The following is a 60,948-nucleotide window of genomic DNA, read 5'->3' as shown; positions in this document are numbered from 1 at the left end:
ATAATATTTTTTTAATGTATAATTACTTTGTTATGAGATGAGATTTGCGAAAGAGAAAAATATTGGGGGAAAGGAGGGGAGATTTTAGGAACTTGTAATTCAAAATTTTAGGTGATTTATTATTATTTTTTAATCTATAATTACTTGATTAGTCAATATAATTATTTTTAAATATTTCTAAAATCACAAAAATTAGCAATTATAGAATGAGACTTTGGAGCTCTCACAAGCCTTCCATTAGAAATGTCATTTTCCTTATATAACAGATTAATTTATATTGTTGAAAAGATATAACTCAATGTAGAACTATCTTCAAACTGTTTTTTACAAAGCCAAATTGTTTCTTGCTTTGAACATGAATGACCCTTAGAATTCTAACGAATCAGCACATATTTAATCTTTAAAAATGTTGTGAACCATTTTCTAGTCGATTTTCAAGCTCGAAAAGTCTAAATCTTGACCTGTAAATGGCACGAAACTGACTTGAGTTAACCCAATAGCCCAGCCCTGTAGGACTAGCTGATTGTTCTATGCACTCCCAATATGGTATGAGTTGGCTAGTCATACTGTAGACACCTCATTTTGTTTAGTTATAATACCTAAGCCCATTGTCGAATTGTAGCCAACGACGATAATTCAAACAACACTGAAATAGTAGATGATCTCTTCGAAGAAGCTTGATGTGAAACCGTCGCTATTCTAGTCATTGTCACTTTCCCCAAAACTGGAAAACTTTGGGCACATTTTTGCTAAATTATTTCTCCAAAACATCTTTTCAAAAGTTGTTTTGAGCACAAAAAGTTTGAAATACCTTAGAAAATCCTTAAAAAACTAGAAACTAACTCGTTTGGCAAGAGGCTATTTTAGCCAATTAGCCAAAAAGTTACTAAATTAGTCAAAAAGTCAACAACCCATACCAAAAAGTTAAAGATTCTCTTTTCTCTTTACTTTTTGCACATCTTTTCGTAATTAGCCAAAAAGTCATCCCAAACATACAAGTTTTTTTTACCTATCTTTTTAGCCAAATAGCCAAAAAGTTACTAAATTAGCCTGTTCCCAAACGAGGAATCAACCCAGATCACCCCTAGGGCCTAGCCAGCCCTAAGTATCTCCACAGAGGGTTTGTTTGCCCATCATTGAGGGCGGATCGACCTTATGTGTTTGGGTGGCCTATTTTCGGCCCATTGCGTTTTGAAGCCTCGTTTGGGAACATGCTAATTTAGTAATTTTTTGGCTATTTGGCTAAAAAGGTAGGTAAAAAAAACTTGAATGTTTGGGATGACTTTTTGGCTAATTACGAAAAGATGTGCAAAAAGTAGAGAGAAAAGAGAATCTTTGACTTTTTGATATGAGTTGTTGGCTTTTTGACTAATTTAGTAACTTTTTGGCTAATTGGCTAAAAAGGTAAGTCCCCAAACGGTGTCTATTTCAGGATTTCACTATTTTTTCACCATCCCACATCGAAATTAGGGGTATATAGTCGCATTTCAAGCGTACTACATAAGCACAGCCTTTGCTATAGAAAAAAGGGATTGAAAAGATTGAGAGATACAATAAGCAAGACAAAATCAAAAAAAATTCCTCGCTTTCTCTTACGTTGTGCTTGGTTAGGAGATTTAAGTAGAGATTTGAAAAGGAAAAGAAAAAAAGAGTGTGAAACTATGTGAAATGTAAATATATTTTATTCATATTTCACCTAATTTTTTCTTTTCCTTTTCTAAATTCTTTCCCAAATCTCCCAACCAAACATAACATTAATTTCTTCTTAGTTCTAAGTTTTGTCCTTTTCCCTTGAAAATTCTTGGTGATTCTACATTAAGAGGGACTTGAAAGAAGAAATCTATAAGTTCAAGGTTTAGAATCGAAAAGTTTTCCCAGCAATCTGACAGTGGTATTTTGCTTTCAAGGTTAGATCCATTGTTTATAGAGGACTATTGTCAAAGACTAAACACATTTAGCAATGTTTCTACTGGTCACCAAAAGTACAATCTAAATACACTGAAGGAATTAGTGATGAAAGATAATTTGTCACAACTTCATCGCTGAAAGGGTGTCACGGAAAGAATCAGCAATGAAATAAATGATCGTTACCGTATCTAGAAATCAGTAACCAAGTATATTAGCCACCAAAATAAAATAAAAAATTGTCACTGTAAATTGATATTTTGTCTATAAAAATTTTGTTAGGCAGAAAAGTTGTGTTTGGTGTATAACTCTAATCAATATTCCACCCATTTATTTGAATGCAATGTTTGATAGAGGTTTTTAAATCATGATTTCAAATCAATTTCAAAATATATTTTAAAAACATGTTTGGTAAATTAGACATTTTTTGAATTTTTGGTCTACTCAATCTTTTGCCCAAACATCCTCCCGGATGTCTGGCCAGTCGACCAGGATAGTATACCTTTATTTATTTATTTATTTTTATTTATTTTTTTTGCAATTGCCAATCACCATCTATTATTTGGAAAAATATATATGTATTTGTTTTTGATATTTTTTTTAAATATAAAAATTATTTTTTTAGACCAAAATGACAAATTATTTTTTTGAATTGAATTTTGAAAAGAGTTTGGTTATGAGTTTTGAATAGAATTTTCAATAGAGTTTTGAGTTGTGTGTTTGGTTTAAGTTTTGAAAACTCTTTTCAAAACTCTTAAACAAACAACTTTTCTTATTTCATATGTCACATAAAATATTCAAAATTCTTTTCAAAACTCATAACCAAACAAATTTTCTTCTTTCAAATCATAATACCAAAACTCACAAACTCAAAATACTGTTAGGGAAAATCGATGTGATTCTCCACAAGTAAATCAATCAATGGGAATAAAAACTAATGCGGAAAAATTAAATCAAAGGCAACACAAGAATTTTTACGTGGTTCCCTCAATGTGAGGTACGTCCACGGGATCGAAATCCGATTCCACTATCAACCAAATAAGTTCCAAACGATTACAAACGAGACACTAATGGTCTCACAAAACCACCCTTAGGTGAATTCCAAATAATCACAAATAAACAAAGAGGAAAGACCTCACCAAATAGAAGAACCAAAATCTTCAGAATCAGAGTTGTAGAAGACCCAAAATAATTTCACCAAGTCATCCAACTATGAAGCCAAAACCGAAGTAGCCAACCGAAATTCACTAACGAACCCACAGTGCACCAAGCACTAACTCAACACATATGACTTGGCAGCTACACTGTTTCACAAAACAAATTCAACAAAATTGATTGATACACCGAATACTCTCACCGAAAAAGAATTGATGCTGTTGCGCCACTCTCATCCGGAAGATCTAAACAACATATATTTATATTGTTGAATTTTGGGCTTTTTAACAAAACTCTAATTGTATCCAAATTGAATTGGGTCTCCTCAAATATAATATATAAAAATATATTATACCTAAATCAAGCCAAATTAAAACTCTTTTAATAAATCAATTGGGTCCCACACTCCAATAAGGAGGTATACCCAACAATTCTCCCCCTACCGACTTAGGTGGAGACATCAACCATACCCGCCAAAGTTCGACACTTTAAATGTTTGTCCTTCGACAAAGTCTTCGTCAACATATCTGAAATATTATCATCTGTGTGAACCTTTTCGAGTTGTAACAATTTCGAATCTAACACATCACGAATCCAATGGTATCTCACATCAATGTGTTTCGATCTCGAATGAAAAGTAGAATTTTTACTCAAGTGAATAGCACTTTGACTATCACAATAAAGCACATACTTTTCTTGCTTCAAACCCAACTCTTGCAAAAATTTCTTTAACCATAACTCTTCTTTGCAAGCTTCTGTAATAGCAATAAATTCAGCTTCGGTAGTTGAGAGAGCAACACATTTTTGTAATTTAGATTGCCATGCCACAGCTCCCCCTGCAAAAGTCATCAAATACCCCGAAGTAGATTTCTGAGAATCAACATCACCAGCCATGTCAGAATCTGTGAACCCATCAAGCATCGGCTTACCATCCCCAAAACACAAACATACCTTCGAAGTCCCTCGAAGATATCTTAGAATCCATTTTACCGCTGCCCAATGTTCTTTACCCGGATTAGAGAGAAACCGACTCACCACACCAACTGCGTGAGCAATATCCGGCCTTGTACAAACCATGGCGTACATCAAAGAACCAACTGCTGAAGCATAAGGAACTTTCTGCATCTCTTCCTTGTCTTTCTCACTTGTAGGACATTGATTCGAACTAAGCTTGAAATGACCCACAAGTGGACAACCAACCGGCTTCGCTTTATCCATATTGAACTTCTCAAGAACTTTCTCAATGTAGCTTTCTTGAGACAACCAAATCAGCCCCTCTTTGCGATCACGAACAATTTTCATACCAAGAATTTGCTTTGCCGGCCCCAAATCTTTCATAGCAAAAGACTTGCTCAACTCCAATTTCAACCTGTTTATCATGGTAGAATCTTGACCCACAATTAACATGTCATCAACATAAAGCAAAAGAATAATAAATTTACCATCTGGAAAATTTTTCACAAACACACAATGGTCCGAAGTTGTTTTAGTAAAACCATTATTCATCATGAAAGAGTCAAATTTTTTGTACCATTGCCGCGGGGCTTGCTTGAGACCATACAAACTTTTCTTCAATTTGCAAACAAATTTCTCTTTCCCTTTTTCCACAAAGCCTTCCGGTTGCTCCATGTAAATTTCTTCTTCAAGATCACCATGTAGAAATGCGGTCTTCACATCAAGTTGCTCAACTTCAAGGTTCATACTTGCAGCCATGCCAAGTACAACCCGAATAGAAGACATCTTTACAACCGGTGAGAAAATTTCATCAAAATCAATACCTTTCTTTTGCCCAAAGCCTTTCACAACAAGACGTGCCTTGTACCTCAGATTCTTGCCATCATTCTTCAATTTGAAAACCCACTTATTTTTCAGAATTTTCCTCCCCTTAGGCAACTTCACTAAATCATAAGTATGATTTTCAACTAAGGAATTCATCTCCTCTTCCATGGCCTTTTTCCAATCACCTTTCTTTGCATGCTCAATTGCTTCTTGGTAGCTCTCCGGCTCCCCTTGATCAGAAATCAACACAAATTCATTGCGAGGATACTTTCTTGAAGGTTGTCGGTCCCTTGTAGATTTCCTCAACTCAAGTTGTGGTGGTAGTTCTTGAGTTGGATGCTCTTCCTCAATTTCTGACTCAACTTCATTAGAATCAGCATCATCCTCTACATCTTCAATAGGTGGCTGCACATCTCCCCCGTTTTCATCATCAACTGAAGATGAAGGAGATAAATCCATGTCAATGAGATCACTAGCTTTTGGCTCCGGTTGATCACCTTTGCCAAAGTCTTCAATTGTTTGGTCTTCAAGAAACACAACATCACGGCTTCGAATGACTTTCTTGTCGACCGGATCCCACAATCTATATCCAAATTCATCACGCCCATAGCCAAGAAAAATACATTGTCTTGACTTACTATCAAGCTTGGACCTCTCATCTTTTGGAATGTGAACAAAAGCTCGGCAACCAAACACTCTCAAGTGCTCATAAGACACATCTTTGCCGGTCCAAACTCTTTCTGGAACATCACCATTCAAAGGATAGGAAGGAGACAAATTGATCACGTCAACCGCCGTCTTCAATGCCTCACCCCAAAAGGATCTTGGCAATTTAGCTTGTGAAAGCAAACACCTTGTTCTTTCCATAATTGTGCGGTTCATCCTCTCGGCAACGCCATTTTGTTGAGGAGTCTTCTTAACTGTCTTTTGGTGTCGAATACCTTGACTGCGACAATACTCATCAAATGGCCCAATGTATTCACCACCATTGTCTGATCGGATGCACTTCAATTTCTGCCCTGTTTCTCTTTCAACCATGGCCTGAAAATGCTTAAATACTTCTAGAACTTGATCTTTAGTTTTTAGTAGAAAAGCCCAAACTTTCCTTGAATAATCATCAATGAAAGTAATAAAATAAAGTGCACCACTATGTGTTCTAACTTTTAAAGGACCACAAACATCAGAATGAATCAACTCCAAAACATTTTCTTTTCTAGAAACAACATTTTTATGAAAAGAAACTCTATGTTGTTTACCCGCCAAACAATGAACACAAGTTTTAAGATGTGTACCTTTCAAACCGGGTAGAAGCTCTTTCTTGAACAAAACTTGCAGCCCCTTTTCACTCATATGGCCAAGCCGCTTGTGCCACAATTCGGTAGAAGTATCATCTTGAAGTGCATTGACAATACCTTTACAAATTTTTCCTTGCATCGAATAAAGTGTATGAGTCTTCTTACACTTAGCCACCACCAAGGAACCCTTTGTGAGCTTCCATATTCCATCACCAAATTTGTTGTTGAAGCCTTCATCATCTAGCTTCCCGGTAGAGATCAAATTGAGGCGAATGTCGGGAACATGCCTCACATCCTTAAGCAACAACTTGCAGCCCAAATTTGTTTCCAAGCAAACATCACCCATGCCAATAATCTTGGACAAACCTTCATTACCCATTCGAACAGAACCATAATCTCCTGCAGTGTAGGTAGTGAAGAAATCAACTCGAGAAGTCACATGAAAAGAAGCACCAGAATCAATCACCCAATTGCTCTCTTGGCCCACAAAATTGATACAATCATCTTCACAAACGACCATGAGATCACCATTGGTAGTAACTGCTGTTGTGTCTTCTTGCTTCTTATCCACACTTTTATCACGCCTTTTCTCCTTATTCTTGAACTTTCGGCATTCTCGCTTCATGTGTCCTTTCTCATGGCAATAATAGCACTCAATGTCTTTCTTTGAAAAAGAACCATCTTTTGATTTGTCACGGCTTTGATCACGACCATGAGAAGTCTTACTCCTCCCCCTTGATTTGCTTCGGCCTCTCACAACAAATGCTTCTGAATGAGAGGAACCCGCTGATTTTCTTCTAGTTTCTTCATTCAACAGGCTACTAGTGACTTGGCCCATTGTGACAACTCCATCGGGCGCCGAATTATACTGACGGTCACAACCAAAGTCTCCCAACTTTCGGGTAAAGAACTAAGTAGCATCAAAGCCTGCAACTCATCATCAAAAACAATTTTCATAGAAGCAAGTTGGTTAACAATACTCTTTATTTCATTCAGATGTTCCGGAATAGGGCTGCCCTCTTTATATTTTAAATTAACCAACTTACGAAACAGAAAAGCTTTATTTGTGGCTGATTTCCTATCATAAAGGCCTTCTAATTTTTTCCATAAATCATGTGCTGAAGTTTCAGTAGCAACATGATGAAACACACTGTCATCAATCCATTGACGGATAACACCAACGGCTTTTCGATTAAGCCTATTCCATTCATCATCTTTCATACCCTCGGGTTTGCCAGAATCACCCTCAATGGGTCCATATAAATCTTTACAAAATAATAGGTCCTCCATTTTAGTTTTCCAAGTTACCCAATTGCTTCCATTGAAGCTAGGCATACGACCCACATTCCCCTCCATTGATTTACACAAATAAATAGACCCAAATAAACCGTAAGCTCTGATACCAGTTGTTAGGGAAAATCGATGTGATTCTCCACAAGTAAATCAATCAATGGGAATAAAAACTAATGCGGAAAAATTAAATCAAAGGCAACACAAGAATTTTTACGTGGTTCCCTCAATGTGAGGTACGTCCACGGGATCGAAATCCGATTCAACTATCAACCAAATAAGTTCCAAACGATTACAAACGAGACACTAATGGTCTCACAAAACCACCCTTAGGTGAATTCCAAATAATCACAAATAAACAAAGAGGAAAGACCTCACCAAATAGAAGAACCAAAATCTTCAGAATCAGAGTTGTAGAAGACCCAAAAAAATTTCACCAAGTCATCCAACTATGAAGCCAAAACCGAAGTAGCCAACCGAAATTCACTAACGAACCCACAGTGCACCAAGCACTAACTCAACACATATGACTTGGCAGCCACACTGTTTCACAAAACAAATTCAACAAAATTGATTGATACACCGAATACTCTCACCGAAAAAGAATTGATGCTGTTGCGCCACTCTCATCCGGAAGATCTAAACAACATATATTTATATTGTTGAATTTTGGGCTTTTTAACAAAACTCTAATTGTATCCAAATTGAATTGGGTCTCCTCAAATATAATATATAAAAATATATTATACCTAAATCAAGCCAAATTAAAACTCTTTTAATAAATCAATTGGGTCCCACACTCCAATAAGGAGGTATACCCAACAAATACAACTCTATTCTCAAATCATAATACCAAAACTCTACCAAATGCTACCCGAGTTTTAGCAATAGATAAACTCGTCACCAAAAATAATACTTAGCGAAGAAGTAATTCATTGTTGAATGAAAAATATTTTAGCGATGAGTCAACTTTTTGGTTGCTAAAAGTACGAAATAGCGACTAACTACATTTCGTCACACCAAACTGCTGACACTTTTAGTAAACTAAATTGGTCACAAAAAGTAAATTAACCGCGACTAAAAAAACCTGTCACCAAAAATCAACTGAGCAATTTTTTATTTTTCCTGTTTAGTACATCTATAAACCTGTGCAAAGCATTCAAAACATTAATTTAATCCGAAATTAATAGCATATCAAACATCCAAGCAATATTACATCGAGCACACCCAAGTGCAAATCTCTTACATATAACATCTGAAACATCCAAGCCACAAATCCATTATAGAAACCTATATCATAATGTAACCAAATACACAAAACAAAATCCTTTGGTATTCTTCGAACTATGTTCTATAGTGGAGTGTTTCTCTACAATATTAAAATGTTAGTAAGATTTTATAAAAAAAACTTAGTCTTGAAACTATGATGCCTATTGGAGTATTTCTACTCTAAAAAGTTTGTTTATACTCGAATGGGGTACTCGTGCCTATCTTTGGGTCATTTAATGATTAATTAATTACGATCTCAAACGGGGCATTTTCATTAATAAGTCTTAAGTTTCACAAATTTGTTTCTAATTTTCAAACCGAAAGTCCAATCGGCAGGTTGTTTGCTCCTAAAACTTTATCTAGACTTGAGCAAGGTGTTTGTGTCGATTTTCGATGAGTTCGGTGGTCATTCTATAATTTTTCCTTGAACAGGTCATTTACGCCTTAAGTTTGGCAAATTTGCTTCTTATTTTTAATCAGAAGTCCAACCGGAGTGTCATATTCAAGTTATTATTTGAAGTATGAAATGTACAAAACCAAACCGAACCAAGCCTTAAGTCCCATCATGGGGTCGGCTACATGAATCCTTCTTCTCCACGCGACCTTATCAAAAGCCATTTCGTTAGTCAAATTAAGTAGATCCATATCTCTATTTATAATGCTAGCCAATGTTAATCTAGGCCTACCCCGTCCCCTAATACTTCTATCTACCGTTACAACATCGCATCTCTTCACTACTGCCTCTGTTGGTCTCCGTTGAATGTGACCAAACCATCTCAATCGTTTCTCTCTCAACTTATCTTCTATCGATGCTACTCCTATCCATTCCCGAATACACTCCTTCCTAATTCTGTCTTGTCTAGTCTTGCCACACATCCACCTTAGCATCTTCATCTAGCCACACTCATCTTATCTATATGTTGTTTCTTAGTTGCCCAACACTTCATCCCATACAACATCATTAATGGTCTAATAGCCGTTCTATAGAACTTGCATTTTAGTCTAGTGGTTATCCGTTTATTGCACAATACTCCAGACGCACTTCTCCACTTACACCATCTTGCCTTAATCCTATGGGCCACATTTGTATCAATCTCCCCCGCTGTTGTGATAATCGACCATAAATAATGAAAATGTTCACTCTTAGGTAATTCGTGGTTCTCAATCTTCACTTCTCCTCTGCTTTCATCGTTACTGTTACTAAATTTACACTCCATATCCTCTATCTTAATTCTGCTTATCCGGAATCCTTTAAATTCGAAAGCTTTTCTCCAAATCTCTAATTTTGCGTTAACTCCTTCTCTTGTCTCATCCACTAGCACAATATCGTCTGTAAAAAGCATACATCATGGCACGTCATCCTGAATATTTTTCGTCAACTCATCCATAACTAAAGCAAAAAGATAATGTGTAACCCTGCAGTGATAGGACATTTATTTGTCTCTCCAGCAGGTGATCTAATAGTGGTCACCACCCTTTCATACATGTCCCTAATCACATCAATGCAACATTTTGTCACCCTTTTCTTCCCTAACACCCATCATATTATATCCTGGGGCACTCTATCATATGCTTTCTCAAGGTCGATAAGCACTATATGAGTGTCTCTTTTCTTTTCTCTATACTTTTATATTACTCTCCTAAAAAGATAAATCGTTTCCATTTTTGAGCTACCAGGCATAAACCCAAATTGATTCTCTGATACCTCTGTTATATCTCGCAATTGGCGTTCCATTACCCTCTCCTACACTTTCATTATACGACACATTAGCTTGATTCCTCTATAGTTGTTGCAATTCTGGACATCTCCTTTATTCTTATAGATTAGCACTAAAATACTCTTCCTCCATTTATCTGGCATGTTCCTAGTCATCAAAATTTTGCTAGACAACCTAGTCAACCAAGCAGTCCCTTTTTTACACAAACACTTTCAAGCTTTAATAGAGATATCACCGGGTCCTAAAGCCTTATTTGATTTCATCTTCTTAAGTGTAATCTCCATTTCAAAGTTCCTAATCTTGCGATAGAACCTGTAGTCTTGGTTTATCGTATTACTGGTTATTTCTTCCCCTATTGTCATACCTCAATGTTCCTCATTTAATAGTTTCTCAAAATAGTTCTTCCATCTTTCTTTAATCTTTTAATCCTTCATCAATACCTTAGAATACTCTTGATGTAGTTAACTTGATTAAAATCTTTTGTTTTCCTCTCCCGTGTCTTAGCAAGTTTGTATACCCTCTTCTCTCCCTCCTTACTATTTAGTCTAGTGTATAAGTCATCATCAGCTTTTAACTTAGCCTCTTTCACTACTTTTTTTACCTCCTTATTAGCCAATTTATAGCTCTTAAGGTTTTCTTCAGTTTTTCCCTTCTGCCACTTTTTAAAGCACTATTTTTTTTTGCCTTAACTACCCCTTGAACCTCTTCCCTCTACCACCAAGTTTCCCTAGAGCTGGGTCCCGTCCCTTTCGACTATCCAAGCATTTCCTTTGAGATTCTCCTCATACAATTGGCCATCGAGTTCCACACAGTGTTAGCATCATCTTTTAAGTTCCAAGTACCTTTCTTATCCATTCTATTCTTAAATATTTCTAGTTTATCCCCTCTTAGGTCCCACCATCTTGTCCTACGGCTCCCACAACCCTTCTTAACTTGGTATTGCCCTCTAAAACATAAATGTAGTACCAAAATCCTATGTTGAGAGGCCAGGCTCTCTTCAGGAATCACTTTACAATCATTGCATTTTAGGCGGTTCACTTTTCTCACTGAGAAGTAATTTATTTGGCTCTTAACTGACCAACTCTTAAAGGTTGTCAAATGCTCCTTTCTCTTCTTATACATAGTATTGGCCACCACTAGGTCAGAAGCCAACGCAAAATCTAAGATACTCTCTCCAACTTCATTTCTCTCACCAAAACTGTATCCACCATGCACCCTTTCATAGCCTAGTTTATCTATGCCTACATGGCCATTAAAATCTCTACCTATAACCAGGTTCTTTCCTACGGGTATCTTCTGTAAGATCTCATCCATTTGCTCCCAAAAATCCCTTTTAGTCTGATCATCTAATCCTACTTGAGGGGCTTATGCACTAATAACATTTACTATATTTCCTCCAATAACTAGTTTAACTAACATAATCCTATTCCCTTTCATAATGACCGCCACTACATTCTCCATAAGACCCTTGGAAATTATGATTCCTACTCCATTCTTGCGTCTATCCTTACCACTATAATAAAATTCAAAACTGGTATCCTCAATTTCCCTAGTTTTCTCACCTGTCCACTTAATTTCTTGTACGCAAGCTATATTAGCTCTCCTCCTAATCATAACATCTACCAATTCTATCGTCTTAGTCGTTAAGGTTCCTATATTCCAAGTGGCTACCCTAAACCTGTAGTCTTGAACTAGTTTTTTTTACCCGTGCTCGTCCAGAAAAACACGGGAACCTTTGCCTCTTTTTCACTTCACCCAGGCGTCGATGCGGCGCCTCTTGCTCACTTTTCTAAACATTCGGAAATAGGCGCAACACGTCATTTGAGGGAAACGACCTAGCATTTAAATGATTCAAAGTATGATTCATTATCATACGGGATTCGAGCAGCTTTTTTTACGTGTTGGCTGTCGGTTACCTAACACACAGCCCTCCTCCTTAACCCGGGCTTGGGACCGGCGGAATTGTTAACAACCCTGGCGGAGTAAAGCATGAAATGTACAATATATTAAAAATGAAAATTATAGTTTTTTGGTAGATTACAAACTTCTGTTAAGATAATCATATACACTTTATTTTCTAATGCTAACTGTGTGCTGAATGGCTTGATCAGTCCCATTAGTCTGGTAAATAAACAAAAATTCCTATAGACCAAATGTTTTAGGGCAAATTACCACGGTTGTCTATGTATTTTAGTCCTTGTGTTATTTTAGTTCCTATAATCTAAATTGGTTCGATTTTGACCTTAAATTTATATTTGTTTCAATTTGGTCCAATTGATTACAACTCTTAGCATTATTTTTTTTTATGGAAAATATATATAGTGTTATGTGTCATATTTTTAAGGGTAAAATTGTAGACTTATCAAATTCAGTAAATTAATTTCAACTAATTTAGTGATAATTTTTTTTTTAAATACACTAATAAAATTATCAATTGGATCAAATTGACGCAAAATCTAAAATTAAGGGTCAAAATTAGGTCAATTGAAAGTGTAGGGAGTAAAATGACACAGCTAATAAAATATTGTGACCACTGATGTAATTTGTTCAATGTTTTATCCATGGCTTTAACCAACAAAATAGATTGGCATAGTTCTGGTATACATACATTTTTATAAAGCGTCATGTTTGAAATTTTAGTTTAAAATTTATGAGTAACCTTTAAAAATATATAAAATCACTACATGATATAAGGATCCTCACAAATCTTCTAACAAATAAAGAAAATTTTCATAAAGTTTTAGAGAAATTACACAAATTACCATTTAAATAAATCATAGATACATTTCATCCAACAATTCTAGCCATGGATTGAGTGCTTGGCCCGAGCTATCCAACACAACAAATACAGCCATGACTTTACTATTTTTCTAATTTACCCTATTTTTTGTCTTTGAATTTTACAAATTACATTATGACACATGTTTTTGTTATTTAATTTGTAAAACACATCATTAATAACATGATATTAAAAATAAAAAAAATAAAAAGACCATTGTGTAGTTGTGATGAAATTAGTTAACATTTGCTTACCATTTTTTTATGCATTCTAAAATTATTTTATTTATTTATTCAATTTTAGAGGTTTTTATTTATTTATTTATGACCGTACATAACACGGATATTATACTAATACCAATAAATGTAAAGAGATATTATGAGGTGTATTTAGAATATTCATACCTATGATATATTATTTGAGTTCAAATTTTGTCAAAAGTTATATGAAAAGATAAGCTTTCAGGTTACATTCATTAATTTAACTTATCATAATTGATTAAAATCAAATTTATAATAATGATATTGAACTATCAATGCAGCGAAGAGGACAATGATTTAAATGAATATGGTTCAAAATATTGCAATAGTCAATAATTTAGGTGAGAGGGGAGTGGTGGGTACCAAGTCTTTACCAAAGAAACTTCAAAGAAAGAAGTTTGTGACAAAATATATGGGCTCATTTTCCAGCTAAAAATTGGCTAAGAGGGCAATGATTTAGCTAAATGTTTGAATTAAAACTTTTCAAATGACAATAATTAAGGTGAGAAAGGAGCGATTGGTATCAAGTTTCCGCAACAACTTTAGCACTTGGAGACGTTTTTCAAAAGTACATAAATAAATATACTCTTTATTTTATCTAATTATTTTAGTCAATATATATTTTTAACAAAATTTTTTACAATTAGTTAGCCGCGTAGGTATTCAGTGAGAGAAATCGTTTTCCTAGACTCTTCAATTGTATCTCGTCCCTTGCAGATGATGTATAATGTCTAGTGTATTATTGCCAAGCCTGTTGGAATATTAAAATAATGATTTGGCTAGATAAAATGCCTAATAGACACAATATAGAAAGCTTGTTGGACTTACTCTTATGAAAGAGATTTATAACTCATTTGGCATCCAGCTAAGAAAGTTACATTTTTTTTTTTTTGAATTTTCTTGTCTTTAGTAATTTTTTTTTTGTGACATTTGTGTCAAATTTCTGGTCTGTCTAGTGTAAAAGAATCTAAAAAGTAAAAAAATAAAACCAAAAATTAAAAATCTAAAAAAAAAATTTCGTAAAAGATATAAAAAAAAAAGAAAGAGAAAAAAAAACCTTGTTTGGTTTACACTTTTTTTTTCCTTCTGAAAATAGAGGTATTTGTTTTGAATTTTTGAAAAAAAAAAATTAGTGAGTTTTTTTTTATAAAAAATATTTACGGATTTTTTTATTTTTTAAATACACCTAAACTAGATATACTTTAAAAAAAATGAAAATTCAGTATATTTTTATATTTTGTTGTAGCTAATGATTTTTTAAAAAGATTTTTATACAAATTTAATACTTTTAAGTATATCAAATTTAAGTGGATCTAAAAAGTAAATAAATAAATAAAATTTACTAAAAATACAAAATATGAATTAAAAACTCATAAAACTATTTTTGAAAACTCATACAACTATTTTTTGTTTTTAGTGGGTTTTTCTTTAAATTTGTTTACTTTTCTGGTTCGTCTAATCGAGTAGATTCTAACAATTTAAAATTTTTTGAATTATTTTTCAAAATACTAAAAACAAAAAAAATTAATAAAAAATTTCATTAAAAAAAAGCCAATTTCAGTCACCCACACTACAAGAAAAGCTGGCTATAACAACGTTTCTTAGACATCGTTTCTTGGACAAACGTTGTGAAAGACGCGTTAAACACACGCGTTAGATTAAAATACACCCGTTAAACACGCGTTTCACTTTATAACAGTGCTCCGTCTCCCCATTTCTCTTTTCGTCTCTATCATTCTCTCTCTATCGTTTGCTCTCTCCGTCCTAGATCTAGGGTTTTCTCCGTCTCTCTCATGCTTCTTGAGAGATTCACCAGTTCGATTACGATTACTTGGTCAGATTTAATTCTAAATCCATCGATTTTGGAATCGATTTGGTTGAAATTTCCAGACGATTTTTTGTTGTTCTTGATTCTGATTCTGATGATTTTGCAGAGAAAGATGGACCGGTTGAGTTGCAGGAACGCGAGGTTACGAGACTGAGGAGTGAAAAAGGATCGAGATCATGGATCGGGATCGAGACAGGGATCGAGACCGAGACCGGTCGAGTCGAAGCAAGAGGAGGAGACGAGATCATGAATACTGGGTTTCTGGTAATCCTCCTAAGGTCTGGTCCTCCCGTCGCTACCGCCCCTCAGGTCTCATCCTCTCTCTCTCTCTCTCTCTCTCTCTCTCTCCCCCTCTATTGCTCCATCAGATCTAGTCTCAAACACATGACTCACTATCTTCCTCGCTCTTCCTACTGGATTTCGAAATTTCTTATTCAATAACATATGTTTCAGATATGAGATTTCTCATTCAAAAATATGTTTTGAGATTTGAAATTTCTTATTCAAAAACATATGTTTCAGATCTAAAATTTCTCATTCAAAAATATATGTTTAAGGTTTGAAATTTGTCATTCAAAAATATTTGTTTGAGATTTGAATTTTTTCATTCGAAACAATATCCTTGATTTTTTTTTCCTTTAAATGGTTTGATAATGCTTCCCTTAGGAACTTGTCGTGGTCAGTTTTGGTTTCATTTTCTTCTTGGTATGGCAAATTCTATAACTTTTTCACTGAAATATTTGGTATCTGTGTGCATTGCAGGTTTGCACAAGCTCTCTCTATTGAACATGGAAGGTTGCCCTGTTACTGCGGTATGCTTGGACTCTCTTGCAGGTTCACTTTTACCTTTTCTTCTCCTCTGAGCCATCGCCATTGTAGTTATGTTACTGGATATTGTGATAAATATTGCATTTTGAGAGAAGGGTATGTGCTATGAAACAATAAATATTTCATGAGTATTATTTGTTTTATGGTCTAAACTTAAGAAAATATCTTGACAAAGGTAACTCAAAGATATGATTTTGGATTTGTAGGAGACTAGCAGTTTATTGCAAATCCAGGATTTCCATTTGAAAATTTAAACATTTTGTGGATCAAAGCACAATAAAAATATTTGGAAGTGTAATGCATTGGATTATTGAGAAAATGAAAAAAAATTACTTTCTCAGTAATGTTTTCTATTTGGAAGCTGACTTCTGATTTTCAAAGGAGTTGATTGTTAATTTTTTTGATTTTCTGCTTAAATGTTTTTGACTTAACGTGGTAAATGCTGGTGATGAATGAAGGATTTCTTGTGATATACTATGATTAATAATAGTATAAGTTATTCATGTTTGGTATTAATCTGATTGCCATTTGTTCTATACATGCAGCTATTCCTGCCCTGCTATATTTGAACCTAAGTAGATGTAATTTGTCTGACGATGGGTGTGAAAAGTTTTCAGGTAGGTTATATATAAACTTTACTTTGTATCCCTCCTGATTTAAGAATAATGGACTGTCTTTTAAATTGGGATACATACTCCACTTTCTAATAGCACCAGGAAAACATTGAAACAATCTTCACAGCAAAAAGTAACCTTTTTCATGTCATGTTTTCTGCAGGGCTACGGAATAAAGTACTAAGCTTGGGATTCAATGATATCTCAGATGCTTGTTTGGTACACATGAGAGGTGGTTTTTCCTTCTTATATTTATGCAAGTTCAACAACAATATAAAAAATTAGGGCAAAAATTATAGAGTTTCTCACTTTTGACGGAGATACCCAAGAGGGATAATAGATGGGTCTTGTGCAACAACTCACAGCTGTATTTAGGGAATGGGTATTCCTCTAGCCGTTGAATATACAATATGTAGAATTTTCCCTCCTTGCTTCTCAAAATCCATTCTTGTGGGTTTGCCTTCCGATGTGATTATTTTTGGCAGGTATATAAACATCATGACAAATGCACTTTATTTAGCAAAATTGTAGATTTATTGTGTTTGGTTTATTTAAATTTTCCTTATTTTGTGGAAATTAATCTGTATTCTGAAACATGAGTTCTCTATTATGTAATACCAGAGCCCTTCAGAGTTTATATGGATAAAATAGAGACATGCCATTTTAGAATTGTGGAAATTGAAAAATCAATTGGTGACACTATGATCAACAACACTGATGCAGAAAGCAGACTTACACTGGCAGATGCTTTGGTATATGCCTGTAACCAAGGTGTAGAGCAGGTATATAAACATCATGACAAATGCACTTTATTTAGCAAAATTGTAGATTTATTGTGTTTGGTTTATTTAAATTTTCCTTATTTTGTGGAAATTAATCTGTATTCTGAAACATGAGTTCTCGGTTATGTAATACCAGAGCCCTTCAGAGTTTATATGGATAAATAATTACAAGTGCGGGCAACGAACTTTGACAATAAGCTATACTAACAACTATTGCAATAACCCAAACAAAAACTAGTCTCACATCCTCAGTCACTCTAATTGCATTAATGAGAACGACCGTAACCAACCATTCATGTCTAATATTCGTTAGGATAATAATATAATATTATCTTAACGCTCTTAATCAAGAAGAACATTAACTCATTGGTATTGGTGGTCTTCTTTTGTTTTTCTATCTTGTATCTTTGATTGGGGACTGTTTGGCTTTTGGTTGGTTTTCTTTAGTCTTGTTTGCTTGATTGGTTCCTCACCAATCATTTCAGTTTAGTGGTGGCATATGATTGCACTTGCTTTTTGATGTTGACATAGTTGGGATTGTTAAATTTTATTGTGATTGCACTTGTATTTTGATCTTCATTAATAAAAATTCTTCTTTTGTTGATAAAAAACAATGACATTGACAGTAGCTTCCACTCTTTTTGTCTTTCCTTTATATAAACACCTCATTGTCTGAGCTTGGACACAAGTTTCAGAGATAAGAGTAAGTAAAGGTAATGCTTCTCTCTCTCTCTCTCTCTCTCTCTGAAAGTTCTTAAAGGGCTGTGGGGTGGGAGGACCTGTTTTATTCTGTTCTGTTTTATAATTTCATTTTTGTTTATTATTTGTATACTTTCTTTTTGGATTAATTTAAGTTATTCTTCGAATATACATTTAATTGATCACATCCTTAATTTGTTTAGGTCTTGGAGAATCAATTCAAGAAAGGATATGGAAAACTATTGCTTTGGTAAGGTGCTCTCCCACACAGACATTACGTACACATTGGAGATACCGAACTGGGCAGCTGATTTGCCGGAAGACAATGATGCCGTCATGCCAGTGTGGGATCAAGGTGGAAGATATTGGGAGCTTCGTATGACAATAAGGGCAGATCAAAGAAAGGCCTTGAAATCCATTTAAACTCTGAAGGGCAGGTTTCAATAATGGGCTTCGTATGACAATAAGGACAACAATACAAGTACAATACCTGCCCTTCAGAGTTTAAATGGGTTTCCTTATTTTGTGGAAATTGAAAAATCAATTGGTGGTTCATTTTCCTAACTCTTTTTGGAAGAGTTTGCTCTATTTTAGAAAGTTCAGTTTGTCTTTTAAGTTTTGATGACACTATGATCAATTGTTTTGCAGATAGTTGACCTGGCAACTTTGACTGGGGCCTGCATAATTGCTCTTGGACCCTCAATTGCAGGTACATGCTTTTAAACCTCCAGGAATCATGTGTTGTGGATTCTGTCTGCTTAAATTTTTCGGGAAAATTTTTTTTGATACTTTTTAGCAACTTCATGTTTATTTTTATTTTTAACATTTTCACTAGGTTTCTTTAACTGAAAATTACATTTGGTTCCATTGTAGTATGACTACTCCAAATGGACGATTTATGACACAAAAGAAACTCTGCTTGTCTATGAGTGATTGTAAGTGCCGTTAAATATCATCTAGGAATCATCTGTTCTTTTTAATAAACTGATTTTATTTTCATCTCCTTTCTATCATTTTTCAGTTCATCCAGAAAGTTGGAATCCGATGTGGTCTGTATCAAGGTAATACATTGTCATTGATGAAAAAACAGATGTCATTGTTTGTAACCATTTAATCTAGCGTCTGATGCTGACTAGGGTTTGTATGTCTTAAATGTAGCATACTTACTGGCCTTCTCTCATTCATGGTGAGATTCTGAACTCTCTAGTATTCTATGGCTATTGTCTGCTAACTATACAGGATAGATACACAACTAGATGAAATGTGCCTGAAATTTTCTTTATGGACATCTCAATCCCATTTATTTACATACCAAACAGTCCTTATTCATTTGACTTTTGAGTCTTGAGTTCTTGCCGATGACTGTATCATAGGAATGTATTCTGCATTCATGACATTGTATACTACTCAATTTTTAACAAAGTATCTGGTTGTGCATTGGTGTAACTGGTTGATTCACTTATTTCAATGAATGGAGGTTTTCTGCACCTTCTCTGCTTCCTCGTGCATCCGTGCATCCGTCTCCACTTTATTTTAAATTTATTGAATGATTTCCTGGTTGATTCGCTTATTTTAAAGTATTATGTGATTTTCTTACCTGTTTTATTACTCTTTCCATCGTCATCTGTGACCCTACTACCACTATCGGCCACCTCTATTCCTCTCTCCGTCTCTTTCCGTCCCTCTCCTTCACCTTTGACCATTGCCACATATGGCCACCTTTTTGGCATACATGAAACCACAGAGGCATGAGTAAGTCAAATACCTATATATATTATATATTTATTACATTATTGAGAACACGAAAACATACTAGTAATTGTATTTGCAGGAAATGGAATATACAAAACATACAAACCCTCATCTCAGTGTATAAAATTGAATGCTTTACAAATTACATTCTCTCTTGAAATATCACAAACCTTGGGGGTGAAGGAGACAGGTAGGTAGGTACACATTTTATGCTCTGCTTGACTGTCAAATGTTCACACAACATAAAACACATACAAACCCTCATCTCATTCTCTATATGCTTTGTTCTTTCTTTATTGTCCTACTCATTAATTTTTGTTTGGATCATCGTAGTATGAACCAGTTGAAATCATTAATGAGGAACAGATTTCAGTAATAAATCAATATTTATTTTGTTAGTTTGAAGAATTGATCTCTGATATATGCCCCATTTTGAAAGGGCAAAAATTAGATTGTATTGTTTTCTTGAATTGATATCTACTGAGGCATGTATGTTCTCTCCAGATGAAGAAATTTTAGCTAGAAGGCAACTTCCTCCTGAATGCCAGCCTGAACTTCATACAGATTATGATGGTCCTTCACTCTTATGAGTAAATATATTTATGTGATGAACGTGAAGTTTTTTTGAATGTGGGTGTTTGCAGGTGGTGGAGGTGAAGAGTTTTAAACCTATTTTTTGCTAGCTTTATTATTGGCAATAATTATAATTTGCTAACTTTTTATTTATTATTTTTAGGTTAGCTTCTCTATTTTTTTGACTGATTCCAGTGTTTTTTTGTAGGAGCATTGGCCAGCTGTTCCTTGAAATAAGCATTGGCCCATGAATGAGTTTTCTAATATTTTAATGGTTTTATTAACATTTTTTTGGGGTATGGTTTGTGGTTAAATATAAACAGCTAGGAAATGTTACAATGTTCTTGTGTTTCTCAAATGTAAAATTGTAGTCATTTGGAAGAGGAATTAAACTTGTTTGGTTATTTTTGTTTATGCGCTTCTATATAAGAATCCTTAACTTTCAGATTTGATCTTATTTAGCTAATAGTGCAATTTGACAATTAAATCCGTATTTTGCTAATTTTTTTTGTTTTTTTTTTCTTTTTGAGAAGCATTATTTTCATAAATGAAAGTTACTTATATTGTTTTTTCCCCCATAATTAGTAGTGGAATTTTTTTTTAAATAATAAGGAGAAAAGATGGCGTTTTTGAAAAACGTCACTAAATGTCGTCATATGACGTCAGCGTTTAACCGTGACGGATTTCACGTTACGGATGTATAAGCATTTAGGACGTTTTAAAAAGCGCCGGCTAAAGTCATTAGTGACGTTTAATAAACGTCATAAACTAAAGACGGCGGCCGTATCTGCGACGAAAGTTATAAACGCCACTTTATCCTTTAACGGCGTTTTTATGGCTTATAGTGGCGTTTTTTAAACGTCGCTAATGGCCAAAATTCCTGCAGTGCCACTTACTGAAGAGCAATATTAGAGACATCAAAAAAATTACTAAATATTTTACATAATAGTCACATAGTGTGTGAGACCCATAATATATAGAATATACAAATATTGTGTTGATATTTAATTTTTTCAAATCAGGGGACACATTTTCTAGATAGAAAGTGACTTTTTGAATGTGATTGAAAACATTTTAAAAGACAATAACGTAGGTGCACTACAACAAAATTTGCCTATAACCACGTTTTTGAGACAACGTTTTTTTGACAAACGCTGTGGAAAGCATGAAGTGAAATTAAAAACACGCGTTATTATCCTCTTATAAGCACGCGTTTCGCTTTATAACGGTGCTCCGTCTCCATTTCTCTTTCCGTCTATCATTCTCTCTCTATTGTTTTCTCTCTTCATCCTAGATCTAGGTTTTCTCTGTCTCTCCGCATACTTCTTGAGAGATTCATCAGGTTCGATTTCGATTCTCGCTCTATTGTTTTCTAAATCCATCGATTGTTGAACTGATTTGGTTGAAATTTCTTCACGATTGTTTGTTTTTCTTGATTCTGACTCGGATAATTTTGCAGAGGAAGGTGAACCAGTTGATTTGCACAAACGTGAGGTTAAGAGACCGAGGAGTGAAAAAGGATCGAGATCATGGTTTGGGATCGGGACCAAGACTGGTCGAGTCGAAGCAAGATGAGGAGACGAGATCATGAATATTGGGTTTCGAGCGCGATGGCGTTAGATGCGCCCTACCTGTTGAAGCTCCTCCTAAGGTTAGTCCTCCCATCGCTACCCTCTCTCTGGTCGCGTCCTCTCTCTCTCTCTCTCTCTCTCTCTCTCAGATTTGGTCTCAAACACATGATTTACTATCTTCCTTGCTCTTCGATCTGGCCTCTCTTCAGTCAAATTGTACTCTTTTTAATCTTTTCACTTGCTATTTTTGGTCTGCTCTCTTTTCAATAGAATCTCATTCACTTTGATCTTTCTGTTTTTCAATCTCATTATTTTCAGTTTTTTCAATCTATGTTTGTATATTGGTAGAACATATTTTTATATCTGCATTGAAACATGCTTCATGTAGACAACAAGATACGATACAAAGACTTGGGGGATCTTCAAATGCTTTTGAGATGATTTGAGTCATCAGTTATGAATATATTGTACATCTACATCTGATTTCTTTTGGTGTTTCTTTGTTTTCAGTTGAAGGGTCTTTCTTGGACAGATTCTACAAATCAAATGCAGCCATGGATCCATTAGAGGTTTTGTCTGTCTGATATTTTCATATTAAACTAAAACATTTTGATGATAGTATTTTAGTTCTTCACAACACACATATTTGACCATACAATCTTTTGTAGCGTGCTGCATTCCTTGAAAAAAATAGGAAGATGGAAGTAGCTCATTCAGTAGCTGCTACTGCTGCTGCTGGTGAAACTGAGGTAAGTTTCAGTTGGTTGAATTGCAATTTAAGTAGGTTGTAATCAGCTTCACTATTTTACCATGGTCCATAGCATTTTCTTTTCAGTCATTGTCTCATATAAGACTGGTCTAAAGAGATGAATCTGATTGTCTTGTATAGATTAGGCTCATTCTAAGGAGTTGGACCCCATTTAATGGTTCCCAAACTATGAGGTCTATCAAAGGGATCCTATGGCCTGTAGAAGTAATATGCTATAGGACATGATCTTTGACATAGATTTTTGAAATATATTAATCGTTTTTTCTTGTCAGATGAAGAATGGAGAATTAAAAGAAATACGACCAAGCGAGCAGCGTATGCAAACAAAAAGTTATCTATGGCCCATGATGAAATGAATCATCATGGTATTAGTTTATATACATAACGTACAATAGCCTCCTTATATCTTTACTTCAATTTGACCTTGAAAATTAACTAGCCTTTGTTTGATTGATCATAGAAAACAGGGGAATTGAACCCCTTACCTCACCCTTGCAAGCACCTAAGTGCTGCCACCCATGCCACTAGGCCACAAGGAAGGCCATCGGCTTTCCCATTTTGTTTGTGTTTCTTATTGTTTCCACATCTGCTATCTTTTTGCTAAATGAACTTATGGTGTTGAATGCAGGGGTTGCCTTTTGTTGAGGCAGTCATTTTTTCAGGGATTTTTCCATTTTTAATGCTGCGTACAATTCATTGTGCAGATGTGTCTACAACTATGATATTAACACCTGGACCTGTGATTGATTTTCTTCTGGCCAATCAGAATGCACGGGAACCTCGTAATATTGACTGGGCAAAGGTAATTTATTGGTAGTTTGTTCTGTGTTTTATTTTTATTATTTGTCTATTGAAATTGTAATTGTTTGGACATGTTCAGGCTAAGCAAATGCTAAAAAATATGACGGTTAAGACAAGGCACAATAACATGGAATTTAAGATCATAGGCTTGAGTGAAAAGCCTTGCAATCAGCAATTGTAAGTGCTTTGCTTGTTTAATTGCATGGAACTTCTTATTTTGATACATTCCAGTTGAAAACTTATTGTTTCTCCAAGTTTTTCTTTGAAAGTGAGGAATGCTGATGGTGGATAACATTGAACTTAATTATTCTGCTTGATTGTGTGTAAATATGTGCAGTTTGTATTTGTTCATGCATGTGAAAGTACCACTCAGGCTTGCTTCATAGTTTATACACAAGTTTTCCCAGTGGTAGCATCTTTCATGGTTGTTTTCTCATTGATATCATATTTTCTGCCCATTTGGAAGTGATTAGGAAAGTTCTGGAGGTTTCTTGTTTCGTAATTATTTAAGAAAACATTGTGAGATAAGTGGAGTTTCTTGTGATCTACATATTATAAAATGCAGTCATTAAAAAAAATAAAAATAAAAAAATAATAATAATAAAAAACTGCTTTTCTAGTTTAAGAATGATGTATTGATGAGTGTTGAACTCAGGAACCTAAGAGACCCAAGTTGTCATGGATCAACGAATCTCAACTTCTTTCCATTAATGCAGGCTCTTTGTTGCTCTTTTTGCAGGTAATGTCAAAATCTAAGAATGAATTGGGTGCATCTAAACTGGAGTAGAAAGTTCGGGTGGCCTCTAATTGATCACATCTCTACTTTTGGTATGGTCTGTTTGGCTCTTTAAAGACTGCTGTTTTTTCATGTATCCGAAGGCTACTTGATGCTTTTGTGCTAGAAATGCGTCAACGTGAAGATGTGAATATCTGGGTAGACCCTGCTTGAATAGCTTCAGGTTTGAAGTATTATGGAAACTGGTTTAAGTTTTTCCTTCCCTTCTTTTCTTGATATTAAACAAATATCCCCGGCTGAGTGAACTGATATATTGTGATTGGTGGAACTCCTTTTTGATTTGCAGTTAATATTTATCTGTTTGTGATTCTTCCATTTGTTATTTTGCGTATATGTTTTTGCTTAAATGACGTAATCAGTTTTTTGATAAGTATAGTTCTCGGGCTATATCTATTCTGTGGGTTTGTCCTTGAGCTACCTGCAACAGTTAGTCGTGTGTGAAGATATTGCTTGGAAGCAACTCATGGAGGATGACTTCTGCATGAACAGACAGGTCTGTTTCTTTTAGGAAGAAAACTGGTGTCCTTAATGGTGCGGGAGTATGTCCATGCCGGACACTAGTATGTCCTTAATGGTGCGGGAGTATGTCCATGTCCATGCCAATTTTCTTTTAGGAGGAAAATTGGCTATTCTGACATTTTTTGTGTGCCATAATAAAACAAATAAGTAAACCTAGTTTACGTCTCATTGGAGGCTTTAGATTCATGGACCAACCTTTGTGCATCATAATCATAATCATAATATACATAAGCTTATTAGTATGCAAATTCATGGTTTAGGCAGATGGACAAGTTTATTCATTGTGTCAACCTTGTAATAATTGTTATAGGCCTTGCTCAATCTGAGTGAATTAGAAAGACAGTAGCCTATATTTTCATTTTCCCTTGTGCTATCAGAAAGGTATTACTCCATTTATAGTTCTCTGACATGTATAACTCCGACATAAAGTATAAAAACACAATTGTTTTTGAATAAGATCATAGTAACTGTTTGTGCTCTTTGCATGAAACTAATCATAAATTCATCATTTTGAAGGCAGATGTATCATCATCACCATCATCAAGGAAAGAACATCCACCCCTCCTCAAGAGGGTCCATTCCTCCAGAAAGGCATTTGTTCCTGCAATGGGGGAATGGTGCAAGAGATTCTGGACTTTCAAGCATTGAAACCCAAAACAAATAAGTAAGATCTCAAAACCCATTTCATGTTCTTTCTGCTCCTTTATCCATTTCTTTATTTTCTAAAAATTACTTGAACTGATACGCTAATTATTAAACCTTTTATTTAGAAGCTTACATATTAGCGAAGCAATACGGATGCAAATTGAAGTGCAGACAAGGCTACATGAACAGCTTGACGTACAAAACACTGAGAAATTTCTTGTGTACAATTATAAGAAGCCTTTCTTCAATGTTATAATAAAAAAATTCTGCACCAATTCAAGATAAATCTAGATGTCACTTTAATCTAGAAGACATTACGTGAAATGGGAAGAAAGAAACAAACAACAAACAAGTTAACCAATTATACAGATGCATAGCTATACTACCTTTAATCAAGAAAGAATATTAAAACATATTTATCAGATATTAACATATGATGTGTGCACAATATTCTTCTTACATATATGCATTTTACAAAGAGAAAGTTAAAGTATATCTAAACACAATGCTTCAAATTGACAACTATGATATAAAGTGCATCTCATCATTTTTGGAGGCAGAACATATCACATGCAACTTTATTATAAAGCCAACTGCTATATTACCAAGCCTCATTTTTAACTTGTCACAAGGAATATTAATTAAAGGCACAATTGTTCAAATATTTATACTCTGTTTTTCTCTCAGGATATACAAAAGATAGAAGCAGTGTCGTGGCCATAGGACTCAATGTTCACACAGCACTAGTTGAGATACGTGAAAAGCTTTCCATTCCCAAAGCACAATGGCCTCAAGCGATTAGTGAGCTTTGCGCTCTGAATCATATAGAGGAAGCTGCTGTTCTTAGCACTTGTAACAAGGTACAAGGCAGTTTCTTCTCACCCATTTAATTCAATGTATCTTGTTCTTTGACTCGAGGAAGCCTTTTCTTAACTATTTTGGGTCAGCGAATTTTGTGGCTTTTGATATTCTCTCTAAAATCTTTTAATATGTCCTTTGAAGGATGTTCGGGACACAAGGTGCTGTTACAGGTGTAGGGCTGTCAATTGGCTACCCTATAGAAGGTGATGGATTACGTGCAGGATTGGTGGTAATTTCAGCTGCTCCAAGCGGTCCTGCAAATAAGGCTGGCATTTTGTCTAGGGATGTTATCTTGAAAATTGATGACACAAGTACCGAAACCATGGGCATATATGATGCAGCAGAGTGCTTGCTGTGAGTTCTCTACTATGCTCGTCACTTAGTTTTCCATGTAACATTTCTGTTCACCAAATATTATCTACAATCAATTAGTGAGATGTACATTCGCCAGTTTTAAACTATTATTGAATTCCTTCTCATAGGTTATCACGCATTGAACCCTTATTTTAGAACTATATTGCATGATTACTTATGCATACAATGTGTGGTGAGAAATGAAATATTAAGACTGGCAGTTAAAAAGTGCATTAACTTTTCTATCACGATATCTATCATAGCAGCTTATGGTGCATTGAATTTTTATTTTTATAGCTATATTCTAAATGATACTTTTTGCCCAAATGGATTATGACAATGACTATTCATCTTTCGAATGTGATTTACTGAATGATACTTTTATAGCTATATTCTAAATGATACTTTTATAGCTATATTCAACTAGGCTCAATGGCAATTGTTCATTCTCAGAGCAGTTCCTTCATGAGATTGACGCCTTTGGACTTTGAGGTTTGATTTTTTTTCGATAGTTCACTTTTATGAGTTTGGCTTCTGGTTTTCCTTCTTCTGACTTAATTTTCTGTTTCCTTCGCTTATTATCCAGGATCGTCTCACCAAATCGTCTGGTATGTTGTTCCTTGTGCTTTGTTTTGTCAATCTTGAAACTAATGTGTGAAGCATGATTAATTAGCATATGTGTTTAACTATGTGCACTGTAGTTTGCTTTGTGTCAGAACATAAGTAATATCAAGGTACTTCTACAAAAATTTATTGTTGTGTGCTTGAAATTCATTATAAAATATCTACAAACCCAACGCAGTGATGAAGACCTCTGTGGTGCTTCACTCTGCTGCTTCAGGAATGTTTTTCCTTTGTTCACACTGATTGAAGGTGGAACAGATTTTGCCTCTTATGGGGTTCTGTTTTTCATTTGTTTTTGAGTTCATACTGGCAGTAACTTTGCTACACTTTGTCTTGTTTTTGTCTTGCACAGTGGGCATCTTACCTACTTCTATATTGTAGTTTTTATTGGGATTATTTGTTAGATGGGACCAAGAACATCATTTTTGGGTGCGGTTGCTTAGAGTTTTTAAGCAACTATCTTGGGGCTTTTGTCTTCACTATTGATGTAATGTACACTTTACTTTATATATATATATATATATCAATAACTTTTCTTTAAAAAAAACCTCAATCGAATGATTAGATTCAATTTGAAGTGCCGATTGATTGAGAGCCTCTTTTAAGACTGTTAATGTTGTATAAAGAGATGGCTGAGTTTATATGTCGTCTTAAAATTAATTTTTTTACCTGGAAGCGATACCCATTTTTCCTCAAATTTGTCTAAAATTTTTTATGACTCCTTGTATTTTGGCCAGATTACAGTATATTTTTTCCAGCTCCTTGGCAGGTGAGCGTATCTACATCTTCATGGTGTAGTTCGAAATATCATTTATTGGGTGGTAATGCTCTATATATTCTATATGATGTATTCGATCAGTTAAATTTTTATTCGGGCATCTCATATTGTCATATTCACAGCATGTCTTGGAAGTACCTTGATATCATTACAATCTCATTGTTTTATTATGTGAATCATTTTGTATCATTTTGAGAACTTACTGAGAGGTGTGAACTAGAGTCAGATTTCTTGTACTTAACCTAGAGTGAATATAATAAGATATAAATGAGACATTTTGAGAACTTGGGGTAGTAATTGGTGACAATGTTAGAGCCAGCTGAGATGTTTCACTCATGAACCACAAAGATTATGAGTCTATGACAAGACCCTCTTAAGGGTGGTATGGTTCGATTTGAGGGTTGTCTAGATAACCCAGTTTGTTAGATGGTTAACATATGAATATTTGAACTATCTGGTATGACCTCCTAGAGGCTTTATCAAACTTTCCTCTTGAATTTAAGTTCAGACAGGGTTTTATAAAGAAAGTAATGTTGACATAAGCATCTCATACTGGGCTTGTTAAGAAGCCCATTCACAACCAAGCTCAAGCTTAGGTTTTGGGCAAGATTGCTCCACAAACTAACTCTATTGAAATTGGGATTTACTTGAGGCCTCATGAAAAGTTGGCGCTACACTTATATGGCTTTGGTAACTGTGACAAAAAGGAAAAAGTACCTTGCGTTTTAGATATGACAAAAATATGGATAAGCTCTTGGAGTATCTTGTAATTGCAATTGAAGTTGAATATCTTTCGATATGGAAATTAGAGTGAATAGGTAAATGAACAAATTTGACAAGCTTGATTAGGCTCATGAACATGACAACTCTTGTTTTAGGGTAAGTTCAAGCTTTTTCTTCTGCACTCTATGACTGAAGTTTGTTTTTCTCAACTCTAGTTATCGATTGTCTAACATCCTACGTAGTTGCAGTATTAACTTATTAATTAGCCATTTTGCTTTTGTTTTTGGATGTGTTATCTTATACGCTTCTTGTTGCTTTTAGAAATCAGATGTTGGACATTCTACAACTACACAAAACGATGTTAAAATTTGCTAGTGGAGCAGTGCTTCTGATAAAGCTCAGCCATTTTTTATCAGATTAAATGTTTGGCATCTAAAAAACAAGTTCGTAAACGAGCATGGCCAGAATGGGAACATTGAGATGGATATTTTATAAGTTGGGCAAGGATAGAACTAGGAATGAATAAATTGATGAGAGTTCAGAAGTAAATGCTTTTGGAGAGGTTTTATATCACTTTTGGAGCCAACTTGATGAAGTGATAGACTATCAAACCAAGTTCATCAGATTAGTCAGAGCACACAGGTTTCATGTTTGGATCTAATTTTTCACTGTTTGGGGTTAGTTCTAGCTATGCAATAAAGGTTGATTACAAGATGTGTTATTTGCATCATTTTGTTTGGAGATCCTTGCATCATTACAATCTTATTGTTTTATTATGTGAATCATTTTGTTTTGTGTTTCAGTATTGTTGGGTTGAAATAGAAATTTGGTGATGCAATTGACTAATTGGATTAAGATTACGTTTACTTTATCTTTAGCCATAAAGAGAAACTTTGAAAGTAAAATTGAAGATAAAATTTGTTTTCATTGATTGGTGATGTGAGGATAAGAGTTTAGCGTAGGATTAAGACAAAGAACACAGTCCAGAGAAAGAGAATGTTGGTTTTCTATTTATTAGTATTATTTCATCAGGTGGTACTCTCCGTACTCAAACTATCTGTAATCTCTCTTATGAGTATATATTTATGTGATGAACGTGAAGTTTGAATGTGGGTGCGTGCAAGTGGAGGTGAGAGTTTTGAACCTAATTTGCGATTGATGTGCTAACTTTTTGTTAACTTTATTATTGGCAATGATTATAATTTGTTAACTTTTTATTTTATTTTGGGTTAGCTTCTTTATTTTTTTGACTGATTCCAGTGTTTTTCTGTAGGAGCATTGGCCAGCTTGTTCCTTGACCTATGAATGAGTTATTCAATATTTTGATGGTTTTTTAACATTTTTTTGGGTTATTGTTTGTGGTTAAATATAAATAGGTAGGAAATGTTACAATTTTTCTTCTATTGTTTGTCAAATGTAAAATTTTAGCGATTTGGAAGAGGAATTAAACTTGTTTGGTTTATTTTTAGTTTATGTGCTTCTCTATAGAATCTTGGACTTTTAGATTTGACCTTGTTTAGCTAATAGTGCAATTTGAAAATTGAATCTTTTTTTTTTTTTGGGAGAAGTGTATTATTTTGCAGATTTAGTCAGGGCAAATGAAATTTATTTATATTTGTTCATTTTATATTTTTTTTAAAATAAGGAGAAAAGATGGCGTTTTTGAAAAAAAACGTTGCTAAATGTCGCGATATGATGTCAGTGTTTAACTGTAACGGAAAAGATGGCGTTTTTAAAAACGTCATTAAATGTCGTCATATGACGTCAGCTTTTAACTGTGACGGTTTATGTTAACGGATGTTCAAGAATTTGCGGCGTTTTAAAAAGCGCCGGCTAAAGTCATTAGTGACGTTTAATAAACGTCGATAACCTAAGACGGCGGCCGTATCCTCGACGCAAGTTATAAACGTCACTAAATCCTTTAACGGCGTTTTTAAGGCTTATAGTGGCGTTTTTTAAACGTCGCTAATGCCAAAAATTCCTGCAGTGGTGTGAACTTTCTAGTCTTTAGAATGACATTTCCTGGGAAAAAAAAAGGGGTCTGTCACCATTGCCCCACAAATAACCATGTTGATGGAGGAGTGGTGGGTATCAAGTTATACTTTCCAGCTAAAAATTTCTTAGAAACTTCTTGGAAAGAAGGTTTGTAATGAAAAAATGTGGTCGAAAACATTTCAAAGGACAATAATTTAGGTGAGAGTACGAGATTTGAGATGGCTTACCTATTAAGTTAATTAGACTATTGTCTAAAGTTTATTAAAAAAAAAAAAAAAAATTAAAAAATTTAGTCCCACATCGTTTTAAAGATTTAATTAGATAATGCATTATTTTTATATTTAGACTAAGACCTCATTTGGGAATATGTTATTTTAGTATTTTTTTGACTTTTTACGAAAAAATGTGTAAAAAAGTAGAGAGAATGATATGACAATTTATAGCGACTTGTTAATTTTTTAACTAAAATGTATAGTTGACAAACGAACCATAAGTCCTCCAATAATCTTGAGCCAATACTGTATGAGATAGAAGGTATCAAGTCTTTACCAATGAAACTTCATGAACATAAGGATTACTGAGTAATTAGCTATTGATGAACGTTTTATGGATCATTCGTTATCACTCAACTATCAAATAAGTGTTAGTAACATTTTTTATTTGTAAAATTTTCTACTACACTACTTGTTTAAAGCAGTACATGGTAATTTTCTATTTTTTATGTTTTAGATTTTAAAATGTAATTGCACAATTTAGTTTCGTTTTTCAAATTTATTTATAAAAAAATGTATAAATTAAAATTAAAAGCTAGTTTGGTGGGAAAAATTGAAATATAAAATAAAAAACAGCCACTTTCATATAATTTTCTCTTTTTAGGATAAAATATTTTTAATATTTATTTTTATAAAAACTGATTTATATTGTTAAAAGAAATTAAGAATAAAATTTTGAAACCAAACTAACCGGACTGAATAATTTTTATTTTACACATTGTAACATTTATAATTTCAAAACCTATTTATCATGATCAGTCAAACAAGATTAGTACATTTTTTATTTTTCTTATTTTTTGCAATTTGATAATATCATAACTTTCATTGCACATATTATATATATATATATATAATATTTTTTTTGAAGAACCAACCATTCCATTGTGAATCGATGTACATAAATTTATATATGTATATCTATACACTCATCAAGAAGTTTTACGTACTCCAACCTTGAACTTTTCTATTGAAAGACCTATTTCATTTATTTTTAATTTCAAAAGTCACTTAGATGAATTTCTTTCATTTGAATTAATTTTAAACTAATTGTTACATGAATAATTAGATAGTGAGAAATTCTCTATTTCGTGAAACAAAGAAATTTCTCAATTTCCAAACAATGGAACTTTTTAGCTTTTGTAAAATAATTCCATGTTTGTTTGTAGGAGAGAAATATTTTGTTGGACTATTTTAATATTTTTGGTTATTTATTTATTTTATTTTGTGACCTTTTATCTTATCCATGAATGAGAATTATTGAAAGGTTATGGGCTCCACTACAAGAAAATGCACTTTTGGCGACAAAATATTTAGTCGCCAAAAGTACGATTTTTAGTCTCCGAAATATTTTCCCGACTAAATATTTTGGTTGTTGGATTTGTCGCGGGAAGATTGTCGGGAAGGTTTTGGCGACCAAAAAAAATTTAGTCGCCAAAAGTCCTATGAAAAGGCGACTAATATTTTTAGTAGGCAAAAGTAAAAGGTATCGCCGACAAACAACCTTTAGTCGCTGATGAGGTAAATTGGCGACTAAAAGATTGGTCGCCCAAAGCTACTAATTTAATTTAAATCACATTTTCAGCTACTAAACTTTTTTGTCACCAAAAATTTAAATATCTACGGCGGCCAAAGGTTTAGTCGCCAATATATATATATATATATTTTTGTGTACATCTTCATTGTTTTAGCTACTAAATGTTTAGTCGCCGAAAACCCATTTCTTGTTTAGCTACTACACAGAGTTGCCAAAAGGGGTTTTTTTTTTTTTTTTTTTGCCCTTTTTTTGGCTACTAAAGAATTAGTCGCCCAAACTGTTTTTATTTGTGTTTGGCTACTAAATATTTAGTCACCAAAAGATTTAATTCTTTTTCCGCTACTAACTATTTAGTCACTAAAAATATTTAACTTTATTTTTGGCTACCAATTGTTTTGTCGCCAAAAACATCATTTTATGTGTTTATTTTTTGTTCATTTTCATTACTTTGTCCACAACCTGTATGTATCCACCGCAACCTGTAATAGGTATACAAACAAAACAATATGTACATATTATCGGCCATTCCATCACGCATATTTCACTTACAACCATGAAACAAAAAAGAATACCTTTTGATGTAAAGTTATATACAAACCAACTATATGTATTCCAATCAGAAATAATAACGTCATACATAACAAATAAGCATTCCAAAACGATGTCCTTTGTACACAAAAATATTAAAACTACTATGTATTGTAATGACCATTTGGCATGGTACAAATTACCATGGTAATATGTACTACGACAAAAGGTAATGTATATACCACGGCAATAAATACAAGTTCCATGTCAAAAGTATTATGTACCCTGCAAAAATTTATATGTACGATTCATCCAAATTCCACACAAGAAACAGAGGACGACAAAAAAGCGAGAATGTTCAAAAGTGTGAAGTATCCTCCGTACAAAAATTGGGAAGATCCACATGTCAATGCCAAAAGCCATCTACAAAAAAAAAAAAAAAAAAAATTACACCCATTAGTTCTATATACCATTTCAACATAAGACCACGAAAAAAAAAAAAAAAGATATGTAAAGGGATTTTTTCGTTTTTTCTTTTTTTTTTTAATTGTTTTTTGGCTGAGGTGGTTTCATCCCTCAATCATAATATTTTGAAAATGAAATTAACATTGTTGAAATGTTAGGAACCAAAACATATTGAAAATGAAGTTTCTTCTATCTTTAGTTGGTTACTTCTTGAGAAGTTTTTCAACCTACAAGATGCATGGAATATATGTTCTACTGTATATCATCCTCTTTTTTGTTATCTAATTTTTTTGAACCCATAAAGGAACGCAAACAAACGCACATAAGTAAACCCACAAATAACGATTTCAAGTAACATGCACTTTCAATTGTGCTACTAGTGGCAATAATTTCAAAACCCGAAAACTGAAATTTGCAATTTTGAAGTCAATATTATTGTTCCAACTTATGAGGCATCATGAAAGAGACCTAGTAAATTATATTGTCCAGATCTGAATATGATGCCAAGTACACTAGTCTTCATGAGTCAAGTATGTTGAGTTACGTGTGTCTCATTATTTTATAGTGGCTGAAGTAATTAAAATTTCCATTTTTGTTTAATTTATATGATGAATGCTAGTGAAATTGGTTGCTGATCACACCAAAAAAAATAAAAATAAAAAAATGCTAATGAAATTGGCGAGAGAAGGGAAAAAGTCGGGATACTCTATATGAATTTTCATTTGTTATGTATGTGTGTGTGTGGTGCTACCATTAACCCAAGAGACAAGCACTATATTTTCCTACCAAACCTTGGTCCCCCCTTAGAATCCCTCAAAAGAGGATGTCTTACCACTGTGGGAGGATGACTCTGTATTTGTTAAACAAAACAGCTCTTCAAAGGACAATGTAATTGTGGCTCATTTGTGATTCAACGAAACTTTTTGTCTCCTTATATGGTCCTTTTAGTTTTCAGTCAATTTGAAGGGAAACTTTACATTGTACAAGGTTTTGTTGGGTTTGAGTTTTCTAAGAAGCACATGAAGATACTCATTCTCCACATCTCTCTATTGGACTAACCTAGCAAGGATCACCCTCTACCAGGACTTGGTTGTCAAGATTTTGCCTGTATCTTTATTGTTATTTTACTAATTACTTCTGTTTTGTCAAGATTTTGTGCATAATTATCTGCATTTATTGGTGACTCTTTGCTTTCTCACTTGAGATTTGTCATTTTTCTTATTAGCCACTGCAGAACTCAGGAAATTTCACCTTTATTAATAATCAATTTATGCTCATCTTGTGTTTCATTGGGCAAGTACTTGATAGCCTCACACACACTTGACTACCAACACCCTACGCTATTCTTCAACACACTGGCAGCTTTTGTGTTGGTGGTTGCCAAGTTCCCACACATGCACAAGGTCCGTATTTTTGGAATCAATGTGGATCAATGAGTCAAGGTCTGCTCAAACAATGCAAATTACATTTAAAACTCTAGTTACAATGTTTTGATCACTGCGGCGTTTTCTGTGTAATGAGATTATCCTTGTATAGATGTTGATACTGTAAAGGGTGTATTATTTTTCTTCCTATTAAGCAATTTTCACTTGGTAACATAATATCTTCGTAGAAGCTGAATTTTGTGTGGAATTGCTCAAATATACAAAGTCTCTGTCACTTAACTTTGAAAAAACCTAAATTATGTTGTTATTGCTTTCCATATAATTGCTATATGAATAGTGTTCATCAGATTTGGGGCTAAAAAGGCACAATTTTGGAGCTTAGCCTCTTTGCTTTGAGGGTTTTTTTTAATGTTATCTTTCAAAGCATTACTTGTATGGCCAGTGATTATTGGTTCCCTTCTAAGGTAAGGACAATAAACCATATTGGGGGCTGCTTTGAATTTTCGGTCGTGAAATGCTTTTTCGGCTAAGTTTGTGGCCTTTTTCACGCCAAGTCCAAACCTATGCGTGCTAATTACATCCCATATGTCCCCATAGGTCCTATTTCACATGAGGAAGTTACCTGTGACATCCATAGAGTGGTTCAGGGGCTGCTTCAAATTTTTGGCCCTCTAAGGCCTTTGTCGGCTAAGTTTATGGCGTTTTTCATGCCAACTCCCAACCTACGCGTGCTAAATACATCCGGTCTATCCCCACAAGTCCTATTTGACATAAGGAAGCTACTCGTGCCATCCATAGAGTGGGTCAGGGGCTGCTTTCAATTTTCGGCCCCGAAAGGCCTTTTTCGGCTAAGTTAATGGCGTTTCTCACGCCAACTCCCAACCTACGCGTGCTAAATACATCCCGTCTATCTCCACAAGTCCTATTTGACACGAGGAAGCTACTCGTGCCATCCATAGAGTGGTTCGGGGGCTGCTTTCAATTTTTGGCCTCAAAAGGCCTTTTCCAGCTAAGTTTATGGCATTTCTCACGCCGACTCCTAATCTACACGTGCTAAGTACATCCTATCTACCCCCACAGCTCCTATTTGACATGAGGAAGCTACTTGTGCCATCCATAGAGTGGTTCAGGGGCTGCTTTCAATTTTTGACCCCGAAAGGCCTTTTCCGGCTAAGTTTATGGCATTTCTCACGCCAACTCCCAACCTAAGCATGCTAAAATATATCCCGTCTATCCCCACAGGTCCTAATTGACATGAGAAAGTTACTATGATTGCATTCCCTCCTGTGATTGCATTCAACACCCGATTGACATACACATGCAATTTCTCTCCTTTGTTCCTAGCTATTTTTTTTGAACTCCTTTGCCTAATGTAGGTCCTCGTACACGAGTTGACCTTGTTTGTCTTGGTACAAAAAGGGAAGGAAGTCACAAATTACACACATTGCTAATAACTAAGGCATAAATGGTGCTGGTTGTGGCTCCTGTTACTAGTGTTGTTGGCTGCTGTGTGTGGTTGCTACTGTTTGGCTGCGTAAAGTAATGGTAAATTTTGCTACAGCGTGAATGTTGCTGCACAATAATGCAGCCGGTGCAACTGCCTGTTGGCTGTTATTGCTACAGCGTGAATGTTGCTGCACATTAATGCAGTTGGTGCAACTGCCTGTTGGCTGTTGCTGCCACAGCGTGAATGTTGCTGCACAATAATGTAGCTGGTGCAACTACCTGTTGGCTGCTGCTGCTATAGCGTGAATGTTGCTTCCTGTTTTTTTTTAAAAGAAAAAAAAAAGAAAAAGAAAAGAACAAAACAAAACAAAACAAAAAACCAAAAAACATCATCGATTAAGTACAATGCTCTTACCCACGCCACCTGGCTGCATCTCCTCGACCACTGTTTGTGTATCATCTGGTGGCAGCGTCTCATTAGAGAAAGTCAGCGAGGTGCCAATCTCCTATGGACATGCTTCAGAAGTTGATAATACGTTGCCACTAGATGCTCTCTTACGCCGCCCCGTCTTGACTCTGGGAACCATGCTTCTTGCATTAAGTAACAAACATACATGAATTGTAAACCTCACATAAGCCAATCATCGATGTAGAACGCAATATGGATTATTTACAAAAGTTAAATCCTTGACGGTATTAACATATAACACAAAAAATTATTCTGTTCACTTGTCACAGAATTAAGGAAGTACATGAACCAATATTAGGCATGACATTCAAAGTAACAGGTTCATCAATTTAAGAGGTTGAACATTGCACAAAATTAATGAATTATACATAACATCTGACTACGTAATACAAGAACAAACTCCATATTCTTAATTTCCCCCATTACATCAACAAAAACAAGAAGGACAAAGAAACAAAGTTATGACCTATCTACTTAGAAAATACATATCAGAATTTTGGAACTCGTACGTTAAAACTCTATGTCCGTATCTGTATCAAAATCACTTTCTATCTCATCTTCTTCTTCTTCATCATCTGTGAGTGTTAGTTCTTCATCCTCATCATAAATGAAAGCATCACCGATAACATTCTCGGGTTGTACAGGCTTATTGGACTGAGGAACTTCCATTAGAATAATTTCAAGTTTAATATCATCGCGATGCAAAACAACATCATCATCAATAGGCTCAGTTGGTACAACAGTAGTGGTTTCATCTTGTTGCAACACATCATCAAATTCTGGCACATCTATCTCTGGTACATCCCGAATTTGTCGAAGTTGAAACTTTTCTATAACTTGCCAATTTGCCCCTAACTTTGTATCATGAACATAGAAAACTTGTTGAACATGGCTTGGGAACACAAACGAGTCATCTTTATACCATCGACTTCTTATATCAACAGTTGTCACATGTGGTTCGACACGCAAAGTTCGGATACTACCGGTGTTATACCATTCACTTTGGAACAAAACAACCTAATGTCCAAACAAATATGTCATTTCCCACACTTTACAAAGGTAGTCGTAGAACTTTATCACTTGGCCTTGGTGGTCCCCCTCCACTACCAATCCACTATTTTGACATTTACGAAGGTTATGACGGTCGATAGTATGGAATCGGACACCATTAGAAATGCATCTTGAATATGTGTTCACTAAGGCATTAGGACCATTGGCTAATGACCACATCTCATTGGTTGCTTCGAGTGACTTTTGATTTCGCAATTGGTTCAGCTACACAACAAAGTATGTCATGTTAATTCCAACTTAGAATAATTTAATGTTATCTACAAACTATACGCTAAGGAATTTTAGCTTACGCGATCTTTGAACCATTTAGGAGATTCTTTGCATTGTTGGGTTGCAATGCTGCATGACCTTCCATGTTTTTGTTGTAACAACAGTTTGTGTTCCCTAGTTAATATAATGTAATTCATAAGTAATTGGAATAATGAAGACTTTAAAAAATAAAAAACATGTAGAAAATGTTGGTGTACATTTTGTGAGGAATCATACTCTACATATTCGTCCACTTCCAAGCTATTGTGTAGGACAAACCAATGAGCCAATTCGCAGTCTGCTACGAACACATCAATTGCCCTTGGGAGTTGACCAAAAGGATGAACATTTTGAGTGAAAATCACTAACCCCGGGCCATTGTCACCCCCATCATAGTTCTTTTCTTCCCAGTTAAACACCGTTTTAACACCAACCAAATACATTAAACAAAACATTGTACACTCTTTTGATATGTAGCCCTCTGCAATGGAACCTTCTGGCCGAGCTTTATTGCCCACAAATCCTTTCAGAAGTCTATGCATCCTAGATGTAAACATTAGCCTGTTCATCAGTATGGTCATATTGAACTATATTTACATGAAAAAAGTACAGACTTGTAGTTATACCTCTCAATTGGATACATCCATCGATATTGCACAGGCCCTCCAAGCATAGCTTTGTAAGGCAAATGAATTGCCAAGTGGACCATGACATCAAAAAAATTAGGAGGAAAAATCTTCTCAAGCTTACAAAGTATAAGTACGATTTGTTCTTGCAGTTTCTCCAAATCAGTCACCCTCAATGTTTTTAAGCACAACTGTTTGAAAAAACATCCCAACTCAAACAATGTGGTCCCAATCTCGGTAGGAAGGTATCCTCGTATCCCAATTGGAAGAAGTCATTGTAGAAGGACATGGCAGTCATGACTCTTGAGGCCAACTAACTTACCACCATTCGCGATGACACAATTGGATATATTTGCCGCATAGCCATTAGGATACTTAATCGATTTCAAGAAAACAATAAACCCTTGTCTCTCTGTCGGGGACAATGTGTACAATGCTAGAGGCTTCACCAAAGAGCCATTCGCATGCCTTATCAAGTGTAACTCCTTTCATATTCGCATGTCCTTCAGATCCAAATGTGCTTTGTCAGTGTCATTGTTCTTGCCATCTATGCTCAATATTGTCCTAACCAGATTGTCACATATTGTAGACACCCCATTTTTGACCGTCCTCGAGACTTGGTTGTGCTTGCAGGTACACCCAGCAACTAGTTCGATTGCTCGCTGAGTACTCGACTGTCGCGGCGGAACATCACCGGTTCGACCTTCCCGGACCCTGTAACCTTTCTGCACTTTTTTTGGACCTTGACTAGGTCCTTTCATAGTGGATCCTTGGTGCACTACCGGCCATGTCTTTGTGCCTGTCGGCCATTGGTGATGCCCTGCCGGTCGTCAGCGAGCCACTGCCGGCCATTAATGATGGCCGACACCCCCTGTGTAACGCCCTCAAAATAATACATAAAACCCAACACTTTAGACATGCATTGATATAAAAGAAACCAACCATTTCTATTCATCAGAGTAATTCTTACACTGTATTACATGTTAACAACAAAAGCAAATGCCCTATGGGCTTACAGCTTTCCAAGTCAACACTTGGTTACACAAAAGAAGAGTACTAACTCTATACAAAATAAGCCCTTGGCTTGATATACATGTAATACAAACAAAATAAACAAAAGGAGTCTTCAACTCTCATCATCATCCAAGCTATGTCCTTGGAGGTGGCATACTACCTGTACCTGAAAATAATGTCCCATAAAGGGTGAGCCAACGCCCAGTAGAGATATGCTAAACACAGTATGAGTAATGACTAAGACATTAGCAATTGATAAATGTTCAATTTCCATAAACCAGTTCATAACCCATTTCCATTTCATGACCACTATGTTCATGTTTCATTTCAGTTTCCATTTCTTATCAATTTCACAATTTACATCAACGGCTCAGAACCTGGCCAACCACTTATATGAGACAATGACTCATATTAAACACTTCCCATTTTACAATAGATAAACATACTAGTTGTATCAACATCTCAACAGATAAGCATACAAGCTATATCCACATTTCAACAGATTTGCATATTAGCTATATCAACACTCCCAATGATAAGCATATGAGCTGTATCAACACTTCCAAGATAAACATATGAGCTATATCAACACATTATCTGACAAGCATATGAGCTGTATCAGTGGAGTCCATCCCCTATCTCCTCCCAAACAACATCCGGTTTAGAGGTCCATCCCCTATCTTCCCCTAAACAGTGGAGTACATCCCATATCTCCTCCCACACACACAACATATATACACAAAGGTAATATACACAATCAATCAATACATAACGTTAATGTATTCTATCAACCGTCATACTCTATGACATATCCAATTGATTAGTTTTAGTTTGCCTAATCATCATGCATTGTCTACAACAATCAAAACTACCCTCCACCGGTAGCCCAAGCAATTATTTCTAAACAGATAATAAAAGCTCCGACAGATAAAATATCAATGTTTTCAAAGGTGAGCGATTAATAAATCTAACTTCACTATTCAACCATATAATGAACCAATTTCATTATTTCAACTCAATTCCATATAATCACAATTTTCCCAAATTAATCATACCAATTAATTTATACAACCAATTAGGATTTTCTACCCCATTTCCCAATATTGACCCAATGGTCTAAATATCAACAACCAACATCAATCACACCCTTTTGAAACCCAAAATACAATTTATGAGCCCAAAATCACAAAACCCTCTTTAACACATTTTGAAACCCTAAGTCCCAAAATCAACCATTTAAACAATAAGCTCAAAATCTAGGTTAAAGCCCATAAGAGTGAGTAGGAATCCCTACCTCAAATTCGGAGCTCAAGGAAAGAAGGTGAAGAAACTCAACGTGCTCCAAAACTCAATATACTCAGATCAAAACGTAGCCCTCGACGATCAACCCAACTCTTACAAAGGCCGAAGGGAAGGGAAACACTCTAACTAGATCAAACCCTAGAGAGAAGGGAGTTTCTAGAGAGAGGAACTCTCAAAAAGTCATTTTAGAAAGTAAGAGAGAGAGAGAGAGAATGTAAAAAGTGATTTTAAAATGCCCAGCTGCCAACTGACATACGACATTCTCGCTCGAGCGGAGAACACAACGCTCGAGCGTCAAGAACAAAAAACTAGGTCCGTTCGAGCGCAATAAGGCCCGCTCGAGCGCCAAGACACAAGAATAAAGTACATCCACTCGCGCGCGAAAACCAGTCCGCTCGAGCGTAGATTTCCCCCTCCCAGAACTTACACCCAAAGGTACTACCCGCTCGAGCGCCAAAGTACCCGCTCGAGCGTAAATAAACCCTCTCGAGCGTAAAAATCACACCTGCAGAAGTTTTGCAGGGGCACGAAAAACTGGGAGCGTGCAATCTCCGCTCGAGCGCAAGAAGACCCGCTCGAGCGGACCTCCTAAAAACTGGACAACAAAGAATTGAAACCAAAGCCTAACCAACCTGTAACAACTCTGCCCAATACATCCTAAAACTCAATCAAGTGGAATTAAAGGATGACAACAAGGTATACCACCACCAACATCACGGAACCGAGTCCGAAATACAACAGAACAGTAAAGGGACAACCAGGATCGCTATAACCTCCCCCCCTTAAAGAATTTCGTCCCTGAAATTAAACACAAATTTTTCAAAAACAGGCTTTCTCTATTTTCAACAATGTTACAACATAATATTAAACAATCCGATCCATTACCGGTCAATCCCATCTCTTTTCAAGAGGCATAACACATTATTCATAACAACCTGCATTATCAACATGCATTCTTTTGAAATTTAGCAATTTCAACTCATTTTCCACAATTCCATAACACATGCAACATTAGCATCATGCCTGCATTTCCACAATACATTGAACATATGCAATGTTATAACAAACTTCCATTAACCAAAACATTCACAATGTTTTACAACTTAAGACACATATAATTTTCTTAAAGTTCAACGATATTACAAAATTACCAATACATGGTTACACATCAACAAACAAGTCCGGATATTTCTCGCGGACTTCCAACTCACGTTCCCAAGTGGCTTCCTCCACTCCGTGATGTTTCCACAAAACCTTCACCAAAGGAATGGTCTTGCCACGCAGGACTTGATCCCGCCTATCCAAGACTCGAACCGGTCTCTCCTCATACGAGGCATCCTCATCTACTTCCAAGTCGGTCCAATATAACACGTGGGACGGATCTGGCTCATACTTTCGAGCCATACTCACATGAAACACGTCATGCACTCCGGACAACTGCGGCGGTAAAGCTAAACGATAAGCAACCTCGCCAATCCTCTCAAAGATTTCAAAGGGACCAATAAACCGAGGGGATAACTTCCCACTCTTCCCGAACCTCATCAAACCTCGCCTAGGTGATATTTTCAAGAAGACATGATCACCTACCTCAAACGCCAAAGGCCTCCTCCTACGGTCGACATAACTCTTTTGGCGACTCTGGGCTATAACAAGCCTCCTACGGATAAGCTCAATTTTCTCCGTCGTCTCCCTAACCAACTCCGGACCCAACAAAGGTGCATCACCCACCTCGGCCCAACACACTGGAGACCTATACGGTCAGCCATACAAGGCCTCAAACGGTGCTATACCGATGCTAGACTGAAAACTGTTGTTGTAGGCAAACTCCACCAAGGGCAAGTGCCTCTCCCACGTCCCACTAAAGTGAAGGACACAATCTCGAAGCATATCCTCAAGGATCTAAATAGTATGCTCGGACTGCCCGTCAGTCTGAGGATGATAAGCCGTACTAAAGGTCAACCTAGTGCCCAAGGCACTCTGCAAACTCTGCCATAACCTAGCAGTAAAACGAGGATCTCTATCTGAGACGATCGTCACTGGGACCCCGTGCAATCTCACTATGTCCCGAATATACAAGTCGGCGAGATGATCTACCGAATCTCTCATGCCCATAGGAATAAAGTGCGCCGACTTAGTCAACCGGTCTACAACCACCCAAATGGCATCACTACCTCGCTGAGTCCTCGGAAGACCTACAACGAAGTCCATAGTGACATACTCCCACTTCCACTCGGCAATAGGCAAGGGTTGCAACAAACCTGCTGGCCTCTGATGCTCGGCCTTCACTTGCTGGCAAGTGAGGCACTTCGATACGAAAACAACCACATCTCTCTTCATACTCCGCTACCAAAACTGGCGACCCAAATCCCGATATATCATAGTGCCTCCCGGATGCACCGCAAGATGTGAATGATGGAACTCTCGGAGTACTTCCTCTCGGCACGACTCCGACACAAACAAACGGTCTCGGTATCTCACACTCAGGTCAGGATACATCGTCAAACCCTTCTCAACCTTCTCATTTGAGATCTTCTCTCGGAGGGATTCTACCTCAAGGTCACCTCTCTATGCCTCTAACACTCGGGTCACAAGTGTAGGCTGCGCAACAACAAAAAACAAGGTCGCAGCCTCAGCTGATTCACTCAGAAGCAAGTCAAACTCGCCAAGTGCACCTAAAATCTCCCATTCCCGGATGGCTATACAAGCTACATCACTAATGGATTTCCTACTAAGGGCATCGGCCACAACATTGGCCTTTCCTGGGTGATAGTGCAACTCAAAATCATAGTCCTCAATGAACTCCATCCATCTCCTCTGCCTCAAATTCAAGTCCCTCTGTGTAAACAGGTACTTCAAACTCTTGTGGTCCGAGAACACCTCGAACCTCTCACCATAATGGTAGTGCCTCCAAATCTTCAAGGCAAAGATCACTGCTGCTAACTCTAGGTCGTGTGTAGGGTAATTCTTCTCGTGTATTTTCAACTGACGTGAGCCATAAACTACCACTTTCCCCTCTTGCATCAACACACCACCCAAACCCTCTCGTGAGGCATCACAGTAAACCGCATAACCCAACCCTCTCTCCGGAATAATCAAAACCGGAGCGGTGGTCAATCTAACCTTCAACTCTTGGAACGACTTTTCGCAAGTCTCACTCCACACAAACTTGACCCCTTTTCGCGTCAATCTCGTCAACGGCGAAGCTAGCCTGGAGAAATCTTTCACAAACCGATGGTAATACCCAGCTAATCCCAGAAAACTGCGGATCTCAAACACACTTTTAGGCTGTGCCCAGTCTTGCACTGCCTCTACCTTGGATGTATCAACAGACACGCCTTCCCCGGATACCACATGGCCTAAGAATTTGACCTCTCCTAGCCAGAACTCACACTTCCCAAACTTGGCATACAGCCTATGGGCTCTAAGCAACTCGAGCACCACTCTCAAGTGTTCCTCGTGCTCCTCCTCAGAAGGCGAATAGATAAGAATGTCGTCCACGAAAACGGCTACAAATCGATCCAAGAATTCCTGGAAGATCCGGTTCATCGAGTCCATAAAGATTGCCGGTGCATTGGTAAGCCCGAATGGCATCACCAGAAACTCATAATGGCCATACTGCGTACGGAATGCCGTTTTAGGAATATCCTCCTCCCTGACCCTCAACTGGTGGTAACCCGATCTCAAGTCTATCTTAGAGAAACAACGGGAACCCTTCAACTGGTCAAACAGATCATCTATACGAGGCATAGGGTACTTATTCTTAACCGTAGCCCGATTAAACTTCCGGTAGTCTATACACAATCTCAAGGCACCATCTTTCTTCTTAGCAAAGAGGGTCGGTGCTCCCCATGGCGAAACACTAGGGCGAACAAAACCCTTATCTAGCAATTCCTGGAGCTGAATCTTCAACTCACTCAACTCGGCTAAGGCAAAACGATAAGGTGCCATAGAAATCGGCGCTGTGCTGGGCACTAAATCAATAGAGAACTCTAGCTCTCGGTGAGGTGGCAAACTAACGAGATCCTCGGGAAAAATATCCGAATACTCACAAACCACCCTCGGCAATACAATCTGGGTCTCATCACACTCACTACTCATAAAGCTAGCAAGTAGACCACTAAGCTTATTCCGCCATCGCGGATCATACATCGGTGGCAACACACTACCAACCCGATCCCCCAAGAAATGGGAACACTCCCCGCTCAAGGTACAAACTGTGACCCTCTGGCGGTAGCAATCAATAACAGCTCGGTATGACGATAGCCAGTCCATACCCAAAATAACATCAAAACCCTTCATGGGCATGACCACAAAGGGAAAAGGAAGTCTATGGTCGGCGACCTCTATATCACAACCTCTAACACCTTGTTTCAAGATCAACCCACCACCAATAGGCGATACCACACATATAGGAGACGCTAACTGTGCCAACTCCAATTCCAAAACAGATGCAAATGTAGCAGACACAAAAGATCAGATACACCCGTATCAATCAAAACACTAGCAACCGAGTTGCAAAACAGAAAGGTACCTCTCACTACTGATGGAGCCGGTACTAGATCCTGCGAGGTAACAACATACACGCACCCTGTAGGCCCCTGATCTACCTGCTCACCTCTAGGAGCAAAAGACTGCTGCCCTAACTAGGATGACGAAGCCCCCGGATTGGCTCTCGAGGCGTGCACAGACTGAGCTGGCTGAAAACTCTGCGTCTGCCTAGAACTAGACGCTCCTGAAGTGGCACTCAACTGTGGGTAAAACCTCTTCAGGTGCCTAGGCTGACCACACTGATAGCAAGACAAAGGCTGGCCCCTGCCCTAACTCTGGCCCTGAGGTCTAGCTGAAGAAGAAGTAGCTTGCTGACCCCCTCCCTTCTGCGGGCAAACCGAAGACTTGTGACCCAGCTGGCCACACGCAAAACAAGTCAGGCCTCCCTGACTACCTCTCCCAGAGCCCGCACTCGGCACTAGGAAGGTCGATCTAGCCAAACCACCCTGAGACTGCTGTCTCCTGCCGTCACCCTGACCATCTTGGCTCCTCTTGGAGCCTCTCTGCCCCTCGTCTTCCTCCTGCATCATAATCTCCATATGAGCAGCAGCATCAACCAAACGTCTGTACTCTCGGATAAAGGACCCTCCAACCCTCAACTTGAGTCCACGCCTCAACTTCCACTCAAATTCAAAATAACGGCGTTCCTCGGACGCCACCAGTTCAGGTGCAAACCTGGACAGACTAGTAAAAGTAGCCTCAAACTCGGCCACTGACAAGCCCTGCTGTCTAAGCTGGCAAAACTGCTCTCTCAGCTTCTCCCTAGCAGCTGAAGATAAAAACTTCTCCTAGAAAGCATTCACAAACGCCTCCCATGCACCACCAACACTGCCCTTTTCGTAGTTCCACCATTGACCCGCATCTCCCTTCAGCTGGAAGGATGCCAAGGTCACCTTTAAAGCCCCGTCCTCGATGCCAAGCATCTCGAACGTCTTCTCCATCTGTTCCAACCACTTGTCAGCCTTATGTGGCTCCTTCGGATCCCCAACAAACTCGTCCGGGTTGGACCAGAAGAATTCCCTCTTCAAGAAGGAAGGCCCTGCCTCAACAACTTGGGCCTGAACTGGAGCCTGAACTGGATTCTCAGCTCAGAAAATACCCACAGACTCCCTCAAAGCATCGGCTATCCCTCGGGCTAAAGCGCCCATAGCCTCCTGACCTGCTGGCTCGGCCACATTGACCTGGCCAACCCCCTCCTGCTGTGCCGAAATATCATCCGGTAAAGGCATCTCCTGCCTACCACGTCTGCCTCGTCTACCACGTCCTCGTCCTGACATCCTAATAAAGGTAACAAAGAACGTTAGCACATTCATAAATGTGCCAAAACTAAACACTCGCGTCCTAATGCATGGACAACTGTAATTCACTCCACGTAAGCACATAAACACATAAGCACTTACGAATTTCATTTCCGGATAATGATAGTCCTGAGGCGTTACTAGAGTTCCGGTTAGAAACAGCATTGATCAAGTACTTTTCCAACAAGACTCACAGAAACCCAAGGATCCAATCAACATCCTAGAAACTAAATCCCATACCCACATAGTCACATAAGAATGTTATCAATTTAGCACATAACATATGACACTACATCTAAGTCTCTATCAAGCGAGACAAACCCATTGTGGTCCTAATCACTTCCCACGTACCCAAAGTATTCGAACCCGGTACGCTCTGATACCAAGTTGTAACGCCCTCAAAATAATACATAAAACCCAACACTTTAGACATGTATTGATATAAAGGAAACTAACCATTTCTATTCATCAGAGTAATTCTTACACTGTATTACATGTTAACAACAAAAGCAAATACCCTATGGGCTTACAGCTTTCCAAGTCAACACTTGGTTACACAAAAGAAGAGTACTAACTCTATACAAAATAAGCCCTTGGCTTGATATACATGTAATGCAAACAAAATAAACAAAAGGAGTCTTCAACTCTCATCATCATCCAAGCTATGTCCTTGGAGGTGGCATACTACCTGTACCTGAAAATAATGTCCCATAAAGGGTGAGCCAACACCCAGTAGAGATATGCTAAACACAGTATGAGCAATGACTAAGACATTAGCAATTGATAAATGCTCAATTTCCATAAACCAGTTCATAACCCATTTCCATTTCATGACCACTATGTTCATGTTTCATTTCAGTTTCCATTTCTTATCAATTTCACAATTTACATCAACGGCTCAGAACCTGGCCAACCACTTATATGAGACAATGACTCATATTAAACACTTCCCATTTTACAATAGATAAACATACAAGTTGTATAAACATCTCAACAGATAAGCATACAAGCTGTATCCACATTTCAACAGATTTGCATATTAGCTATATCAACACTCCCAATGATAAGCATATGAGCTGTATCAACACTTCCAAGATAAGCATATGAGCTATATCAACACATTATCTGACAAGCATATGAGCTGTATCAGTGGAGTCCATCCACTATCTCCTCCCAAACAACATCCGGTTTAGAGGTCCATCCCCTATCTTCCCCTAAACCGTGGAGTATATCCCCTATCTCCTCCCACACACACAACGTATATACACAATCAATCAATACATAACGTTAATGTATTCTATCAACCGTCATACTCTATGACATATCCAATTGATTAGTTTTAGTTTGCCTAATCATCATGCATTGTCTACAACAATCAAAACTACCCTCCACCGGTAGCCCAAGCAATTATTTCTAAACAGATAATAAACGCTCCGACAGATAAAATATCAATGTTTTCAAAGGTGAGCGATTAATAAATCTAACTTCACTATTCAACCATATAATGAACCAATTTCATTATTTCAACTCAATTCCATATAATCACAATTTTCCCAAATTAATCATACCAATTAATTTATACAACCAATTAGGATTTTCTACCCCATTTCCCAATATTGACCCAATGGTCTAAATATCAACAACCAACATCAATCACACCCTTTTGAAACACAAAATTCAATTTATGAGCCCAAAATCACAAAACCCTCTTTAACACATTTTGAAACCCTAAGTCCCAAAATCAACCATTTAAACAATAAGCTCAAAATCTATGTTAAAGCCCATAAGAGTGTGTAGGAATCCCTACCTCAAATTCGGAGCTCAAGGAAAGAAGGTGAAGAAACTCAACGTGCTCCAAAACTCAATATACTCAGATCAAAACGTAGCCCTCGACGATCAACCCAACTCTTACAAAGGCCGAAGGGAAGGGAAACACTCTAACTAGATCAAACCCTAGAGAGAAGGGAGTTTCTAGAGAGAGGAACTCTCAAAAAGTCTTTTTAGAAAGTAAGAGAGAGAGAGAATGCAAAAAGTGATTTTAAAATGTCCAGCTGCCAACTGATATACGACATTCCCGCTCGAGCAGAGAATACAACGCTCGAGCGTCAAGAACAAAAAACTAGGTCCGCTCGAGCGCAATAAGGCCCGCTCGAGTGCCAAGACACAAGAATAAAGTACATCCGCTCGAGCCTGAAAACCAGTCCACTCGAGCGTAGATTTCCCCCTCTCAGAACTTACACCCAAAGGTACTACCCGCTCGAGCGCCAAAGTACCCGCTCGAGCGCCACTGCTCGAGCGTAAATAAACCCGCTCGAGTGTAAAAATCACACCGGCAGAAGTTTTGCAGGGACATGAAAAACTGGGAGCGTGCAATCTCCGCTCGAGCGCAAGAAGACCCGCTCGAGCGGACCTCCTAAAAACTGGGCAACAAAGAATTGAAACGAAAGCCTAACCAACCTGTAACAACTCTGCCCAATACATCCTAAAACTCAATCAAGTGGAATTAAAGGATGACAACAAGGTATACCACCACCAACATCATGGAACCGAGTCCGGAATACAACAGAATAGTAAAGGGACAACCGAGATCGCTATACCCTGTCTCAGCTGGTTTCCCTACAGATCTTTTGAGCCAGCTGGTTTTTTGTTTGCTCCCCTCCGTACACGTGTGTGGAGGGATGGAACCCTTGTAAAGCTTCTTGAAGAAGCATTAGCTTTGCATTTCTCTATATAAGGAGAGAGCCTCTCTCCTTAAAAGAGGTTCAGCTATTTTGAAGAGAAAAACCTCTCATTCTCTCTATATTGTTTGTATTTTGTGCTTAGAAATTGGATTTCCTTGCACTTTTACACTACAACACATAGAGATACACCACCACCATTGGACTAAGCTTTTTGGGAGGGATTCTTGAGCTCTGAAAACTAGTTTCCACCACCTGAAGTTGCTGGTTTCGAAGAGGGTCTTCAAGGGTGAGTATTTTCCCCATTTTTACACCTTATTGTACCTCACTTTAGCCCTCCTTGCATATTGATTTGGGCTTTGCTTATAACTAAAAAAATTCTTGTATTTAAGTGCTTTTGAAGTTTGCTTCAGATCATTTTGTTGTTAGGGGTGTGTAGCCCCCTTGCAAGCTTTGTTTCGCTTTGTCTTAAGCCATGCCTTAAGGAATCCAAGCTAGCCTTGGTTTGGCCTTCCTACCACTGAAATCCAGTGGATTTTCAGTGGTAAAGGTGTGGTTTTGAGGTCCTTAATCAGAGGGGGTGGCCCCCTCTCTTTTGGTTCCTCTTTGCTTGTATTTTTGGCCTCCCAAAGGACCATCCCTCCATGCATTTTTGAGGCTTGGTTCAGGCCTATTTTTGTGACTTTTAGGACCTTCCTTGTCCCTGTCCAAGGCTGGTTTGGTCATATCTTGCATACATCTAGTATGTGTAATGTAACTCCATCCATAGCTCATCAAAGTAGCATGTGCGCTTAGCTTGTGTTGAGTCCATTTCAGTGGGTTTTTGGTGATGTTTTACCATGCCATGAATATGTTTTGGGTTGGTTTTGTCACTCCATGCTTGCATGATATACTTGTAATGTAAATCCCCTAAACTAGCTTCAGATGCTCTATGCTTTGCCATGTCATGTTAGCTCGTTTGGTTTACATTTCAGCATGTATTTGGTCATCATTTGGCATGTTATGACCCTATCCATAGTTGGTTTGATCATCCTTTGCATGCTCCATATAGGTGTAGAACAAATCTTGTTTACTAGCCCTTTGTGCATGACGTTTTGACTCATCATACTAGCATATTTTGGCTTTGCTCTAACATGATTTTATGCTTATTTTGGACTGTACTAGGATTGTTTTGGGCTGTCATGGCCATATCACTCATGCTTTGTATAGCTATAGTGTAAATGCTTAGTCTAGTCTTGGGTTTTGAGGCCCTTACCATGGCATACATGTGATGTTTGCATGCTTTGCCCTCATTCCACATGCTACTTCAGTCCATGAAATGTTGTTGTTCACTTGCATTTGACATGCTTTAAATGCTTTATAGAGCTTGTGCTTTATGCCTCAAGAATTGACTTTTGTGAATGCCATTAAGCCTAAGCCTTTGGCTCATCACTTCAGTGCATTTTGGGTCTTATTATACCATGATGTAACTCTGTTTTATGTAGTCCAAGTCTTGCCATGTTTGGTTCCAGTAGGTGTAGTGCATTGCCTCTTTTAAAGCCTTGCATGCTCCATGTTCTTAGCTTTGTGTTCTAGCTTGTGTTGGCTAGCTTCGAGCTTGATTTTGGTCTTGTTTGGACCTGCCCTAGGACTGTTTTAGATCCCCTTGGCCCTTTGGGGCTTGCCTTGTATGGCCATGGCTTGAGTCCCCTTGCTTACTTTGAGCTTTAAGCATCATAACATGCTATGCTTGCATTGTTAAGTTGATTTGAACTTTACATGTATTTCAGAGCTTACCTCATTGTCATACATCCATGTTTGTTGCTCTTTAAGTGTGCTTAAGAGTTGTCCTCTTTGTGCCTTAATACTTGAGTCATTTGGCATGCATGTTTGCCTTGCCTTTTCATGCTTTTCATGCCATCAATTCATCACTTTTGGCCACTGATTTGGGCTTAGTTGAGAGTTGCCCATTTTGGTTTAAGTCCATCCCTTGCATGTTTTTGCATGCTTGCCTTGCATATTGTTATATGCTTTCTCCATATTTGCATGTTGTCGCATGCTAATTCCATTACATGTCGTTGCATGTTCATTACCCTTCATTTTGCATGCTCAAGTCACATTGCATGATTGCATGTTCAAGCTAATGCCGAGTATGCCATATAATCACATTGCATATTTTCCATGCTTATGTGTTGCATTGTTTGGATTAAGTGTTAATCCGAGCACGAGGAACGAGGGACGTTTCATACTCCGAGTGATGGAACGTGTCTCAATTCTCGATCACCGAAGCTCTTGATGATTCATGATAGAGTTCTAGGCTTTACTTGCTTTATTTGTGCATTCATTTTCATATTGATTTGCACAAGTTGGATCTTTGGCCATCATGCATCGGGATGCGTGATTGATGGTCGTGGATCTGACTAGGCCTCTCCCTTGATGTTTTGAGGTTATATAGGGTGGCATAGTGCGTACATGCCCTTGGGAGACCCTCCATTTTCTCTATTTTGTGCTTTGTTGCAGCTTGGTGTCACAGCACACCAGTGGCCGGCAGTGCACTACTGATGGCCGGCAGTGCCCTGTTGTTGGCCGGCAGCCCTCCTTTCATGGCCGGCAGGCCACTGGTGAACTCTCCAGCAGTGTTTTGGTAAGTCTCAGCAACAAGCACTGGAAGACACCCTGCAAACAGAGCCTCTAAAGAGCAACTAGAAGGCGTTTCGAGGCGAAGAACCAAAGCGAGCATGCATACCCTCCTCTTTTTCAAACAGAGCTGGAACAGCATCGTTTACCGCTTTCCCTATTTGTTTGTTGTCATTCATTTGATAGTTAATTAATTTGTTAATTAATTAAGTTGTGTAATAATTAGTTGTAGCTAGTTATTAATTTGGTTTTGTAATAATTAATTAGCTCGTGAGTTAGTTAATTAGGTGGTTTGTATTATTTATTTGGACCCTCCGAGAGAGGGCCAATTTTGTAAGAAGTGTGCGTGCGTGAGTGCATGTCTTTCAACCTCCACTTCTTTCTCCCTTTTATTTAACCGCTTACAATGGTTAGATTTAGGGCATATTTCAATTAGCATACCTTATGCTATGCATGCGTGCATTCATTCATCTGTATTGCATGCACCGGGCTCGGCGCATCATGCTAACTGCATCGTATTTCAATTCCAATTTGAATACATGTATCAATTGCATCTCAAATGTCATCTTAGAATAGCCGAGCCTATTTCTAGTTGCATTCTGTATGTATTGCATTAGCCATTGCTAACATGAACTAGGATCAAGCATGATTGCTAACATGTTCTTTGTTTTGGCTCGGAGTACTCGGTAAGCTTTTTTATGCTCTAGCATCTCGCATGAGTGTGAATGTTAACATGACAGCATGCTTACCATGTGGTTATATGCTTATGTGATAAACTGCCTGAATGCCTGTGGGTGAAGGTTGGATTACTTGAATTGGGATAATTCATTGGAATCCATATTTTAGCCTACTTGCGAGTAGCAAATTTCAAAACATTTCCAAACAAACGGATATGCAATGTTTTGTTCCAATTCAGGCAATCCAGTCTATACTTGTATGCTGTGCGGATCACATAGTAAATCTAGACTAATAACCGAAATAAGAACGCATAATGTTTTCAAGACTCGATATCATGGTTAGTAGTGGCCGATCTTTGATCAGGCGAGCGGGGGTGCTCACGAAGTGACCTTCCCCAATCGTACCCAAGTTCCCGAGCCGAGGCAACTTTGGTGATGACGGACACGTGGCCTTAGGCACGAGTCAGGGTTTCCTAAATTTCCTCCAAAATAAAATATTTAGGTGGCGACTCTGTATCTGGCAAAGCAGTCCATGTTTGACACTTCTTTAAAAAAAAAAAAAATCTATTTTCAAAAACGATTTGCCAGATTTGGACTCTTTGACGATTCATCGGTCTTGCATTGTACTCTGCGAGATTAGATACAAGACCGTGACTTTCAGTCCTGAACTGTAGTGAGCCCCAAATGAACAAAACGGGAGATTTCCCTCCTGGGACGTTCGGGGACGTCTACAGTTTCTGGCGACTCTACTTGGGAGATAGAGAACTTGACTCGAACTCGTGATATCTTGTTTTGACTACACTTATGTGTTTCTTTGCATTGCATATGCATTGGTGTGCCTAGGACACCGTGTTTGCCGTATGCTATTCCTGAACGGTTTGCCAGAGGCTCACTTCGAGAAGTGTGCCATAAGACTGACTGGTTGCGGGCTCTCCCACGACGGGAACACAAACCTCAATTTTTATCGGGGCACCCTTTTTGACCATTCGACCTAGTGTATATTCGGAATCAATAGTGACCATTCCAAAGCTAGGACAGGTTGCTTACCCGATTATAGGTTGTTTGAAACCGCTGCGTGCGAAGTGAAACCCTAGCTCCTGACAAAATAGGACAGGGAAACCCTACCCCTCCATAGGGGTGTTTTTGGTTCTCACTTGCTTGCTATGTGCTGTTAGACTGTGTCTCTACAGGTTGCACGTATCAGTTTGCAAGTCTAGGTATCAGGTCTGCGGGCACCAGTTCAGTATTTTCAGAATCAGTTATCTGCGGGTATCCGATTCAGTTTTGGGACCAGTAATTTGGGAATAATGATCAGTGTTTGAGAACAGTGTATTCAGCTTATCAACTGCGTCTTGATTATACCCAACTGTGTGTTGTGTTTTTATTTTAAGCCGTTATGCTATCCGTTTGTCTGGTTGTTTATTTCCTTATTATTGCTTTATTTTATCTTTTTGCTAGGTAGTTTAGCACAATTGCTTTAGACCAAGCAGATATTTCCCAAGCACTCTGGACAAGAGGTCGCCGACTCAATCGATCTGAGGATCTGGTTGACGGACAACCAGTGTTCCACTCTCTACCCCCAGTTATCAGACGGAGGCCGAGAAAACGCAGTGTGTCTGAGCAGAGATTGCCAGAGTAGTGGTCTACCGCATCATTGGACAGTCGGGCTGAGGTCTCAATTGTTGCCATAGAGATAGATATACCAGTCAGTCAAATGGATCAGCAGAACACGTCAGGGATGGAGGCAGTGATGCGTCAACTCTAAGAGAGCATGAAAGCCATGCAGGAGGACGCCGTCTGCCAAGCGAAATTTGCCAAGCAACAGGCTGCGATCATAGCCCAGCAGGCCGAGTTAATCACCAGGTTGCAACAGCAAAACGGAGCATCTGCTTCGCATCAAGCTCCTCTGCGACCAGGAGTTCCAACACCCGGGGAGGCACCAAATGTCCAGGGAGATACGGACATCCCGACGGGGCCGGCTCTGCCCCCGATTCTACCTCAGTTATCCAAGGCACCGACGGTAACTGGACTCTCCCTTTGAGTTCGAGGTGGACCATACAGCATTGAAATTAAGCAAGCTTGAGAAGTTGTTCAAGAAATCACAAGGGGTAAAGTCCATCCCAGACACCGAGGACGGTATACCGATGTGGCTGTGACGCTGCCAGATAGGTTCAAAATGCCACAAATCGATCGCTTCGACGGATCTGGGGATCTCATGGTCCATCTTCGGTTGTTCTCAGATATACTGCGACCGATGGGCCTCACCAGACCACAGAAGCTTTCACTATTCGGCCGGACCTTGTCAGGTGTGGCCGCTATCTGGTATGCAAAATTAGAAGATGATGTTAAGCGGAACTGGGATGAGACGGCTGAGGCTTTCATTGCACAGTACTCCTATAACACTCAAATTGAGATTACAACCCGTGATCTTGAGACAACAAGGCAGGAGCCTAAGGAGAGCTTTTCGGATTTTGTGGCCCGGTGGAGGGCCAAGGCCTCAATGATGACCGTAAGGCCCACTGACAAGGACCAAATTCGGATGATTGTGCGCAATCTCCAGCCAAAACTGATACAGAAAATGATTGTGCTCCCCTTCCCTACCTTTTCAGATTTGCACGAGATGGGGGTACAAATTGAGGATGCTATGAAACAAGGTCTGATTGACCATGACAGAGAACAACCCTGAAGAACCATCAACCGCAACAACAACACAGGTACCAGCAATGCCGCAAATGCTAGAGCTTCAGAAGTAAGCATGGTCACCACCATTCCCCCTCCAAGACCTATGGCTGCTACGCCTTTCTCCGGCGCGTCCGGAAGTAACACACAAACCACCAAATACCAACCCAGAAGCCAAATAACCTTCACGCCTTTATATATGCCCCTGTCCAAGGCTCTAGGGGTATTTAATCAGGAAAGGGCACCTAAAGCCCCTAGAGCCGAGGCCGTTGCCAGAAAAACTTCCCCCTTCCCATAATCCTGCCAAATACTGCGCGTATCACCAACAACATGGTCACGACACTGACCAATGTTTTAGATTGCGTCATGAGATCTAAGATCTCGTTGACAAGCAAGTGATTGTGCCTCTAGAAAAGCCCAATGTCACAACAAACCCTCTCCCACCGCACAACCAAGCTCCACCTCCCAAAAGAATCAACTTTATCCAGACTGGGGTCGCGTCTTACGATCCTAGCATCTATATCACTCCATCCCACCTACCCAAGCCGGAGGTGCTCCTTCCTAACTGCACTGACTTGTGCATGTTGGACATCTCCAGAACCCAACCCAAACCATTGGTGGTGACTGTCGAACACAAAACATGGGAGATTTTAGGAGAGAATGGGATTGTTGAGTCAGAATCCGAGGAATCTGGGAGTTTTGCTGAGGAGGTATACAGTCCGAGTGACTACATTCTACCAGTAGGCCAGGTTGGGCCAAATGTGGAATTGCCGGCAGGGGCAGAGCTTTGTGTGATACAGGGAGATGAATCTGGTCAGAGGGTAGATGACTTGGCAGCTATGGAAGGGGACTTTGCTAACCTCCAATTTTTCAATGAACAAGATCCAGAGGGCATGGTAGTCAACTGGTCAGATTTTGAGGAGTCAGCAGAGGTCACCGGGTGGCTTGATGACCTACCAGATGTCGTCGACGAAACTCAGTTGGAATAGGGCCCGGCAGGGGCAAGAACATCAGTTATGGTCGGAAGGGCCGGAAATCAGAACGCATCGCCGGAGGACGCCAGTGCTAAGAATTTCGCTCAAGACTTGGGCATCGTGAATGCGGGAAGTGTTGAACAGGCAGCTGTATTGACACAGTTGGAACAAGAGAGGTTCAGGGATTCTGAGAGAATCAGGAAAGCTAAGGCCCCTGAGGGGATTGAAAGTGCTGTGTGCACGAGGCCAGAGAATGCTGCGAGCACGTGGACGAAGAATACTGCGAGTATAATTGTACCGGAGCCAGACGGAATGTGGTGGGAAGACGATGATCTATGTCTTGCCCACACGGATGAGGATTGGGGGAGCAACCAGCCAGACGATACTTGGTACATCGACGAAGTCGATCATATGACTAGAAGCGGGCGGTATTTCAGGCCCCCACATCTAGATCAGCCAGAGGCGTCTGGGAAGGATAAGGAGGCAGAGAAACAGAAAGAGAAGCAACTCGAAGAAGAAGCTGTACTGAAGCAGCTAAAAAAATACAGGTAGACATCTCCATTTAGGGACTGCTTATGGCATCGCGAGTGCATCGACAAGCCATCTTATCGGCCATGGACATGGCCAAGCTCTCGATAGACACCACGCCCGAACAGCTGGTGGGCTTAGTTTTTCCGGGAGGAGTTACCCCGATGTTGACCTTCTCCGATAAAGAATTGCCACCTGAGGGTGCGAACCATAACAAGCCACTCTACATCTCTGTGGAGTGTAAAAACAAATGGATTCCAGTGGTTCTTATTGATACCGAATCCGCCATCAATGTGTGCCCGGCAAGGACTCCGTATGCAATGGATTTAAAGACCGCGGACTTTGTGCTGACAGCCCTGGTGATTCGGGCGTATAACAATACGAGCAGAGAAGTAATGGGGACAGTGAAAATTCAGACCAAGGTTAGGCCAGGACATCATGAAATAGACTTTCACGTGTTAGAAGTTCCTGCAACTTTCAATCTGCTCTTGGGGCGGCCGTGGCTGCACGAGGTGAAGGCAGTGTCGTCCACCTTGCATCAAATGGTGAAATACCCCCATGGGAAGGGAGTAGCCATTGTCTTTGGAAATTCATCGATCCATCCACCGCCAGAAGTATCTACGCCAGTTTTGGAAATTGAGCATGGTATGGAGGATGTGTTCATGTCGGGTTTTACCTTAGCCGAGGCTCGGGTTGTGCAAAACATCATGGCTGTTAATGAGGGGTTGTATGTCAGTGCTCAATCAATATACCTCATGAATAAACTCCAACACATCCCTGGGATGGGATTAGGAAAGACTGGCCGGAAGGGCGTCGCAGCATTGGCCGAAGTGCCACACAACCCACATACCTTTGGCTTGGGTTATTTACCCACCAAAGAGGATTGGATAAAGAAAGGCAAGGAGATGGCTGGGAGAGCTAGAGCGAAGCAGGCGGGGAAACCTTTTGAGCTGATGCACCGGCCCATCCAGGGTACCCTAAACGGACGCTTCGTCCGGGAGGAGGAGGACTTTTCATTTTGTGGCTTCCCAGAGCCGTGGCTGAACGCGGAGAGGAAGCGCATACCAGGTTTTGAGATCTTCTTTGATCTGCAGTTATCCAGGGATGATGTTGTCGAAGAGCAGACGGACCCATTAGCTAAGGCTAAGTAGAGCGAGAAAGTGGAATCTGAGGACACCGAAAATGAAATGGGGGTAGCACTGGCTTGTCTACTTTTAGATCCTCCGATCGAACAGAAGTGCTTGGGGGATAACTTCTCAGTGTCCATGATCAAGAATGAAATGGCTACGGGCCTACCAACAAACATTTTGGATGCATCTATCACACACTCTCTCATCTGGCAGTATGAAGAGGGATTTTTGTCAAGCAGCACCGGGTCAGGTAGTGAGCCGGAATCTGATTCCTCCGAATCTGTTGAGTCGGAATCAGATTCCATCTCGACTGAGTCTGAGTCTGGTGTTCCTGGGGGTGATATCCCGGATACCACAGTCCTATCCAGGTCATCTTTTTCTTTCTATTTTGAGTCTGTTGTAACCGAAGAATCAGACGATTTGGATGTACTTAATGAGAATGACGTGGCTATGATTTCTGAGTACTTTTCTGTGCCCTTGATTTATTGCATTAACTCAGACTTTCAAAACTTTGATGAAAACGACGAGGAAGAAATTCCTCCAGTTTTGTAACGCTTAATTGAGCAAGAGCAGGAGAGATTTGTTAAACCCTTAGTTGATGAAATCACTACTGTGAATGTGGGTACTGAGGAGGACCCGCGGCTGGTCCAGATCGGGTCCACGTTGTCTTCGGAGGAATGCGAGCGCTTAGTCGCTTTATTAAAAGATTTCAAAGATGTTTTCGTGTGGTCCTACGAAGACATGCCTGGAACCGATCTTGGGATTGTACAGCACCGGATCCCTCTTGACCCCGAGGCCCGACCCATCAAGCAAAAACTCAGAAGAATCCGCCCTGACTAGGCCATCAAGATTAAGGAAGAGGTCACCAAGCAAATCGATGCAGAGTTCCTGCTGGTATCAAAATACCCGACTTGGTTGGCCAACATTGTTCCGGTGCCGAAGAAGGATGGCAGGATCAGGGTATGCGTGGATTTCAAGGATTTGAACAGAGCTAGTCCGAAGGACGACTTTCCCTTGCCACATATCGATGAGTTGGTGGATTTCACAGCGGGGCATGCGTTGCTTTCATTCATGGATGGCTTCTCAGGCTATAATCAGATAGTGATGGCACCCGAAGATCGGGAAAAGACTGCTTTCACCACCCCATGGGGGACTTACTACTACAGAGTGATGCCGTTTGGGTTGAAGAATGTAGGAGCTACATATCAACGGGCCGCGACCATAATATTGCATGACATGATCCACAAAGAGGTTGAGGTGTACATGGATGACATGATTGTCAAATCCAAAGAAAGAGAGGGCCACTACACCGCCTTGCAAAAGTTCTTTCAAAGGATCAGAGAATTTCGGTTGCGGCTGAATCCTCAGAAGTGTACGTTTGGCATTACAGCAGGAAAAATGCTGGGGTTTCTGATTACATAGAGAGGTATCGAAGTCGACCCTTCCAAAATCAAGGCCATCTTAGAAATGCCACCACCAAAGACTGAAAAGGAGGTGTGAGGCATTCTCGGTAAAGTGCAATTCATAAGGCAGTTTATCTCAAAATTAACCTTGACTTGTGAACCACTTTTTGGTCTCCTGAAGAAAGGAACGAAGTTCCAGTGGGACGGCCGATGCCAAGCTTCTTTTGAATGGATCAAAGAATACTTACAAAACCCACCCGTGTTGTCACCGCCAGAACCGGGGAGACCGTTGATATTGTACCTTTCAGTAACTGAGACTACAATGGGCTGTATGCTCGCGCAAGAATCAGAGGACAAGGTGGACAGAGCCATCTACTATCTGAGCAAGAAGATGCTAGAGTATAAGACTCACTACACACCGTTGGAGAAGACTTGCTTAGCCTACGTATGGGCTACCAGGAAGCTGCGGCACTACCTGTTAGCTCACTCCGTAATGTTGGTTTCACGACTGGATCCCATCAAATATCTTTTCGAGAAATCGGCACTTACGGGTAGGCTAGCTCGTTGGTTGCTGTTGCTTTCCGAATTCGATCTAAAATATGTGACGCACAAGTCAGTCAAGGGAAGAGTAGTAGCGGAATTTTTAGATGATCATCCGGTGGAAGGGGGTGAAGTAGTCGAGTACTTATTCCCAGATGAGACCATTTTACATATCGAAGACGAAACTTGGATGATGTACTTTGACGAAGCGTCAAACCAGTATGGGTATAGGATAGGAGTGTTGCTGATAGCACCCGACAATTCCCGTATCCCTCTAGCCTTCAAACTCCGGTTCAAAGTCTCGAACAACGAAGCAGAATATGAGGCATGCATTGCCAGTCTAGAAGCAGCCCTGGAATTAGGGGCAAAACGGTTGCACGTCATCGGGGACTCGAACCTTGTTGTGTCTCAAGCAAAAGGAGACTGGAAAGTCAAAGAAGAAAGGATGATAATGTATCACCAGACCTTGGACTTGTTAATTCCTCGGTTTGAGAAGCTAAACTTTGCTCATCTAGTAAGAGAGAACAATAGGTTCACAGATTCACTAGCAACTT

General features: G+C 38.4%; 2 protein-coding genes and 2 long non-coding RNA genes across 13 annotated transcripts; all 4 read left to right on the top strand.

Annotated features, from left to right (window-relative positions):
• The first annotated feature begins 15,157 nt into the window (after positions 1-15,157).
• Positions 15,158-20,987, top strand: LOC145795385 (uncharacterized). 10 transcript variants are annotated; one of them, XM_082879607.1, is made up of 12 exons: positions 15,158-15,284; positions 15,385-15,587; positions 16,041-16,112; positions 16,652-16,723; positions 16,884-16,952; positions 17,342-17,502; positions 18,198-18,215; positions 18,405-18,451; positions 18,850-18,910; positions 19,075-19,136; positions 19,223-19,262; positions 19,360-19,916. In XM_082879607.1, the coding sequence occupies exons 2-7, from the start codon at positions 15,455-15,457 to the stop codon at positions 18,201-18,203; spliced, it is 513 nt and encodes a 170-aa protein (XP_082735733.1). In that variant the 5' UTR covers positions 15,158-15,284; positions 15,385-15,454; the 3' UTR covers positions 18,204-18,215; positions 18,405-18,451; positions 18,850-18,910; positions 19,075-19,136; positions 19,223-19,262; positions 19,360-19,916. The 10 variants fall into 10 exon arrangements, 9 of the variants coding, with proteins under 9 accessions (XP_082735733.1, XP_082735732.1, XP_082735730.1 ...); XM_082879606.1 differs by having other exon boundaries at positions 18,405-18,682; XM_082879604.1 differs by having other exon boundaries at positions 18,192-18,215.
• Positions 20,988-21,744: 757 nt separating this feature from the next.
• LOC145794826 (uncharacterized) lies at positions 21,745-22,846 on the top strand. Its single transcript, XR_014334766.1, has 4 exons — positions 21,745-21,868; positions 21,986-22,177; positions 22,608-22,666; positions 22,766-22,846. It is a non-coding gene; the product is annotated as an uncharacterized LOC145794826 (long non-coding RNA).
• Positions 22,847-23,570: 724 nt separating this feature from the next.
• LOC114291114 (uncharacterized) lies at positions 23,571-24,697 on the top strand. Its single transcript, XR_014334765.1, has 3 exons — positions 23,571-23,668; positions 23,747-23,844; positions 24,407-24,697. It is a non-coding gene; the product is annotated as an uncharacterized LOC114291114 (long non-coding RNA).
• A 1,584-nt stretch (positions 24,698-26,281) lies between these two features.
• Positions 26,282-29,019, top strand: LOC145794825 (carboxyl-terminal-processing peptidase 2, chloroplastic-like). The gene is made up of 4 exons (XM_082877176.1): positions 26,282-26,487; positions 26,630-26,842; positions 27,256-27,334; positions 27,429-29,019. The coding sequence occupies exons 2-4, from the start codon at positions 26,631-26,633 to the stop codon at positions 27,498-27,500; spliced, it is 363 nt and encodes a 120-aa protein (XP_082733302.1). The 5' UTR covers positions 26,282-26,487; position 26,630; the 3' UTR covers positions 27,501-29,019.
• The last annotated feature ends 31,929 nt before the right edge of the window (positions 29,020-60,948 follow it).

This window comes from Camellia sinensis, chromosome 7 (genome assembly GCF_055761805.1).
Source record: "Camellia sinensis isolate YWXY chromosome 7, ASM5576180v1, whole genome shotgun sequence".
In the NCBI taxonomy this organism is placed as follows: domain Eukaryota; kingdom Viridiplantae; phylum Streptophyta; class Magnoliopsida; order Ericales; family Theaceae; genus Camellia; species Camellia sinensis.
Note: the sequence above shows the minus strand (reverse complement) of the source record. Positions and strands in the feature narration are given on the sequence as shown.

Coding starts and splice junctions, on each gene's coding strand:
- LOC145795385 (XM_082879599.1), top strand. CDS start 15,455: ATGGATCGGGATCGAGACAGGGATCGAGACCGAGACCGGTCGAGTCGA. Junction 16,113..16,651: donor ATGCTTGGACTCTCTTGCAG/GTTCACTTTTAC, acceptor CTATACATGCAG/CTATTCCTGCCCTGCTATAT. Junction 16,724..16,883: donor TGGGTGTGAAAAGTTTTCAG/GTAGGTTATATA, acceptor TGTTTTCTGCAG/GGCTACGGAATAAAGTACTA.
- LOC145794825 (XM_082877176.1), top strand. CDS start 26,631: ATGTTCGGGACACAAGGTGCTGTTACAGGTGTAGGGCTGTCAATTGGC. Junction 26,843..27,255: donor GATGCAGCAGAGTGCTTGCT/GTGAGTTCTCTA, acceptor ATACTTTTATAG/CTATATTCAACTAGGCTCAA. Junction 27,335..27,428: donor TGACGCCTTTGGACTTTGAG/GTTTGATTTTTT, acceptor CTTATTATCCAG/GATCGTCTCACCAAATCGTC.